We start from the raw sequence: 72,089 nt of genomic DNA, 5'->3' as shown, positions 1-72,089 counted from the left end.
TGTAGGTTGAGGGGGAAAAATAGGGGCTGTGTTCTCCAGGGGCTGTGGAATGTTATCTGGTGATGGGAGGAGACAGCCAGGGGCTACCATGCCACAGTCTTGTGGTGCCACACAAAGGTATGCAGATGAAGGGGTTAGGAGAAGAAAAGAAAAAAGGTTCTGCTCCTTCTTTTCTCGGCACTAATTATCAGATTGTAGACCATTACACACTGAGCGAGACCCTGAATGCCACCTCTAGTCATTTGTCCTGTGACACTCCCATCACGGACCCCTCTGCCCCATTGCCCTCACAAACTCCTGCGGACTATGCTTACAACCCTAAATATACTATTCCCTGTCTGGCCCGTAACCCTCCCCCCCAGATTCCCAAGTGATCATTTTACCAGGTGAGAGCTGGTCCGACGGCACCCTGAGGCTGGGATGACTTAACGAATGATCCAGTATAGGGAGCAATGGCTGAAGTGTAAAGCTGATCAGGAGATAGGGAGCTGATGTGTTGGTGGGCATGAAGGTCATGCGGGGGTTAAACTGCAGGACACCCGGGAGACCACTGCAGGACGGAGAGGGAGGGAGGGAGGGAGGCAGACTGAAATAACAGAGGACATGAGACAGGCAATCAGGGCAGAGTGGTGCAGAAGAGTCGGTTAACGCCATGAGTGAAACATATTTGATATTTGAAACGTGAAACACTGACTTTCCCTTTACCTATCTGTAATTCAGTATTCTAACACAGCAACAGTGGTGGACTCACACATTAACTGCCTTAAATCTTTTGCCCTCATCTACCACAAGGTTGTGGAACACAATAATGTTCTGAAGTGCTTCTTGGTTTGATGTGCCACGCCACTGTGCGAAGCCCATACACAAACACTGATCGCCTCAGGGTGAGTTTGGCGGGGAATATATTGACGGAACATCTTTGTGTTTTGATTCTAAACCCAAAGCCAGCCTTCAAAGTGATCCTCAGCAGAGTTGGCTTTTCTGACTCAAGGAGTAGATACGGCACATGAGTTTCACTAATTATCTGTTTTATATGATCTTTCATCTGAAAAATATTATTATTATAAGTTATCTCTTGAAGAAAACAAACTTACACTTCTAAGTGCAGTCCTCGAGCTGTGTTGCAGGATGAGTGTTACACCAGAGCTGCAGACTCATGTCAAACTGAACCTGCATAATTGGGATTCAGGTAATCCTCGTCAGCAGCTGGCAGACAACACACTACCACACTGTACGCTGCCTCGGGGAAAGGCCCCATAATTTTCACTAAAGTTCAATCATAAATACCGCTAACCTATCTCTTCCTAACAGACTCACCACAAATTTTTATTTGAAAATTCAGCATTTCGAGATGAAAGGACTTCATACATCAAACATTATTTGGTGAATTTCTTTCATTCTACAACATTGTGCCCATGAAAAATAGGACAGATGGATTGAAGTCAAACAATCAAATGTCTACAACTATGTCAGATCATAACCTACTTTCTCTTGTCAGGAAGTGGAACTGTCTAGCCAATACTAGTCAGGCAACAGGATTAACTGCACAAAAATAAACCACACCTTCAGGGCAGCAGCAGGTCCTGAAATTCCAACTCAGCATAATGTGTAAACCTTTAATTTGCCCCCAGAGGGTTAGGTTGAGGTGCTTGACTACCCCAAACTGCAAATGGATTGTTAAGTGGTGAAATGAGCAGGTCTTGCCAATGCGTCTGAATAAATACTGCATTGTTGGTTTGATTGGATTATCCTGGGTTTCACTGGCTTAAACTAAAATAGCTGTGAATATTCTAAAGATTGTGAGGGAATTTTCTACTAATTGTTAAGCCACAGCCACTGTTGAATATTGTCGGCTCAGGGCAGTAATAAAAACTTGTTTGACCTCCGTACCTTGAGGGAAACTAGAGAAGCACTTACGACTGAAAGGTTGATTGTATGAATGCTTTGAAGGGTTTTGGAAAGGCTTGCATGGGCAGGTTAATGAATAATCTTGTCTATTGCTGCAGCCGTGGCCAGTCATTGTATTTAGCAGTTGTACCAAAAGACAGACTGGGCGTAGACACAGATAGAGCAAAATCAGAACAATAAAATATCATTCTTGGCCTAATTTCATATGATGATTATAATAGATTAACAATGAATCTAAATATGATGTAGAAAAAATAAAAGGCGCCACAGTGGTGCAGCAACCATGGCCTGCGAATGACTTGGGGAAAAAAGACTCAACAGTAATTTATTATTAAAAGACAAAGAATCAGGTACATTGTCTAAAAACACAGTGACATACTACATACAACATAAACATTTGAGTAGTGTCAGGAAAAACATTAACAAAAATCTTCAAATGGCACAATAATCTTTGAACAACCCATGCCTTTCTCCGAGCTAACTTTTTGTCCTGACCTCCTTTCGTCATGAATTTGTGAATTTTAGGTGAACCGCATGTGGCCAGCAACAACAAATCATATGGATGTGGAGTAGCCAATCACAGGAGCAAGGAGTTGGAGTCCGCCCGATCCATTATGTCGAATGATTTGACACTGTAGGTGGCGGCAATGTGCCAAACGGTGTCTGATCTGCATGCCATCTGAAAAAGAAGCAGACCCACCATTTCATTTGTGGCCATGTGACCACATCTGAAGGCAAGCGTATTTATAGTTGTTCCAAATGGCACCTCTTGAATGTGGGGTGAAAAGTCTGCCACCATCGGGAGAGGTGAGATGCATGAATCGCACATATAAAGATAATGGTTCACATGACATACAGTATGTTTTGAACAGTTACATACACACAAAAAGTTATGGATTCCTGTTTAGCTACCTGACAAGCACATTGAAGCATACTGATGCCTCAAAGCACCTGACAATGTATTTCTTTATAACTTTAAATATTCATGACTAAATATGCATTAATAACATATTTTCGGGAAAACCAAACATCCATATGGATTATTTACAGTAAAACGCAAACACTCAGTCAATGAATATGGGACTTTGTGCCATAACTAAGTTTGTGTAGATATAAGAAAGCTAATAATGTTTTTATAGTGCCATAAATATTGTTAGCTTTATCATCAACATAGAACTCAAAATATTTTATCAACTATATATTTTAAACTATATAATTAATTTAAGGAGGGGTGGAGAGGGGGCGCCCCGTCCGCCCCAATGCTACATTTACAACAGGGACTTGAACAGTTTAACTATTTTCCCAAGAATGACCTTTTCAAGATATAATGGAATAATAAAGTATTCCATGAAAGCTATATTCAGCCAAGATACCTGCAGATAAAATCTCAAAAACCAAATCACACGCTTTTCATTTTCATGAATGAATATTTCACTTTTTTTACCAATTGAATCTTTGTCTCAGATTTTTCAGTCATGAGTCAAGATTTTACAGTTCTTCATCTAATGAGCTCTCAAGCTGATCCTGTTTCATAATGTGTGACTTATATATAATTTCAACAGCAATAAAGTGCAGTCAATGTATGTGAGGAAACTAAAACCACCTGGATAGAATATTTAAGTTCTGTCTTGAAGTTATGAGCTTTCATGCACTTGAACAAAATGTTGCCAACAAACGTAACCCAAGCTGCATAGCATTACCCCATAAACATTTCCTGATAATCGGTTGGGTACACAGCGATGTAAAATAACAACATATTGTTGAAATTTCTTTCAGCAGCAGGATTCAATTTTGTTTTATGCTGACAATATAAGGAAAGTATGTATACATATATTTGTATGACCAACACATTTCTTTCTCGTCTTTTTATTCTAAACAGTTATATAGTGTCTAAAATAATTTTCTGCAACATTTATATATGTGCAGTATGATGAACTGGGTGTCTGTGGTGACATTTTTGAAAAACGCTTTATTAAGTTGAGGCTCATGCAAACTGAACAATTTTACTGCTGCAGCCACAATTAAAAGTATTCAACTGGCAAAACATGAGTAGGCTTTTCTTATGAAGTAGTCACAGAACATGCAGTGTGTTTGTCAGTTAACTTGGCATGACTTACTATTACTCATAAAAAAATGTGTCAGCAAAAAGGGACAATGGACACTTTCGTTAGGGAGCATGGCACAGTCAGTTCACAGTGAGCTTTAAGAAGAGTCAATCCCAGCTGACATCAAGCTAGAGACGGGGTATCGACAGGTTGCCAGCCCATCACAGGGCCAACTTACAGAGGCACAATCATTCACGCTCACATTCACACCTATGGGCAATTTAATGTCTCCAATTTACCTTACTCGTATTTGCATGTCTTTGTACTGTCGGAGGAAGCTGGAGTACCCGGAGAAAACCCACGCAGACACAGGGAGAATGTGCGCACAGAAAGGCCCTGGTTTGGTTGGTCTGAATCTGGACACAAACAAACCAACCTTCTTGCATTGAGGTGACGGTGCTAACCACTGTATCAGATGGTTCTGTCATGTGTGTGTGTGTGTAAATGATTGCCTACAGATGTTCCAAAGACAGAGCAGAGCCACCACATGCATGTCATCACCACAATCAGGCCTCCTCAGATCAGTGGAGATGGGGCGGCTCTCAGATAGGCAATGAGAGCCGAAAGCAACCCCCCCGACCAGACAGTGTACCCTATGTTTTTCATTTTCATGAATGAATATTTCACTTTTTTTACCAATTGAATCTTTGTCTCAGATTTTTCAGTCATGAGTCAAGATTTTACAGCTCTTCATCTAATGAGCTCTCAAGCTGATCCTGTTTCATAATGCGTGACTTATATATAATTTCAAGGCTCTTACTTAAAAAGTGAAAGGAATCTGAAAGTATTCATTAACAAAATTGAACTCTCATGGCTGACACGCATATCCAACATCATGTGGAGGTCAGATCAGTTCCTGTGGACTGGCAGAAGAAGAACAAGAAGGTACAAACAATAATCATATAAAAAAAAAAGAAAAAGAAAAAAGAAAAGAAAAACTCTATCAGAGAAATATCAACGGTAGTTATTTTTCCAAAAATAAACAGTTGGATATTCCCCCCCAAAAAATCAGATGCGTAGAGTCAGGTTAAGGATATAATGTAGATATATACAGCAAATTTTAGCAAATGATTACTTAATTAATATTTAAGATAGATTTATTTATAGATAAATAAAAGGTTGGCCAAAATGAGATAAGTATTTCATGTCTGATGACGTCGGTCTGACTGAAATATTCATTCATGATCATGGGAAACATTTAACAGCATTTGGCTAATCTTTTCTAATAATAAACATCAAAGGGTTTAGTTATCATTTTCGCATTGTCCTCACACAGTCGTTCGTGTTGTTCGGTAGTGAGAGTAAAAGTGTAAAAGCATCAACACTGTCAGGAATTATGCTCGGAATCAATGGGTCCTTGTCCAAATCAAATGAAACTATAGTAATAATTATATATTACGTGATAAACCCTCCCTTTGTTTGTTTTAACACCAGAGTGGAGACTCTGAGAGAGATGTCTGGAAAACGTCCACTTATCTATAAAGATATCTGTTGCTCTTCATAACTCAACTCTATTGTCTCTGCCAGGGTTCTGTATGAAGGATGAGTGGTATTCCAGTGATTTGATTGGTCAGTACTTGAGCATCTGAGTTTTAATGTGATTCTCCCGTGTTACCCTGCTCTTGAGGGTCAAATTAACAAGGTGATTTACAGCTGATTAAAGGATAAAAGTAAAACTTCCTGTTTGAGCATCAGTAACTTAATAGTTGTTTCTGCTTTATTTCTCAAATTTATAAGGTACCGATATTTGTCTACAAATAAAAGCCAACGTGGACGTCTGTGTCTATGTGAGTTAATGTTAGAGGCACAAAGTTTCAATGTTGGAACCTATCCCCAAAATAGCTGAGGATAGACGTAACTATGGGAGATAATTTGCTGAAATAAGATCCTCACTATAAAATGTATGTAAGAAGAATACAAAATAAAGTCAACAGTTTAATAGTCAAAAACTAAAATCTGTATCTCTTCAAAACACAGGTTTACTTGAATTGCTATATTTGTATAGCGTGTGTGTGTGGACTGTATATTCCTGGATGTCCATGTGTGGCATAAGGGCTCAATCATTGTCATAGTTGTGTGAAGTGTAGATGGCTGCCCCTGGGGTGCAGGCTTCGTTGGCCCAGGATGTACACACTTAACCTCTAAACCAAATATTTTTAAAGACCTGTTTAAACTATCCTGAATCACAAAAGCTATTGCATATCTAACTGTTTTAGCAAGTGAGCTTGAAGTTAGTATGAGTGTGACTGCTACATAAGGTTATGTAACTAAAAACATTGAATATATAATGCAATAAATTATTCAGTGTTTCTCATAAAAACACTTCACTCTCAGTGTCGGGAGGGTTACTTTTAAAATGACATTTATATGTTTTTCTGTTACATTGTTAAGTTTGTAATCATTACTTCAACCTTGTCTTACATTATAATTCCATGTAACTATGTAAATGAATGTCATAATTACATAGTATTGCTTCCCTAAGTTTTTTTTTTTTTTGTATTTAAAGTCAAAGGTCTGCCTTAAAGGGAATTCCTCTCCCTGACAGAAAGCACTGCTACTGAAGCTCCTGAAAAAGATTGTAAGTAGTCCCAATCTTACAGATGTGCAGAAAGCATGTCTAGCGGCTAGTCTGGCACGCCACCAAAAGAGCAATCTTCCTACATGTGCTGGAAGCGGTTGACAATCACAACAGAGTGGGTCAGCTGGCAAATCAGAACAGACTCTCCCAAGTGAAAAAAATATATACTTAAATAGATTTTGTAAAAGTATATTTCATGTGCTTAAGTTTACTTTTTTATGTTTAAAATTACTATACTTGAAGTTGTGTTAAAATGAAACAACTTAAGTTGTATGTGATATACTGGGAGTTGCACTTAAGGCATGCTTAAATACATTAAAAGCATATTTTTTCTGTATGTTTGTGTACTATCACTTACCAAAATAGCACACAAGTGTTAAAATATACTTAAAGCATCAGAAGTATGATTTTGCAAAGTTAAAAAAGGTAAACTGACAGTGAGTTTATAGTGTATTTCCATTATATTCTGAAACAAAATGAATTCAATTAAAATATACTTTTAACATAATTTTACTGCATTTATAATACAAAATGGTCTATATATACATAGCGCATTTCTAGTCATATTGACCACTCATAGCACACTCACCCATTCACACATATTCATACAACGCTGCTATTTACCCTTATATTTTTCAGCCACATTCATGGCTGGGATTGAACCGCCAACCTTCGGGTCGCTGGCCAACTTAAGTTGAACTAAGTGTATTATAGAAGAGTATTTCTTAAGTGAAGCTTTGCATTACTACAGACATTAATACACTTTGAAAAGAATATACTAAGCTAAGTTAAATGCAAAAATTTTTTTTAGACTCTTGGTGCTTTCACACCGGACAGGACGCAAATTTTCGCATCGCGTTAAGAAACAAATTAGCACATTTGTGCATTTGTGCTTTATTTGTGTCATTCGCGCGGAAGTTTGCCCGCTTTTTGTCCACTTTCTCCGACAATCCTCATCTGAATGCACGCACGCACGCACGCACGCACGCACGCACGCACGCACGCACACACACACACACACACACACACACACACACACACACACACACACACACACACACACACACACACACACACACACACACACACACACACACACACACACACACACACACACACACACACACACACACACACACACGTGAACTGTTGAAGGAAAAAAAGGCAGACGGGAGTGTCGCTGGGGAAACTACACAAAGCGGTTGTGCTAACTGGGGATAACTAGCTAGTGTCCAACTTCCTCGTTCACTTTCTGCCGAGCCCTCTCCCGACGTATAAGTCTCATCTTTTTTTGGTCAATAGTATTGCACATTGATGTAGTCGCAGTTATTGATTAACTGCATTAGTGCTGCTTCATCATTGTCTCGTCTTAGACATTGAAAAAAAGTTGTTGATGAAAAGTTATTGAATCTAATATCGGAGTCTGAATACTTAACTGAGCTGCCATTGCATGCAGGCTTTATGAAAGTGGGCAGACAGGAAGTAAATAAAACATAGCAAAAAGTGACTGAAAACCGTAGAGAATAAGAAGAGGTGGGAGTTAAGCTTCCACACGTTTGTCAGTTTGTCACTGTGAGAGACTATGATTTTAGAGAATGTAATATGATACCACAAGTATGGTACGGTAATCTGTCAGCAGAGTTTAAGACTAATATTACACGTTTACCAGAACGGCCATGAAGATGGGGAGTTTACGATCTTCAGTCGTCATGTGAAAAATCTGTGCTTATGGAGGCACAGAAAATTCGAAAATGACCCAACACACATCTTCTACTATGCTGCCCTCAGGCTCATGGCTCCAGGATGATAAACTGGCAAATTGAAAAGTGAATTGGTATAAGAACTGGGTGTCATTTTTGAAAAACGCTTTAATAAGTTGAGGCTCATGCAAACTGAACAATTTTACTGCTGCAGCCACAATTAAAAGTATTCAACTGGCAAAACATGAGTAGGCTTTTCTTATGAAGTAGTCACAGAACATGCAGTGTGTTTGTCAGTTAACTTGGCATGACTTACTATTACTCATAAAAAAATGTGTCAGCAAAAAGGGACAATGGACACTTTCGTTAGGGAGCATGGCACAGTCAGTTCACAGTGAGCTTTAAGAAGAGTCAATCCCAGCTGACATCAAGCTAGAGACGGGGTATCGACAGGTTGCCAGCCCATCACAGGGCCAACGTACAGAGGCACAATCATTCACGCTCACATTCACACCTATGGGCAATTTAATGTCTACAATTTACCTTACTCGTATTTGCATGTCTTTGTACTGTCGGAGGAAGCTGGAGTACCCGGAGAAAACCCACGCAGACACAGGGAGAATGTGCAAAGTCCACACAGAAAGGCCCTGGTTTGGTTGGTCTGTATCTGGACACAAACAAACCAACCTTCTTGCATTGAGGTGACAGTGCTAACCACTGTATCAGATGGTTCTGTCGTGTGTGTGTGTGTGTAAATGATTGCCTACAGATGTGCCAAAGACAGAGCAGAGCCACCACATGCATGTCATCACCACAATCAGGCCTCCTCAGATCAGTGGAGAAGGGGCGGCTCCCAGATAGGCAATGAGAGCCGAAAGCAACCCCCCCGACCAGACAGTGTACCCTATGCTTTAAAAGAATCGGAACGGCTGTCGATGAAATACTACCGGGTCACTTCAAGATTTAAGCAACTTCCTAAGCAAATTTGACAATTCGACCACACCCTTCCTGTCAAATCCCTCCTTAAATTCTGTCATTTTTTTCATGCTGCCCGTCTCCTCTGTGCTTTAAGTGAACAGCTTCACCTTTCTGCCTGTGAATGTACAATTTTCCTCAAAACCGATGGTAAACACATCGAATGTGCAGTGAAGACAACAAATATGTAAAAAAAGAAAAGAAAAGTTTACCGCTATATAAATTTGTGACACATTCCAGTGAAGAGAATGAGAGTGAATATTAATATGGTAACAGAATGAAAGTGGTATTATGTTAAATGGTTAATCAAACCGCGAGGCGCCTATTACTTCTGAGTGTGAAGAGTTTCACACAGTGGCACAGCAGGAGTAAACACAATCAATGATATGGACAGTGGTTATTGCCTATAATGCATTGGACACACGACACAATTTTCAAAGTGGTAGGATCTCTGTACTGTTCATACTACACAACATGCTGTCTTGTAATTGCCGGCTTTCAGTCGTGCTGTTCACACTACGCGACTCATCTGCGACGCGGGGTCACACTACCAATCCCTCACCAGGGGAAATGTCTCCGCTAGGATTTGTCGGTGAGCAGAAAACCGGGCTTTAAATCTTCTAGTGTGAACTCGACATATATTGATGGAACATGAAAACAAGGAAACCTTAGACTGTATAGCAAAATGGACGACAATGAAGCCAATTGGGAAGTGCCTGAAGCATGTATTCGGTTTATGGTTGCAGGTGTAGCCCGCGTGCAGTTGACGAGCTCTCAATCAGACCCACCCCCAATTCTACGTCCGGCTGCAAAAATGGCGCTGGCCAAAATGCTAAGTTGGAGTCTTCAAAACAGCAGTTCACAAACCAATGGGTGATGTCACGGTGGGTTGCAACTTTATTAAACACTGCAATCTTTTTTCATATCACAACAATTCCAACAGACAGGCTGACAAACCATCTGAGTGGTAAAAGTTAATACCTGTTGGGTCATCGTCTATAATTTCAGCATTCCCTACGTTCCTCCTTATGGTAACATCACTGTGTTAACTGGACTACCTGTTGTCGGAATGCTGAGGGCTCATGTTGGTTAATGTAAGGAGCTGCCAATGACACAGATGGGGCTGAAATAACATGAACGAGTGACAGCTTGAGTCGCTAATGGCTCACAGCTTGTCGAAAAGGGGGATAAACTGCTTTTTATCAACCGCAAGACGTTTTCCAGCAAGTAGCACACTGTGGAAGTTGACGACGCGTCTCCTAGTAATGCCGGCTGTCACAGGTCGGTGAGCCTGAGTCAGATATTGTGTTATTCATCTGTATACAAGTATCCAGTTAAATATGATTTAAGCATAAAAAAAAACAGTCTGTCTAGTTACAAACTGAACAGTAGTAGCATGGACTGTAGGTGTAACGGGTCAGAAGGGGACCCAAATGCAGCACACTTAGGCAGGCAGACAGTCGGTAATGGCCTTTATTAACGGACAGTTCAAGGCAAACACCGTGGAACAAACTTGCTTCATGGGAGAGCACGGAGTGCCAGGGGCGGACACGCCGTGGGAGCCGGCAGGTGGCGGTACCACAGGCGGGGAAGCAGGCAGAGTCCGTCGTCGGGGGCCGAAAGCTGGGTCGATCACCGGGGCAGAGACAAAGCTGACAGGCAGGGTCGATACCGGGGAATCCGTCCGGGAAATGCTGGCGAGACTAGTGCTGATGACATAGAACAATCTGGCGATGAGTACATGGTGGAGAGAAGTATATATACCGGACTGATGAGTGCTCTGCTGCAGCTGCGGTGAACAGGTGAGTGGAGTTGAGGAGGGAGTGGCCGGCAGGGGGGGGGCAGGTGCAGGAGAGCAGGCAGGAATTGAGAAGGAGGGGGAGGTGCACTGAGAGGGGAGATCATGACAGTAGGTGTGGGTTTGGATATCAGCTGGTAAACCTGATTTCTGCCCCAATCCTCTGATCTCATAGTGATTGAGTGAGATGGGGTGGAGGCAGACAGTCTTCCAAAACACTATGATGAGTGAAATCTAGCTCAAAATTCATGAAGCTCCCCAGAGATTCATGCCATAATCAAACCCAATTTTTATATGATCCAACACCACTCCCAAAGACGCATGGGACCTTAGCTTAAGATGCTGCGATTGCCATTTAACTTGGACTTCAGAATTTCAGCAGTAGGATGTCACTGAGCTGACTCAGATTAACTTTAAGGCTACTTTGACTTTTGTTGTGGGAGGAGGGGTGGGGGTACATGCGGACCTCTTGGGCTTAATTCCTGAGGTGCAGATCCGTTTAAACACAGATGGCATGTAGTTTAACTTCAACCCCTCCTTATAGGTTTCATGCATTTGCCCGCAGAGCCGGGAGTGCATTCAGCCAATAACATGTGCTTTTACGTGTAAATTGGCTGTATGTAAGCTTTTGATAGCGCTACAGAGTTAATGTTGACATAAAAAGCTGTTATTATTTCATATACATTAGCACATCAAACTGCATTTTTTTATGTACTAATGCTATATGCCAAGCTGCAATGTGTGGCTACCGCGATTGTTGTGCATGCACGTCTTTAATCAGGGCCTGACACACAATGTCTGCACACATCATGCTATGGTTTAAGGGATAATGATTGGCTAACCAATAGATATTAGCTAAAGCTATACATAGAGCCAGCTGAATTTTGCACATGTTAAGAGTTAAGTCATTGTTTGGTCACCACACATATATTGAGTGGCAAGGCATTTTTTGTATATACAGCCACATCTAGCAGAAATTGACCCAAAGTGTTTTACAATCTCAGCCGATGGATCAGCGAAGTGGAAGTTGTGGATGAAAAGGAACAACAGGCAACGTTATTATCTACAGTTCAGTGGATAAAACAGTGAAGCAGGCAGTCTCTGTCTTCTGTCTAACCACGAAGGGAGACTGTTTTCTTTTCTTACAGATTAGCACAGACTGCTTTTGACAGCTCAGGGTTGCTCTGGGATAATAATTCAGGCCGTGAGATTAACTCTTACTCAGACCCCAATGTTCAGACCAGACCTCTTCATGTTCTTCATGTTCACATACTGCAATATAACATTTGGTGATATCTTCCCTTTAATTTAAGGGCAACGGTGAAACTAGACTTTCTATTTTCATGCCCACCCAAAAGTTCTTTGAAAAACACCCAGTGCAAAAGCAAACGTAAAGTGACCCACCATATCCGACACTGTTCTGTTGCAAACAGTTTTGAGCTGAGGACACTGATTTGAAGATTAGTAGTGTTACATTTGCTCCAAGTAAACTTGTGACAGATTATGGTTGACAACCATGTTTTCTTAATTTTGTTCTCCCCTGTGCACATTACTTCATCTTCTTGTCAAGTCCACCACTTCTCTTTCCTTGGCATTTACCGCTGTCAGTCTTTTGATCACGTAGCCCATTAAGAGGCCTTAAAAAAAATCACACATTCTGATGACTTACTACAGGGTATCTGAAGGTTTCAGCAGGTCAAATTTAAGACTTTTTAAGACCTTTTAAATGCCACCTTGAATGAAATTTAAGACCGAAAACACTATAAATATAGGCGATAGTTGGGAGATCCCGCTGTATTACAACCCAAGCATAGCATGTGTGTCATTCAATGAGACTCATTCAAGTTTACTTTTTGTCTGTTTATTGAACATAAAGTGAAACTCAGTGCTCTCTGGTTCAATAGCTGTATATACAAGTGCAGTTTAACTGCATGTTTCCGACCAATTATAAAAAAAAATATACAGAAATACAAAATATACCAAAAAATATAGTACATATAGTCAAACAGTACTGTGCTCGGTGGTTCACAGAATTACAAGTGCAACTGGAAACATCTAACAAAAAAAACTATTGGACCTATGTTAGGCCTACCATTATACTGAACAGGCCTGCATCATGACATTGCCAAAATCTGCCAAAATGCATATAAATTTAACAATTAGTCATTGAAAAAAATATATTACTTACTCTGAAGTGGTGCAGTAAATCTTGGGCTGTTGCGTGTCCCATGAATTGCGAGCCCAAGTAACGTGAATGTACTTGATCTCCGACCCAATATCGTATGTGCACGTCGAGTTGCTTATTTTTAGTGGCGTGGTTCAAAGTCTCGTCGAACATTGAAACAAAAAAGACTTGTTGCATATTAGCTCGCTTCTGATGAAAGGGGCTAGTCCAAAACAAGTTATATAGGCAGTCTTGTCCTTTCCAGAAGTAAACATGCTCGCGATTTGTGAGTCAGGGAGCATCAAACGGAAGACTGGTGCTTGACCACTGTGTTTAAAATCCACAAAACCTCAGATTTCAGTGTTGGTGTCGCACCAAATGCGGCTCTCAGGTCAGTGCTAGTAGCAGCGCGGACCGCTGTCTGCGGCGCTGGCCCCGGGGCTCCTGGCTCCACCAATGTCTATTTGAGCTGAAAATGGATAGAGAAAGCTTGAACATGTTTGTTATTATCTGGGTTTTTTCTCGTGCTTAACATGTAAAGGGGTTTTGGCACAGCTGCATTTCACTTTAGTGCCTTTTTGCAAGGTTTACAAGGGTTTATAGTTGCAAATATGAGGGGTTATCGGAGGTCCCTAATTACACTGGGGGCCCCAAACATTTGCCCAGTTTGCCTCTCCTGTGCCCTGCACTAAGAAACAACTTCAACATGCCCAGGTTAGCGCTGGAGACTGGGGAACTTCTGGCAGAGGCAAACTTCAGAGCTATGAATGTGGCTGTAATGTTTGTAACACAACGATTGATCTGGATGGCAAGATCTTCAGTCTCCTCTGCTGAATCTCAGGTGTGCTGGAGAATTGGCGGGAGCAGGAATCTGGAAGCCCTCACCCTGAAGGACAAACACACGAAGATACAAGTCAAAGTCATGTTGGAGATGAATGTGAAGAAAAACAGAACAGTGGGAGGACAATGGAAAACCTGCGACATATGCCAGACTTGACTGACACATGTGAGATTTATAATCTCCAATCTCTTATTTCAGACATTTTCACACGTGAACCTTGTTTTCCATTGTCCAGAGTTTCCCTTCACATGCAGCTCACAACCGTAAACTGTCCGTGTGAGATGCATTCCCTACTGGAAATACTCGGGAGGTTGGAGAGGTTAGAGTTATATTTGTCCAATAATTTAGTATGGCCCACAAATTCAGTTGTAAAAATTGAAAAGCCCCTTGAATGGAAACAGGTACCCCATCCCATCCCCTGAGGTTCACAGTATACTCAGTGGCGTAATGTTTGAATTCTGACAGGATAGTGTTGTCTCAAAGGACACAAAACCATTGTGCAACAACCATAAAAGATGATTGCAACAGGTGACAGCGATTGTCGCTCATCAAAAAATCAACCAAATGCTTTTGCTTGCTAGACTGCTTCACTAGACATGCTACTTTCTTGGCGTGTCATGTGACATGAAAATTGCACTGCCATCTGCACAGATGACGTGTTCGCCACTGTGCGTTGCCGGACTTGTCAGTATGTAGCACTTACTGTATGCACTCAAAATAACAGGTGTAAGTATTGAGGTACTCAAATTGAGAAACACTCACTCACTCACTCACTGTCTGTGAGCCACTATCTCCTTTCTTTTTCTTTTTTTTGAACATCACTTGTTGGCCACCCACAGCTGTAGGACAATACCTCAAACTGCATAAGTGACAAGGTACATGCTGGGATTAGATCACTTTCTATTTTCTACATGAAGTGAACTCATTACCCCCGAGTTGACTGGTTTCCAACAAGGGATCACTTGTTCCCAGCCGCATGTCACAGGGCTTGATCCCTGACTGGTTGCTGATCAGACAGATCATACAGTAGGACAGCAATACGAATGTGGGTAGTTATCATGCTTGTGCTCCTGAACGCCGTACAGTTCCTGGAAACAATAACAATATTATCAGCCGTCGGTCATATGTCTCAGCGTGTTTAATAGGATTTGGCACCTGACACCAGACTTAGGCAACAACCCTATGACCTCCGAGCCAGAGCTGAAACTAATCACATATACAGCCATGAAACATGGGATTTGTCCAGAAAAAAAACATAATTCCAGGCAGGTAACCAAAAAAAAAGATACTTCACTTACAAGTCCATAGAATCTAACAATATAATGCAGATTGTGCACAACGGAAGTGAACATGATCGCTTACCCAGTAGGTTTTCCACAATGATCCCTTTCAAATAAGGCAATAACTGACAGATTGTCCAGTGAACAAATGTAGTCACTATAAACCAGCATCAAGAGTTTACAAAGTGGTAAACTAATGCAAGTCATATTTGTTGTGCCTTATGAAATGCAAAAATGAACTTTTCCCCAAATGTGACTAAATGGTGGTGTGAGCAGCACAAATTGTCATTGGCAATGCATGCCATGAACTTCCTTTAGACCCTGCTTTCACATACAGTATATACATACATACAGTATATTGCTTGAAATGTTTTTAAAAAAAAATGTAAATATAATTATAAACAATACTATATCAATAAACCATATATAACTTTGTATACTTCCATCCATCATCCATCGTCTACGGGCCGCGGGGGGCTGGAGCCAATCTCAGCTAACAATGGGCGAGAGGCGTGGTACACCCTGTACAGGTTGCCAGCCTATCATAGGGCCACATACAGAGACGAACAACCATTGACTCTCACATTCACACCTACGGTCAATTTAAAGTCCTAGTTTAGAGAACCTAACCCCAGTCTGCATGTCTTTGTGGGAGGAAGCCGGAGAACCCGGAGAGAACCCATGCATACACCGGCAGAACATGCAAACTCCAGACAGAAAGGCCCTGGTTGGTTTGAACCGGGATTCGAATCTGGACTCTATTGCTGTGAGGCGAAAGTGCTAACCACTACACCACCGTGCAGCCAACTTTGTATATTTAAAGAATAAAATTGAGATTTTTTATTTCCCTTAAAGAAGTTAGCACTTAACTTAACTTAACTCAAATTTTTATGGTCAGCATTAAAGCTGTATTTGAACTTTGGTTTTTATGCCAAACTCCACAATAAGGATAAAATCGCACTGCTTGAGATATGATGGTATTAATAAAACTGATATGGCAAACATCTAGGGAGACAATTGCATTTTTAAACATCTTACAGACACTGAGCAACGTTAATATTACATTTTGACTCTATATGTGAGAAATATTCATTCTTCTAATAGCTCTGATGTGATGCAGCTTAGGCCTATATCAACGCACGGTAGAGTAGTAAAATGAATAAAGCCAAAATCTTCCATTATCTTATTATTAGTTGAGTGGTGTCATTACGTCCATGACATTGTATACAGTAGTTTTAGAACACCTCAATTTTTCCACTTTTTTGTAAATTTTAGCTGCTCATCCAGTGGAAAAAAAAGGTACAAAGGTAAAGGGGGAAAAGGTTACGTGATCAAATACAGAAAAAGTTTCATAAAATTGGTTCACGTGAATTAAAGTGAATGCAAACAATTCCTACATATGTTGATGAATTAAAAACCCTCTGTCTGTACAAAGTGGTTTTACGAAACCCTATGATGCTTTATTGGGGCAATGTAGTACTGCAGGAGGCTGTTTGTATCCTTAATGGAAGTCCTTTACCTGGGCAATATTGACAAAATTAGACGTACTCTCTCAAAAAAATGTCAATGCTTTTATTTTCTCTAGGCTTAACTCAAGCATGTCCCAATTACTTTTGATGTACTCTCTCTTGAACCACCCCCCTAATTATGTTGCTACAGGCCTAGACTTCTGCAGGATTTCCCAAGGTGCACCGAGCACTTCTCCCCTGTCCCATTTATGCTCGTAACTTACTCTGCCTCCTCTCTCTCAGGTATACTTTTGTGTTTTTTTGTCTCTCTCTCTCCGCACCTCTCGTTGCCTCCTGGAGGTATGTCCACCTCAGGAGCTGCCAAGACTGGATGTGTGACTGAAAACAACCTTGTTATTATGAAAATAATGATAAAGTTGGTTTAATATAACACCTGTCACCGAGCATAGTCAAAAAGTTGCTTCACAAAATGACAGTTGTTTAAAAAATATGCAGTAAAAAACTCATGCCCAAATTATTATTACTTTAGATTTGTATCCTTCGGTCCCCCCCTCCCCCCCAATTAAAAGGGATTACTCTGCCTCCTCTCTCTCAGGTATACTTTTGTGTTTTTTTGTCTCTCTCTGTCTTAGTAAATAATATGGTAAAAGTAGAAAGATAATTTGTGGTATGATTTGGCTTAAGTAGAAATGTTATGTGAAATCTCCTGCCAATCGGTTGATCAGATTTCATTCATTCAAAACAGAGCCAAGAACAGAGTCATATTTATGCGTTAAGCCACGTAGTATCGGCTTTAACAAAAAGACATGCTCCAAAAACTTTGAAAATATTTTGTGAGTTATTGGCAATAAACAATGTTCTTTATAATGGGTAGGTTGCTCGTCTTTCCCTACACATTGGCATCAGTTAAAGAGATTTGGATACCGCATGACTTACCTCCCAGGAGTGCGTTTTAACCACAGCAAAAAATGTTATCTGTCTATTTTACACTTACATACCTTTTATGTAAGTTAAAAGAAGTGGTCGTAGGCACAGACACTCATACAAGTACCCACCACTGTAGCTACAACCGCGGTCCTTGAGGTCAGGACCTTGGTCACTTTCACCACAGGCCATGCTTTAATAGGCTGAAAAACTCTACCCACGTCACGTAGTAGAGCTCACCTCTCTGGAAGGCTGCCAATGTGTTGGAAGATAGAGCACTGTGTGAGTCTTGCAGTCATGCATTAATTTCCCATCTTAAATGTGATAAACATGTTCTTGTTGGGTTGCAGAGTACATGTAGCATGACAACTTCCCAAGAGGTTCAGTTGGATTTAAGTAACATCAAGAATCAAATGAATCATGCCCAAAATGAGGGGGTCTAAACTGACTCACATCTGCAGAAGTGCATAGAGTGTAGGAGTATTGGCTAATATTACTTCACATATAACATTATAGATACAAACAGCAACAAATCACCTGCACAGGGTGACTAAAGTCTCTTTCTATAAAAATCGATGAAGAAAAATGGCTTTACTTCTCACTTGATTTATAATGCCAATAAGGAATAAAAAAATATAAGATATACCTTTATCCGTCCCACAATGGGGAAATTTGGGCATTACAGCAGCAAAGTGGACAGATGAATATAGAAAGAAATTTACAAAAAAGTGTTTGTATGTACAAAATATAACAAAATAATAACATTAAATAAAAAAGGTATATAAATATTATATACAGAGCAGTAGCAATAGTTGCACATGGAGACTAAATATAAATATTGCACAGTTGGTTATTGGACAGTCAAGCACCATATACATTGGGCCAGAGCTGTTCACAGAGAGAGTAGTGATAACTTCGTCACTCCAATGGACCATATTTTCTCCCCTGCGATGTTGGCGCATCATGGAGCCTCTCAATAGTTCCTAGAAGTGGGTAGCAGCGCATTAGAGTAGTAGCAGAATGAAGTCAATGGACCGTCTGTGTTGTACTTATGAAAGATAAGACGTTTAAATAATCAGATGATATTTACATACATATACATATAATCAGCACATCTGAATCAAATCAACATGCGCTTTAAAGCATTAAATTATTAATTGAATTTTACTTTAAAAAAACATATTTACTAACTACATACAGTAATTACATAGGCATGTCGGTCTTTTTTTATTGTAAATTGATACATTTATTGACTACTAATTTCCCAAAAATCGCAGTTCTGTCGCTCTGAATAATGGATTCTAATTGAGCGCCGAGGACGTCCGGGAACTATCTGAAGTCTACATGAATTGAATTCTGTTCTCTCAACTGTTCTGTATTGGGCGCATGGATACTTTGTCATTGACAGCTAATACCGTCCAATAAGTGCAGGATGCAGGTTCAGTAGACAAGCTCTCAGTCAGGCCACACCCCCAGTTCCTCCAAATATGGTTACTTCTGGTTTCAAAAATCAAAGATGGCGCTGGCCAATATGCTTAACCCAGGGCTGTAAAACAGCTGTTCACAAACCATCGGATGGAAAACCACTTGCACATTTCCTTAAGTTTGCCCCAAAAGACACCAACCTCTTCCACCGCTCAATCCAGAGTGCGGTGACGTGGCGCCATTAGGTCATCCCACCAGAGCGAGAATTTATGTGTGATGTTAAAATAAGTTAACGAGTTGATCCCTCTTCCATGACTATTCTAACTCACCTGCAGCCACCATCAGTTGAAAATGTGGTGAACCTCAGATGTGTGCTTGCATTAGAGAAAAAAACACGATCGACTTGATTCGTTTTCTGATTTGGCAGACAATCAGCTATGCTGTGTAACGGGTGAGATATCCATCATACAACCCCCCTTCTTTGGCTTTGGCATCTTTAAGTGGTTTGTCTCCTCCCTTGCTGTTCATTCCAGACAGGATTAAAATCCCTGACAAGGACAAGGTTAGGTTAAAATCACCCCTATCCAAGAAAAATAAACGTCAATGGGGCTTTTGTCAGATTTCCAAGAAAGATAAACTCATATGAAGTTGGTTGATCTATAACAGAATAGCATCATCTTTTATATTTTCCTATTTTATTCTAAATATCCAAATATCCATATTAAATTCTCTCTCCGATGAGTTTTCATTAATTTTATTTAAGCGGCATTGATAAGTGCAGTGCAGGTGAAGTGTGTTTAAACTAAAGCACCTGGATAAAGTTAGGCTAAGATTGTTGAGCTGTAAGAACGCTTTCATGCGAGGGATCTAAATGTTGCCAGCGACCGCAGACCAAGCTGAATTACATTCCTCCATAAATATTCAATTACGAATGTAATTTGTAGGAGTCAGGGCTGGTTTGCGGCGATAAACAATAAAATACTAATAATACGGTTTGTGTTCTGTTTTTTTTCTACAGCAGGATGAAATAATGATTTCTGTCCAAAACATTAGCAAACTACGGACATAGAGATATGCATGACTTGCACACGTTAAAAATTAAATAGAATCAGGATAGTTCTGATTTATTCAAAGCACAATAAGGCATTGTCCATGTTCCTGCACTGATGGTGTCAAATACAACTTGGTAAGGTTTAAATCTAACTAAAATGTAGAATACTGCATTGTATACTCTTTGTACTTTTTTAATACAAGAAAATTCTCCCGTCTAAAGATTGACCTTAGTGGGAGAGATGCCAGCCTGCTCTAAATGTATTTCAGTATATTATTTATTGCCCCAATAAAGTGCATCAGAGGTTGAAGACGCTGTGCTAAAAGACCGTTCCACTGTAAATCAGGTATATTTCCTTTACTCTTTCCAGAATCATCATGACACAATGAAGACTGCTAAATAACAGCTTTGAGCCTTCTGGGCCCCATGAACTAATTCAATATTGTGTACCTTTAGAGTAAAGCTGCATAAAGTAGCTTAAGCAAGAACAAACCTGCCCCATCTTTTGCTCCAATCCCTGTTCTGTTGGTCTTGGTTAAATTCTGCACAGAATTCATTTTACTCTCTTGGACTTTCTTCAGATAATGCACCCAAATATTAGTGGCACACATCCAGGATGAGTCACGTTTCCAGTGGCTGATAAAACCGCACAGCAGGTAATTCCCAGACAGACTTTCTCAAATACCTCACATTCCGGACATTGAGGCCGAAGGTGCCTCTTCACTTAATGAACCCTTGCATCTGTCGATCCAAGTCAATCCTGATTAGGATTCAGTAATCCTGTTAGATTTGTGCCAACCAAGTTGCAAGGCTAGACGACGATCTTAAATTTGTATCTGTGGAACTGGCCTGTTACTTGACCGAGTGACGGTCCCATGTGTCAACCTTGGCACTTGTTCCATGCAGCCACATGGCTTTGACTTATGTTACTCACTATGTGTGTGGCCCCAATTTTACCTGCTGATCGGTGTAGAGTAAAAGTGTGTGATTTGTATCTCCTTCTGTTATTCCCAAGATCAATATGAATTGCTATGGTGGTCTGACTCGCACTAGAAAAATATGTGATGGTGAGAAAATCATCATTCAAGTGTATAATCTAAAGGATAGCCTGATTGTGGAGGGGCCCTATGGGATGTGAGAATTAAACAATGAAAGATTTAGATGGGTCACAAAATGAAAGTATGGATTGATTTTATAAATGTATAATCATTTTTTTTTTTTAAACAGAGGAACAGCAGCTGTACCTCAGTTTTAAATTATTTTAAAATTTTTATGAGTTCATCTTCATAGAACAAAAGGTACATGGTCCTTAGAGGTAGACAGTGAATACCACCGGGGATTAAATGTCTGACCTTTGTTGCAAGATAACATGCCTCATCAAGAGATAAGCAGAGGCCTTTTGATCACCTAACATTTCTCCCTGAGGAAAGGCTAAGGGGCTAATCTGTATAGTCTGATATAATCTGCTATAGATTTTACGTAGAAGAAAGGGAGAGCTTTTAAAGATTTTCAATATCAGTGAAAAGTGAAGAGCAAGACAAAATATCAGGGAAACATTAACTTCAAAGCAGGTTTTTGGAATTTGGAAAACGGCAAAAACAAATGCAGACCAGGGAAATAATTCATGGTAGAGGCAGCGTGGATATGTCCACTGGACCCCCTCCCACCAAACCAGACACTATTTATAGCCTGGACAACCATATTTAAACCCTCTCCGTCTCCAAACCCCTCAAATGACATAGTATCATGTGTGTGAGTACAAATATCCATACTGAGATTATGCTGGAATGTTGATCAATCCAAATATCCTCAAGTTAGGGAAATGTAAGTCACAGAATTGTTGAATTGATTGTTTTTTACTCTCTATGAATACAGTCAGTCCACGTATCCCGATGCACTTATATTTATTACACAGGGACCTGTGAACGCCATTTTTAACTTGCTGCTTGCTAGTCATATTCATGACTGAATATGACTCATATTCATGACTGAATACGACTGTGACACGACTCATTGGATCATTATTGATGGCCATTATCCATAATCCATTATCGAGCAGTTGAGGGAGCATAAAGTCATGCATGCGTGACATAGACCTAGTTAGGCCCTGCACAGTTAGTAACGTCCATATCCTTGGTACGGCCTTTGTGACGTAAGTATGGGGTCGGGTTTCTCTTTCGACGACAGGAGGAATATTTCTGTCAACACAGTGTTCTAAGGCGACGGATGAAGTGTAATCCCCACCTTATAATGCTGACATAAATATTGCAATTTGTGACTCCCTCAGAGAGGCCGATGACAGATTTCACCGGGTGTGTCAGTGGTGAAGTGTGCTTGCTTATTAGGCGAGCAGGAGCATAGGAGGAAGGTGGAGGAGGAGGTATCAAACACACCCATCATGCCACAAAGTTATTTCAAGCTATAAAAAAAGAATTCCTTAACATCACATTAAGTGCTGTAATCCTAAAGAAGTTACAAACCCAGACAAATTAAAGCAGCTATAATAGATATCTTTTAAATAAACAACTCACTGCATGATAATGTCTAATGTTAAAGGCATCACAAAGTGATGAGTGAGGTTTAGCTTTATAGCAGGTTGTAGCTGATGGTTCAGCTTTCCATCCCACAACTTCACCACTTCTCTCATTGCTTAAGGGTCATTTTAAGGCTGCATCTTTTTTTGGTTCTCAAATGAACAAAAAAAATTCCAATGCCAACAACATAATACACATATTTAACATTGTTAAAATTTCAATAGAAAATGAGATCCAGATTACAAATACTTTAACCCCCCCCCCCCCCAAAAAAAAAATCTAATATCCTAAATTAAAACGATTGAGAGTGATGATAAAAGTCTTTATTAAATTCAGAATAGATTTAACAACAACAACCCTTTATTGTCACAGTTTAGGAGTGAATCTCATAATTGAAATTATAGTAAAAAAAGAGAAAAAGTAAAATCACACATTCTTGAATGTAAAAGAATCATATTTAAAAATTCCAAATGTACTTTCTATACAGTGAAAAAGACAAAAATGTAATGTATAAAGCAGTAATGTCAAAAGCTGAAAACAGCTCCATTTTAAAGTTGAAAAAGGATACCATCAATAATCAAAGTCTGTAAATCACTGTTGTTGATGAGGTAGAAATGATCATAAAAAACATTCCTAACACCTGAACAGTGGCTTGAGAGCAGGTTTCTATCTCTCTGTATCATATGTATATATATATATATATATATATATATGTATATATATATATATACAGGGTGCGATTTGCCGGGGGGGATCCAGGGGATATCCCCCCTTCTGGTCTACATAACCCCACCACTGCTGAATTATTTCCCCCCCAAAGTGATAACTGCTACTTCATCAATAGACCATATAAAATACCTAAAATACACATTTTTAAACTAAGTAAAGCGCTGTAACGTGAACAATGTCTATAGAACGATAAAATCCAAAATGGACGACCCACTGTCAGTGCTCGCGTTCGTGAGACACTAGATGATTTACCTGATTGGCCTTGATCACTGCACGGCTTTTCAGAATGTCAACAAGCACGAATATTTGGAAGGGGGATTTAATTCTTGCACGTTTCGTTCTGTTGTGCACGTGTAACGGTGGCTCAGCCAGTCTAGTTGCGTTGCGTGCAGTGCAGCGCGTGTAGACCTCACGCGCGGACACGTTAGGAGACATGCTAACGGCTAATGCCAGCGCTCGCAACTTGGTAGAGAGCCCGTCTCCCATGCGGAGGTCAGGGGTTCAAAGCCACCCTGTGACACATAATTGAGTCATCTCCCCTCAAATCACACCCTGTTTATATATTCATGTATCATTTTCATCTTCACTGTCTTTTACAAATCAAGGAAGCATCTTATTAATATCTTATCTCTGACTATCCTTCCTCACTGTATCATGCTGCTCTTTGCTTGTTCAGGCCCTACAGATATTTGACTATAGATAGAAATGTGGGGGGGCATTCATTTTGTTGCATTCTAACTGCATGGAGACACAGCAACTCAACTTTGCTCTAAAATTCATATAAGGTCAAAGATCATGTAATGTTTAGATTGTGTAGTATTTATTTAACAGAACCTAAATAGATGTGTATTATTTTTTATTCCCCTCAAACTCAAATGGAGTAAAAAGGTTCAGGTATAAGCGCTTTGGGTACATGAAAAGTGCTTTATAAATCCAATATATTATTATTATTATTATAAGTTCCGCCTGAATGCCAGGCTGCATAAAGATGTCCTCTATAAAGGCAAACAGCAACCAGCGGTTTTGTTTCAATGGTTTGAACAAAGATTTGGGATTTACACTTTGTTTGAACCTACATGTGTTTGAGAAGTGGGAGGAAACTGGAGCAGACAAGTGTCACAGTGGCTAAGTGCTTCACACTGTCACTGTCCACTGATGTTTTATATCTCCACAAATAAAGTAAACCAATCACACAACCTATGCACCTACAATGTTTAAGTAAGGTTATAAGCCTGTTTTTAATGCAATGTCCCAGTTTCACTTGATTTCCTGTTATGTTATTTCCTGTTTTGCAATCCGCAGGTAACTACCGTTTGGCTTAATAGGGCCAATAGGCCAGCTTCAGTGCCAAACCCCGCGCTTCATTACTTGGATGACCCCTGTTGGGTGGTCTTGAATGAAGGGAGGAAGGGCAAATACTGAAAACATTTATACCGTTTCAAGATACCGTTGCAGAAAGGAATATCATAGCAAGATTGGTCACACATGTTTTTGCATTCCTTTTGCACCTCGTCCTGCCAACTCTTGATGCCCCGCTCTTTGTCAGTTCCTGAAAAAGAGAGTCAGCCGCCAGTGATGATTTTGTTCTTTTTCGATCATTTAATGTGAATAACACACAAAAACACATACCTGGAATGGTGTTATCCAGGATGAACCCAAAGAATCCTCCGATGAACATATGTGTAGTGAAGAGAACGACGATCACTTGGTCCAGTTCTTTTATTCCTTCAAATAAAAAAGGACAATAAACCGAATTTAAATCATTCCTAACCCGACATGTATCTTGTCAAATAACAAAGTGACTACTATAAATCTCATAGAGAGATTCTTTTCACTCTTGCCTCCTCCACATGGACATGAAGGTCAGAGATCAGGTTTTATTTCAAATGAGGAAAACGTAAAGAAATACCGCTCCCTCAAAGCAAGACCGACTGCAACTGGGGCCTGACAGTAAATCCTGTAGGACAGGATGACAGCCATGCCACACACCGTCTTGCTCGAAACCTGTCCGTTGGATGGATCACTTCCTTGATGTCTTGATTTCTTGACTTTGCGAATCAAAATGTATTCAGTATTTCTTGGGAATTATGACATCTATATGATGAAGGGAATATACGTTTAGGACATATCAGTTCATTCAATTAACAGAAGAACATTGGAGTTGAAGGGGCGCATGAGTTCTGGTAAGCTCACTTTATTTTAACTCAAAAATTGTGAACATTTAAAAAAAAAATTGTGTTATGCCTGTCTCTCTCCCTCTACCCCCTCTGTCCATGTACCTGCATGAGTGTTATGTTTGAATGGAGACAGGTGCAGTGGAGTTCAGCAGAATGTGTCTCCACATGCGTCTTCAGTGACAACAAATGCGTTGTTGTTTTTAACAAAATAATAAAATATGCGAATAAAACTAATTAAAGTGGAAACTGAGGCATGAATCACTGAATCAGTTGGGAGGGAGAGATGTTCACGTCTCGCTCTGGGACAAACACTCTCACTTTCCCCAACAATGAGACTTCTTCTTTATACCTATTTATCAAATCGAGACACTGCTACCGGCACTGCACATTAACTTATGATGCCACTTCAAAAAGTAACAGCGGCAGTAAATAAAAAAGTAAAACGGTATTTTACACAAAACAATGCAATTAATCACAAGTGTGATCTGTCAAATTCTGTTTACTCTCCGCTCAAGCAGAGGGCATCAGTTGAGTAGGTGGTCCCTAATGTGGCCAAAAGTCACAAACCCGTTCTCACTGCTATTAGAATGTGGACACATGCGACTTAAACCACCTCTGAATGTGATTTTTGAGATTACATTACATTAATTTAGCAGAAGCTTTTGTCCAAAGCGACTTACAATAAGTGCATACAACCATGAAGATATTACTCAAACGTGCAAGAATTAATAAGTACATAAACATTAATCAAATAGGCAAAAACACTTCAAGTGCTATATGTAATTAAGTGCAATTTTTGTTGTTGGTTTTTTTGTGTTTAATATAATTAATTCAGGGAGTAAAGTGCAGTCTGAACAGGTGAATTTTCAGTCTGCGACGAAAGCATTAAAGGGATTCTGCAGTCCTGATGTCAATGGGTAGCTCGTTCCACCATTGAGGAACCAGGACAGAAAACAGACGGGATTTAGATGAGCGGTGGCTGCCTGCCCCTCACAATGAAGGAGTAGCAAGCCATTTGGCAGAACCAGAGCAGAGTGGAGGGGCTGGGGTGTAAAGTTTGACCATTTTCTGGATGTAGGAGGGGCTTGAACCATTCACAGCACGGTAGGCGAGTGCATGTGCCTTGAATCAAATTCGAGCCACCACTGGAAGCCAGTGCAGGGTACGGAGGAAAGGTGTAGTGGGAGAACTTGGGTGGGTTGAAGACCACCCGGGCCACTGCATTCTGGACACTCTGGATGCAGAGGTCGGATGACACATTGCCGGCAGACCAGCTAGGAGGGAACTGCAGTAGTCCAGGCGTGAGATGACAAGAGCCTGCACCAAAACCTGCGTCGCTTTCTCTGTGAAGAACCAGAGAAAGAACCACCGAGTTCTCAATGGTGATGGAGAGGTCGCTGGTGGGAGACGCCTCCCCTGGGAGGAAGAGCATTTCGGTCTTGTCCAGATTGAGCTTCAGGTGGTGCGTTGACATCCACTGGCTGGAAATGTCAGCCAGACAGATTCATGCTGCCACCTGCGTTTAAGATTGTGGAAAGGACCACATGAGTTGGGTGTCATCTGTATAGCTATTGTAAGAAAAGCCCTGTGAATGAATGACAGAGCCTAATGACCTGGTGTACAAAGACAAGAGGATAGGGCCCAGAACAGAGCCCTGAGGGACCCCAGTGGTGAGGTGTCGGGATTCGGACATCGATCCTCTCCAAGTAACCCTGTAGGTGCAGCCCTTGAGGTAGGATACAAACAGGGAGAGTGTCGAGCCTGAGACTCCCAGTTGTTGGAGGGTGGAGAGGAGGATCTGGTGGTTCACTGTGTCAAAAGCTGCTGAGAGGTTGAGAAGGATGACAAAAGAGGAGAGGGAGGCTGCTCGAGCTGAGTGGAGTTCCTCTGTGACAGCTAGGAGGAAAGTCTCTGTTGAGTGCCCTGCCTTGAATCCTGACTGGTGGGGGTCAAGGTGGTTGTTCTGGTGGACATATGCAGAAAGTTGAATTAAGACAGCACATTCAAGAGTTTTGGAAAGAAATGGAAGAAGAGAGACCGGTCTATAGTTTCTCACATCAGATCCGATTTCAATGCGTCCTCAATGCGTCCTGACAGTGTTTTTCACCTATACTTAGAGCTGTCCACTTGTGATCGGATCACTCAGGACGGGTGTTACTGGCAGTTGAAAACGGGGTCTTAGTGGCAGTCCATTGCCCCTTGACTAATCTGATTTCCGTCCCCTTGCTGTCCGGTCTACTCTGACCCCTGTCTCCTGCCCCTTGTCCTGTCAAAGTTGCACCTCTGCCCTGGACCCCTGCTCTGCTCCACCTCTGCAAAACTAGCCAAATAGTATCTACTCCAGCCTCCCCCACTATCTGTGTTTTTGCGCTTGGCTTTACCAGGTTAGCCTCGAGAAACATCCATGTATCTTTCCTGAAACGGTGTCATAAATTACTCTGGACAATCTGCAGACCATCGGCTTAGTGCCGCTGGAGCGCAGCGCGAGAATGCTCCCAGTTTGCAAAATCTTTAAAAATTAGTTTGAAGCGTTTAAAGATCCGGTCATCACTAAAGTGTATGTGATATTCAAGAGAACTAATAAAGACAAACGGGAATAATCAAAGTTGTCATATTGACATTTAAGATGTATAAGTTGATACACAGTGTCAACTCATACATTGAGTAACACACAATATAACCACCTAGCTATCAGGATTCGCCATATTTATGACTTTTGTCAGTGAAATAGATAAGAGCACATACCATTAATACATTTCATCTGTAGTTACAACTGACCTCCCCTAAAGGTCAAATGGCAGTGTCAGTGTTAAGCTGTTGTGATAAAGAGGAGCATTAAGTTTGTGGCTTCATAAGAGAGTCCACATATTTGGACTTGTGAAGGTTGCTCGGTAGCAGTGGAGCAGTCTCTGTAATCTTTAGTCTGCTGTGACAATCCTGTTTCCTGAGTCAGCGTTGGCCTTACATGTGGCATGTGTTGCCACCAGCACATGGGCGAAAACAGAGAGCATCATTGAACATTTGAATGCCTGCATGGCCTGTTTCATAATACCCCTTTGGTAATAAATTGCCTAATGAAGTTGTACCGAATTGAATAAAGAATTGCAAGCGGTGCTGACGTAGTTTGACTGAACACTTGTTTGTTGAAGGAACCCATCTCTTTCCGTTGTACACGAGCGCGTGCACCATCTCAACACACATAGACACACACAAAAACATTTTCCTGCACAAAGAGGTAGCAGTCGAAAGTTCAAGGCACCTGCTGAGTTGATTTTAAGTCTCACAATCTGTAAATCTAAAGACGTCTGGATGAGCAGCAGTTTGTTTACAAAGAACCCTGACAGGCTTCTTCTTGTGTGTAGCTATGAATGTTGAGGCTAAGGAGAGACTCGGGGCAAGAGTATTTTATCTCAGCCAGGCAGATTACAGCCAGTGACATGGGGGGCTAGCCAAGAGGATTGGGAGGTAAGCAGCCTAGACCTGAGACAACCAGACAAGCTCTCATGCCCAGTGTTGAACTCTGGATTAGCAGTTTCCTGGGAGACACTTGCATCACTTGAGTCATTGGATCAAGGTCTTATGTCTGCAGAGAGGAGCTGTTTAATCTTGAGCATTGCTCTTTTGATGGCACTTCATAGGATATGGCCACGAGGATTCTGTGGCCGATCAATGCGTCATCAAAAGTGCGGAGTCATCAGCTGATAGCCTGTGATTGATCTCTGAGTGTTTCTCAGATGTCTCATTGATCGCACTTGTATCTGTGAAAGCTCCCAGTGGTCTACTTTCATCTGTTGGATTACTGTTTCATAGCTGGATTAGTGCAGTTAACTTCTATCTCTTACGTGTATGCTTGTACGTGTGCATTATGTTTAAAGTGGATAATTTCCACTGCTGTGAAATCATATTTTATTTATTTTGGACAATTTTTCATCCCCAGATTTTTTTCCTCCATAATTTGGTTTTAATAGTTTCCCACTGGCTTCTTCCTTCCTACCTGACCAGTTAGTAGTGACACAAGTGAAGTTGCCAGCGCTTTACCAAAACCATTTGAGTTCACTGGAGCGCACAGTCAACCTGGATTAAACCAAGTATAAACCAGGAAGGTTTTTGCACCTTTAATTCTTCCTGGGCTTCAACCTTTTTTTCAAAAGCTGCCACAATACAATCAAATTCCCAAATAATTATTTGAACTTTTTGCAACTTTTGCAACAAGAACAGAATGATTAAAGAATTCATGAAAGTCAGTTCTCATCCATATTAAGAAAAATCCTAAATAAAAAGAAAAATAAACCTTTAACATTAAATATAAATTATAACCCAAGAATGAGAGGGAGTTGCTCTTATGATAGCAAAATGTGACACTTAATGTTGTTTGTGCATTTTTGATTGTGTCTATGTTTTGTTTTTCTGTTTTTCCAAATGACAATCACCAACAGCCTGCTAGTCTAGTTCTGATCTTTTTTGTCATATATAATCAACAGAAGCCTGTTTCATTCTCCATTACAATTACACTCTCAAAAGATCTGACACCACTCCCATGATTAAACTTTAAAACCAATTACACCCCAGCCTAATACCACAAGTTAGCAGCATATTAGTAAATGGACTGCCTTTTATTTATAGTCATAACGACCACCCAAAGCACTTTATGTTACAAGTCACAGTGCACCATTTATTCAGCGTTTTCTATACATAGTCCATCTCTATCGCACATGCACAAACTGAGGCCACAGCCATCTGTGGCAATTTGGGTTTCCAAGGACCTCCTGAGCCACAGGTGCTCCCAAGTCATGAGTGATAGTGAAAAGAATCAAGAGTGTTGAAGCCCCCCTCGAAGAGCTCAGGCCCAACTGCTCTTTACACCCAATTGAACCCACGTGGGCTGACTGCCTGCCAAACCAGTGACCAATGACTGACCTTTCTATCGAAAACTGACTTCTTGGGGTAAAGCAAACATACAAAAAAGACATTATCAGGACTCAGGTTCAGGTAAGACAATTAAAAAAGCTCTCCTTCCTACTTTAAAATCTAGGCTAAAGACTAAAGGTTACCAAGTGTTTGCCATATGGGCATGTGGGATTTGAGAACATGTTGACCTCAGGAGCTTATGCTGGCAGAACGTCTGCCACCTTTTCAGGTGTAATCTGTAAATGGAGCAGTGGGAGCACACACTGTGCCACACAGCCTCCTTCACACTGTCATCTTTGTTTTATGTATAAAACAAATTTTAAAAACTGTCAGACCGAAGAAATTAATGCCGGGAATAGGTATCCTGAAAAGTTGACCACGTCAACACTTTCTGTGGGCCCACGACTGTGTAAAGATGTTTAAGAGAGGGCTCTAACTGGTGTTTTGCCCTTTAAAAAAAAAATGTTTTCCTTCTGAGCGGGTCTGGTGATATTATGTAGAACATTATGTGATAATATGAAAACCTTGGTCAAATAGATGAAACAACGTAATGTTCCATAAGTGAATTTCCGGTCATGACCAAAGTTTTCTCTCCTCCAGCTGTCCGATAGTTTACACCCCATGTCTCCATCTACCATCTCATTCAAGCTTAGCATTTCCTGATACTTCTCATGCAGCATAAATTAGCAAGAGCATGCCAGATTTCCTGTTCTCACAAGACTGTTGTGCAGCTTTCCGACTGTCAATGCTGAGGAGAGCTGTGTACGCCAGCGAAGACAGCCATTATGTTTGTAGGATATAAATCAATAAAGGTTGTCCCCAGTTTAGAGGTTATACATGTGACATTCACTGCCACTAGATGTGGCACTAGAGCCTCGTCATTGTCATATTATCTTTGCATAGATAATTATGAGTCAGTGAGCACACTTAGGCTTTATGTGTGTGTTTGTGTGTGTGTGTGTGTGTGTGTGTGTGTGTGTGTATGACCTGTGTCACACACCTGTGTCAATGATGCCAGGATTGGAGTGAAACCAGGTAGGTAAGACAAGTCCACTGAAGGTAGAGAAGCCGAGGATGAGGAGGTTACGGGATGAATTCAGGTCCACATACTAGAGAGAGGGGGGGGGGGGTGATACAAATAAATTTAAATTGGTTAACTGACTCTCAGATGCAAACCATTATTTTGTTGGTCTGTGTCATCTGGCTGCCGTGTCTGTTTTGTAACTTGACTGAAATGTGATTAGAAATAATCTGAAGACATCCCAAAAATACCTGAATTTTTTTTATTTCAGATCAACTCAGGCAACAATGGGGACAACCAAGTCAGCTGGAGGACATTTGTCCTTGCCCATTACGCAAAATGACTATATGCTGTAAAATTGTGGACAGAGGGGTCCTTTGGCATGATTGTTGATCAAGCCCCACCTCAGACTTAAGGCCAATTCATAGTCCTCTTACATGTACGAAAATGGGGTTTTCTGTACATACTATGAGATAAACCTGAGCCCAATGACCTTGTCATAAGATGTTTTGACATGTATGACTAAGGCTCAATGGCGCTGTAGTTATTCAGTTCAAACTCAAAAGTCATCATAATATGGATGAAAAGCCCAGTTCACACATGTTATCATTCTACAGACACAGAGGAAAGAATCCTGTCAATGGAAAAACACATAGTCTGGGTGGGACTTTGGCTTTGTGTCAGCAACACAAGTCATTTTTTTTTTGGTAGCAATTTCTGGCAAATACTCCCTCCCGGGTCCTGCTGCTTGCTCTGAGGAACTGCTCATTAATAAAAAAACAAAAACAAAACCAGTTTAAACATTTCCACTACAGCTGAAAAACAAATTTAAAGTTAATTAAATTGGAATATTTAAAATGTTCATGAAAATTCCTCTGTTAGAAATCTGCTTTCAATAACTGCAGTGTGCGTATGTTGTGAACAAAAGCTGGAGGGTGATGCTTTGACATTTGTAAAGGAGGAGATTATATGTTGATATGCTAGGTGTTGGCCGTTTAAGGTCAGTAAATCACGTATCACATCTCTGTATGAGAAAAACACATGAACCAGGTCATGTTTTCCCATCAGCAAAATCTAAATCTAAGATTAAACACCCTTCCAATGTAAATAATGTAAAATCTATACAGTATTTGTGGGTGGTTTTAATGGGCAACAGCGCTTAACACCTGCCCTGACACATCCTGATTTAATCACGTAGAAATATCTCGTGCCAGGAAACAGGTTTACAGTTAACCCTTGCTCAGCTGGTTACTTGTTGCTGGGATTGTTTCCCAAGTACGCTCTTCAAATATATCATCACCCTCAGGAGCTATACACATTCTGCATCATAGACCTCTTACGGGCCCGTAACAGCCATGTTAAATACAGATTCTATGCAGTGAAAAGCAATGGTATCACAGTGTTTCCCCTACCATTCAAATGGGGGGAAATATTTTAAATAGGTCTACATTGTAGCCTATTTCTTTTTATGTTGACATTTCATTTTGTGATTATTTTCTATTGAATATAGAAGTTCATAAGTGTTTTTGGCACTATCCATGGTATTGGAAGGGGGATTTAATTCTCTCATGTTTTGTTTCATTGTGCAGAATGCAGTGTCCGTCTAATCCAGTGAAGAAGTTCAAGTCCTGAAATTTGTGATTTATTTTCATGATTTTTCTGTCTCACAAATCGCACCTTGTATATGATGTTGCATAATGACAATGAAGAAATATTGAAATGTGTTTACCTGAAGGTTGGATATCCCCACCGCTGCAATCATTCCAAACATAACGAGAAACATTCCTCCAATGACCGGGTCTGGGATGGTGATAAAAACAGCTCCAAACTTTCCAAAGATTCCCAGGATGATCATGAGTATGCCAGTCGTCTGTAGAACCAGTCTGCTGCCAACCTGGTAACAAAAAAAAAAAAAAGCACAGGGACAAGAAGGGGTTCATTTCATCATTCATTTTACCAGGATGGCGCTAAGACACTATGATTCATGTCTGGGATGATTGTTAGTTAGACAGTTGTTGTTTTAGATGGGCTGGAGTACGTATTATAATTTATATCACAAACCATTTTTGTGAAATATTACATTTAAATACAAATAATAATAAAGGAAAAATAAAGAGTTGTTTATTGTCTTGCCAGAATTCAGAGCAGAATTCTTTCATCTGAAGAGGTGGTGTTTTTCACTTTACTCTTTTACCCTGACATTCTACAGAGTGCAAAAGCACAGCGTAATAATAGTAGGCCAATGATGACTGTTCCAGTTTTGGTAATTGCTCTAAACCATGTGGTTAAAATTCCTGCAGTATAAATCTCCAGTGTAAAGTATAATCTGTACAGTCTGTCAGAAGCAATTTGTTTCTCCAATCCAACATACAAAGAAAAGGCACATGTGGTGTTTGACAGTTTCCAAAAGGTGGAATGTAGTACAATGAAGACAAATAGTTGAAAAATAGAGCATAAAGACAGTAGACAAGATTTATCTCTATGTAAGGATTCTTTGATTTTGTTTGGCAAATAATATTTGTAGGGGACAGTAAATATTCCACATATCACCATCAAGAGGTTGTTTCATCCATTCCAATTCATATTAGCTTTACTATTGCGTTTTTTTTTTTTAACTTTTACACATTTCATATTCCTGGATTTGAAGTCACAACAGGTCAAATTGTTTCATCTGTTAGATATTTGGGCATCTGTGATGCATCAGCCACTCTCTCGGATCGCAACTTGGAAAAGTTCACAAATAGTGCTGATTTTGTAATGCAGAGTGAATGCCGATTTATCTTTGATCTTGGGCTTTGCTTGGTAATCTCCAAAAACTATCAGCAAATATACAGAACTGCAGTCACGCGGTGAAACTATAATGCAGAGTTGGGCATCATTTGCATAGTTACAGTGAGCGATGTTATAATTTTCCATAATCTGAGAATGGAGTAGCTTGTAGACGTTGAACAGAAGATGCCCAAAATGAACCCTTGAGGAACGCCACGTGTCATTGTTGTTAGCTCAGATTTATAATTACGATTTAATAATCTTGTAAAAATGATTTGAACCAATGTAACCAAATTCCAGAAAGTCCAACCCACATTCCCAATCTGTTGAGCAGTATGCGATTGAATGCAGCACTGAGATCCAGTAATACCAAAAAAGAAATTGTTGACAAGTCACTGTTCAGATGAATGCTGTTTACAATTTTAACATGTACAGGCTCGCTAGGTTGTGCTCAAACCAAACAAAGCAACGTAAAAGATATTTACCTAGAAAATATTGAGTTGTTGAAAAACAGCCTTTTCAATTATATTTCTTTAAAAAGAGTGCAAAAAATCAGGTTATACTTATAGAAAATAGGTTTAATAACGGCAGTCTTTAGGGCCTCGTAAAAAGGCCTGACAGAAGAGAACTATTGACTATTTGTAGTAAAAAGAAAAAGAAAAAGTGAATTAAATTTCAATTCATTTATAATCATGGGCATAAAAATGTATCAAATTTACCAGGGTAGTCTAGTCCAATAAGTGTAAAAACTGGAGCTGATGTAGGTGTAGAAGCCTGGGTGAATAACATACAGGTGTTTTCGCTGATCGACTGCTTTTGGATTGCCTCTGTTTTAATTCTGCTGGTCTCTGCAGTCATTTCAAAGAAAACACAGCGATGGTCAAAAAGGTAACCACAACCTCAGAAATGTGCAGACGTTTGGGAAATAGATTATGACCCCTATTATGTGTTGAATCTGTTAAATGCTGGGAAATTACAAAGGTTCTTTGGATCAAATCAATACACAACCGTAGTTTAGCAAAGTAATTTGTTTTGGGGGAGGATTTTCTAATACCACTCGACAGGACCTCAACTAAAGTGCAAAGGTAGCTGTGAACAAGCTGGCGAAGGAAGGCCAGCTCTCTGGTGGGGATGGATCTGGACTGTGTGGAGGCAGTGACAGAGAAGAGGATGAGAGGAAAGCTGAAGGCGATCATGGACAACCCCTCTCATCCCAACTGCATAATCCAATACACTTTTTGTAAAAATCCGCGAATATGTCCTCACGGCCCGCTAGCTGTCAGTGTAAATTGAAAAAAAAAAAAAATGGTGAGGGCACCTCACAACACAGTTTCGATTTTGAGTATTGGCCAATCAGCATAGAGTATGACTTATTAGGTGTGGAGATGGCAATATTTCTTCTAGCCCTCCGCCAAGCAGTAGTTTGGGGGGTTATTTTGTTTTGGTTAGCCTTGATAATTGAATTAATTTTATTTGGATCCCCATGCAGGACATAAGCTACTCTTCCCGGAGTCCACACACAACATAAAAACATGACAACAGATAAAACACTGACAGATTTGTGGTAGTTGTCATGTGTTGTTTCACCAGAGGCTAGAGACAAAAAAAAATGTAAAACATTTTTTCCAGCATCTTGTGCCATATCAGTGATGTGCTCTGGAGCAGTTATTCAAAACAAACTGACGCTTTGGAACAATTTAACTCTGTCTGGTTCTCGCTGCTCCGCAGCGGCAACAAGGCTCCTTCACACATTCGACTCAGACCAACTGCAGTCTTTCTCAGTTTCACAAGATTTCCCCTGGGCCCCTTGCCAATTTGGTAACTGCCTCCAGACCTGCAACCTGCATACTAGATTCAATACCACCTAACCTTTTTAAAGAACTGTTTCCTATTTTAAATAGATCTATTCATAATATTAATAATGTGTCCCTCTCCTCAGATTCTGTGCCCTCTGCTTTTAAAACTGCTGTTATCAAACCAAGATCTTAACAATTACAGGCCCATCTCGAATCTGCCTTTAATGTCAAAGCTTCCTGAAAGGGCTGTGGCGGGTCAACTTACTGCCCATTTATCCAACAAAAACTTGAAAATTACATTGGTATACAATGGATAGTGCTTTCATGGTTTCACTCATATTCATCATATAGAACTGAACATGTACGCTACAATAATAAAAAATTCTCTCTAGAGTGAAATCTGGTGTACCCTAGGAACCAGTACATGGCCCAATGCTATTTTTACATCTACATGCTGTCGCGGAATTTTGTCTATCCTCCCCGTGAAACTGTTGGTTCTCAAGCACCAAGCAAGGCCATCTTGTCTATGGCAAGCCGAAACAATCAGTGAGCAGCTGAAGTCTCTCTCCAGGTGTCACAGTCGCGGGGAGATGACGACATTACTCAAAGCTAAATACAACTACATAGACTGGAGATAGGCAGATTATGTTGGGACGCGATACACTGTGAACCTGTTGATCTGTGTAGCGAACTCGAAGTCTCCTCAATATTGACCTCTTATAATAAATACTTCTGCTTCAGACATCCACTCCATCAATTATTCCATTTCACATGCTTCCCCTTGCTGACATCATTAGCAAATACAATATTAAATTCCACTGCAACGCTCCTGATATACAGCTATATGTACCATTTAGGCTAAGCGATTTTTCCCAACTCCTAAATTTAGAGGCCTGTGTAGCAGATATAACAAGATGGATATGAACTTTCTGATGTTGAATGCAGACAAAACAGAACTATAAGTACTTAGACCAGCTAAACATGCACACCTGATTGAACATTTTTGTGTTAATATTGATGGATGTGTCATTCCCAAAGCTCGAGCATCAAAAACCTTGGTGTGATTTTCGATCCCCCTTTGACATTCTAATCTCATATTTAGGCATTTACCAAGTGTGTATTCAAGACTTGATTATTGCAATGTCCTGTTTTCTGGTCTTCCACATTGTGCCACTAGAGGGCTACAACTTGCTCGGAATGCTGCAGCCAGAATCTTGACAAAAACACAGGAAGTATGATCACATAATATCTCTCCACTGTCTCTCAGTGCGAGCTAGAGCTGATTTTAAGGTTCTTCTCTCAACATATAAGACCCTGCATGTACATGCCCCTCCACATTTAACTGAGTTTATTACACCACCTGCACGCCCACTAGACTCTCTCCATGCTAGTCTCGTAGTCATTCCACAAGAACAAAAAAAATCAGTTGGTTTACGGATCATTTTCCTACTGTGCACCTCTTCTCTGGAATAGCCTCGGCTACATGTCAAAGAAGCTCACTCAGTAGAAAATGTTGAATCTAGATTGAAAACCCATCTATACTCATTATATTATAGCCAACCATAGCACTTGTATGTTTGTTGTTTTTATCGTATTTTAATTATTTATAATAACTGTCTTAATGTTGTTCAATTCTCTAAAAGGCTTTCTGTTATTTAAAATATTCCTTTAATTGTAAATTGCATTGAGACCATTAAAATTACATTTTGATTGATTGATTGATTGATTGATTTGTGTTAAGCTATTAATTTTCTTTTCTTGGTAGTCTGACAGGCTGACATACACCTGAAAGGGAACGCCCTGAAGGACATGTTGGTCTACTATTTTATATTATGTTTTTGTTTGTTTTTTAATTGTAGAAAAAATGTACTGCTGGCATTTTTTGGGGGTGTGTGTATGAATAGCCTTGTGGGCCTTATGCAACACAGAGGCTGGACGATCCCTCCTCTTGCTCTAGGCCCTTGAAGGGTGGAGCTCGCCAAAGTCCACTTGACTTTTCATTCAAATGTGCCAGCACTCAAAACGGCAGTGCAATTCTTCCAAGGGTAAGAGCCAAAGGGAATTTAACTATCAGAGTGCTCTGACCTGTAAGCGCTTCACTGACTGAGGCTTGAAGAGACAAGTGTTTGTCAAGAGACAGCAAAATGGCCCTGCTCTTAAAAGATCTTTATGAAAAGGGACTACAGAAATGTGCTTCTATTAACATCAAGGCAACCGTGGCCACGAAGTCTGGTTTCCCGATGACAAAATCCTGGTGGGCTGTTGGAGTGTCAAAAAGACGGCTTTCTGACAGAGAGTTTTGAAATGAAAACAAATTAAATGAGCCTGAAAATAACAAGTTAACTAAGCCAATAAATAAAACAGGATTTTAACCCTCAAAACCTGTCCCTGTCCCATTCATCCACCACATCCTGCTCCATAAGCCTCTTTATTCTCCCAACACTGACTTCCTAAAGCCTCTCTGGTAGAAAACCTATGCCAATTAAAATAGCTTTCTAGGCAAAAGAAAGACAGGACAGTAACATTAAATAACTTACTGACAGACAATATATTCACCTTGCATTTCTAGTGCATGCAGCAACAGTAAAAAAAACTGGGAGTAAGAACTATGAGTAATGTGAAAGGTGTTGATCATAAGGACAAACCCATAGAGAATGAACTCTTTTAAATCTTTTTTGGATGTACAGTCAAATTATCAACTATCTAACTAAGTAGTGACCATCTAGTCGCAAATTTTTAAAAAAAACAGAGCAACTTTTGTATGTCTGTTAATCAAGAGGGCAACGATTCCAAATAAATGCTACTTTTGCATGTCAGCACAATGTAGAAATAGCCACGTGTTTGCTAAAATAATTAGCTAGAAACTTAATAAGGTGATGTCTGTATAGTTTGTAAGTTATTTTTGAAAAGACCAGTGCAGCTTTAAGGAGTCCTAAAACACGACAATGAGACTAATGTGAGGTGTACCTTGGTAATGCCGAGTGCGGCGATGTTCTGGCTATAGGAGGTGGTGCCATTTCCAGTTCCCCACAGTGCAGCCATGATGCAGCCGATGCCCTCTACAGCAATACCTCGGTTGATGGCATGAGTGGGTGGTGGAGGGGCACCGGACAAGCGGGCACAAGCGTAGTAGTCACCGATTGATTCCATGGTAGATGCCAAGACACCTGCCATCATACCCAAAACTGAAGACACGCTTACCGTGGGCATACCCCATTGACCTATGAATACAAAGTTGGCATATTTTTAGTTTACATACGTACAACTACAGAAACACCACTTTAAACTTAATGACTGAAGAGATTTCTGGCAAAAATCCTGCAATGATCAAAATCCATTTGAGGTTTCCTCCAGCTCGAGGAGCACAAAAGTGATTATTAAACATCTGTGGAGATTCTCTCATTCATCCAGGTCATAGTCATCCACAAGGGTGTTGAATCAGGAGCAACTGGACTTGGTTGTAGTTTCTTGAAGACATTTCACCTGTCATCCAAGGGGCTTCTTCAGTTCTGTTCAGAACTGAAATTAATTTGCATCTGCAAATAATTAATTTGGCATACTCCACAAGGCTGTGCTTTTTTAGTATTATTTTTCTAACAAACCAACAACCATATTTCCTAACTTGTTAATCAGAAACATTGATTTAAACGTTGGGCCTGCTCACAAAACATTCTGTTCAAAAAACACCAAGTGCCATGTGTAAATAATAAAAAATACAAAAAACTGGTGTCGTCTTTTACAGTTATGTTAATTAAACAAAGGGTTTTCTGAACTCCACATATACTTCACTATTAGATGGACACTGATGTGCTAAAATGATCATCAAAATCACTCCAAAATCTGTAGAGTTTTATTATAGCAGCAACACAATTGGGTATCCAGGATCTAAATTGAGTATGGCATTTATGCATTTACCTGGGTAAGGCACATGGAACCACGGAGAGTTGGCCACGGCATCCAGGCTGATGTCGGTCCTGGCTGAGAAGCCATACTCAGTAGACTTTGACGGCAGTACGTCAAAGATGGTCAGCAAGAAGCAGATCAGCCAGGCACCACACATTCCAAATAAAGCCTGCAATTTATGATCGGACACAGAGAAAATTACATTTTAAAAATTAAGTTTCGACCAGCATAAAACATACATGGGACTAATTGTTTTGAGCAACTCTGGTGCAATAATGTTTGATGAACATTCAATGGATGTTTTGGAGCTACAGTACATACCCAGTCACATTTAGCCAATGTAGTCAACATCAGCTTTCTGTTATCCAATTTTTATCAAAAAAAACAAGGACAGTCAATTCTATCTTAAAACTTTACCCTTTACCGCAACCTCAGATGTTGAGTGAGTTACTTCAGTATCATAGGCTTCTGGAAAAAAAAATCCTGGTAATAATTTGATGTTGGACTGTGAGCACAATCTAATTTAATCTGTTGATACTTTGCATTAAAACTTGACCCTGCGTACCACTGAACGCAACAAAACACAACAAACGCAGGGCGCCCGGTGTGTGCCTCACATTGCATTTGTTCAGAGAATTACATGGGAGCAAAAGCTTCTTGCACAAGAATGCTTTTATCATGTGCGGGCCTCTTTGAGGGGAGCCAAACAGTAGCTCGAGGGCAGACAAACATGCCAGCAGACTGTGTCCTGTGTGTTCTTTTGGTCTATGTTTTAATGTGAAACATCTTGACACCTATCACCTATAGGAGAACAAATTAAGTGAGACTGTGCAGATGTATGCATGTTACACATTATGGCCAATCAATGACAAACAGGACCTGTCAAAGAGACTTTGTGTACTATGGGGTGTTTGGTTAACCTCATGCAGTAAGGTATGCCACAAAATCCCTGACTCATTCCTTCAAGCCAAAAAGTAACGCATTGTATGCTTTGTGAGGCTTAATTTGACGAAGGACAATCGCTACTGATGAATAGCGAATATAAAACTTTTAAACCTTTTTTTTTGTTAGCTCTTTTAAGGTTTTGTTGGATTTCAAAAGATGTGAGTCATCCTGCCAAAATGTGTTTTACCTGCCATTCCTGAAGGTTGAACCCTGAAGCCAATGTGACTCAGAGCTCTTTAGTTCATCCGTAGCTCCGACCTCTGCCTTCAGTTTGATGGTTATGTCATTCTTTAAAAAAACATTTATTTAATGAGTCAGCATTTCGTTGGCATCGGCGTTCTCTTTCCCCACAATGAGAGAGTTCTCACCCAGGAGCTTCAAAACCACCCACCTTATTTATTTTGGCTGTTGAAAACTTTTCAAGTCTTTTTATGAATGGAAAAAGGGTTTGTCTACACTAATCCTCAGAGAAGAAATATACAGATCTCTTCTTGCAGTCTAAATAATGTATTAGTTTCGCATTTGTGTGTTTGGATCTGATTGACCTGCAAGTACTGTGGCTGTTCTTGGCAGTGCTCACACACACGTACACACACACACACACACACACACACACACACACACACACACACGTACACACACACACACACACGTACACACACACACACACACACACACACACACACACACACACACACACACACACACGTACACACACACACACACACACACACACACACACACACACACACACACCAGGCATGTAACTGCATGAATGTGCATCAGAGCAGATGTTAAAAAGACTTAAACCTGTCCTTTGTTAAATAAAGGCTAAAAACACACTCCCTGTGTTGTTCCGTCACCACAGGCGATCTCTGCCTAAGAGGTGGTAGCTGTAATCACAAGAACTGAAGAAGGTTGGGCTTCGAAATGGGGCTCACGTTATCCCACAAAAGGCTTTGGATCAAGTTGTGTTTGCTCAAATTAATACGCAGGCTCAGAGAAGACAGCTGAATGGAACACAAAAAATATTACACTGACACTTAAAGAAGTGTACGCAAGCTCAGAGAAGACAGCTGAATGGAACACAAAAAATATGAAATGTTGTTGGGCTTTTTTTTTTTGCATTTGGAAATGATGTCATACATTTGTATTTTTTTTTTTTTACCCCCACGCCCATTGACTTTTAAACTCCAGAATGGCACCAGAAATGAAACATGAACTCAGCAGATAGGGCATGTGGGAGTCACCTGTCTAACCCGACTCATTGGACAGTAATCTCCACCGCCATCATCGGGGAAGAATGGAGCTCTGCAGCGAGGATCGAATACCAGACACTGCCAAGGTGGTGCTGTTTCAGTTGCCTTCTTGATTGGACCTTACCGGAATACCCCAGTTTGGGATCAATAAAGTATATCTATCTATCTATGTCGATATGTTTGTCTGTCTGTGATGATAGTAGGGGGTCATAAGACTGCACAGTTTTAGCCAGGTTTCCCCAGAGCCCTTGAGAGAGAGAGTAGCGACATCTCCGTTCACTCCAACGGACCACACCCAGCAATGGTGGATCACAGAGCCTCTCAATAGTTCCCGGGAAGTGAGCAGCAGCGCATTAGTGTAGCAACAGAATGGAGTCAATGGACCGTCTGTGTTGCACTTGTGAAGGGTAAGACGTTTAAACAATCAGATTGTATATCACCAGCACATCTGAATCAAATCAACATGCTCATTAAAAGCATGTTAGTGGATTTTGAGTTATTTGATTTTTATCATTTATGATTTATTTATGATTCAAGAAAACATATTGACTAACTACATACAGATGCGAAACTTGCCAGCAGGCAAGGCGGGCAACTGCTTGGGGCCCCCAGGTCAGTAGGGGGCCCCCTGAGGGCTGACAAACTTGATAACTACAGCAGTGACAATTCGCAAAGTTTGCAATAACAGTAGGAGACCCTTGAAAATTGCGTTTACGTCGCTCTGAATAAGGGATTCAAATTTCTCGCCGAGAACTTATGGAAAACTGCCTGAAGTCTCATTAAAAAACTGACAACTGAGTGGTTAGACATTTTTTTATTTCATCCGAGTTACTGCCATTTTCTTTGTCTTGTTCCAAATTTTGTATCTTTCATTTGGTCATTTAGATTCAACGAACGGCAGGTCCACATCACCACTGCCAAAATCTATTATTGAGTTGTAGAATGGCCCGACTTTGCCTTGACACTGGAGGATTTCTGCAAAATAGCTTATGCATGTTTGTTTTCTCTACGGGAAGAAGCGAATGTGTGCGTGTGAGTTGTTGGCGACTCACAGAGAAGAGCTTGAAGAGCGGGTACTGGAAAACCTTCCACTTCTTATCCTTGTAGGCAATCATTGGGACATCGACCTTGCTGAGATACTGGGAGAAGAGGAGGATCAGGCAGACGGTGCTGTGGAAAAACACAAGGCAGGAAATGATGTGCAACCCACAGGTGTTTCTCCCAAGGCCCAGCCCTTGCTCACATGTATTAGTCTAATGGTGCTCAAGCACGGCAAACTTCCACATGTCATTTTACACAGCAAGCAGGCCTTTTGTTGTTTTCCATACGGCACTTTTGTCAGTTGTTGCCAATGAGGAGAGAGACTCCTTTTTTCAGAGCACTCTCACCTTTTTTGCGCGGCCGCTTTGCGCACTTCTAGTTGAAGATTTCTGAACTTAAAAAGGTTTGTACCGGCCGCATCTGATGGCGAGTAGTTGTTCTCAAAATGTACGCAAATGTTTATCACATGATCTCCAAGCCAAAGATAAGAGTTACGAATGTGTACGATGATTTGTGCGTTAACTTTGGGTAACTCACAAATGCGTGTTCGAATCCTCACGCAACTACGAAACAATGGGTGCACAAGTAAGACTGTAGAAAATATTCACATGTAATGTGTTCGCTGTCAAATTTCCTTTGAGTATAGATGTCGAAAAATATTTGTGATATTCTTTGTATTTTATGCGTGTGCACAGATTGCCGGATAAGCACTGATTAGCTTACAAGTGCGTGTGGAATTTTGAGACTCCTTTTTCCTGCTGTCGGCTCCAAAAGGATTCACAAATGTGTGCTGCATTTAATTGCTGGTGGACATCTGGACTTTCAGTGAATTGGTGTGTAATTTCAAAGTGGGATTTGTGACTCTTAACTTTCGTTTTGTAGATCAAGTCTAATTTCTCTGGAGACAGAAACTATCACTATATTTTTTTTAAACCACACATTTCTGAAGTGTTTCAGGAATCTGAGGAGGAGAAGTCTTCTTCAATAAAGCATGATGATCCTTTGGTAAATGGTCTCATTGAGAGTCGAATAGACAATAAAGCACGGTATGCATTAGAGCGTGGATAAAGCCTCAATGACAGCATGATAGTGTCCCATAGGTGCATGGTCGCAGGTGTAGGTGGATGTTCAGTGGACGAGCTCTGGGTCAGGCCCACCCCCCCTGTACCTCCAAATATGGTTACTGTTGGTTTCAAAATACCAAGATGGTGCTGACCAAAATGCTGAACTTGAGGCTTTTCAAATAGCATTTCACAAAACAATGGGGGATTGTTCAAGCTGTTTGCCACTTGGCTGTATAGCTTAGGGTGCGGTGTGGTACCCCTACATCATAACTGGTGTCGATTCGAAGCAGAATCCCCAAAATGTGAAAAAATGATTAGCCGTCTTCAAGAGCCTTCAATAAGGGATCACGCAAAATATTTTTTGCTGTTTAAATTGATGATGTTTTCTACTTCATTTCCCGCATGTTATGACTGGCGGTGTCTCGAGTATTTTGTGTGCTGGGAGAGATGAATTACTACCAGATCTGAATCTCTGCTCCCGTAAGCTGGGGGGGGGGGGGGGGGGGGGGGGGGCACTGGGGCTAAGAAGGATATGACTGATTACCATGGAGGTGAAAAGGGCTGAACCTTTTAAAACCCACAAGGATCACTCTATGTAACAGCTTTAGTCCTGCATTATCTGCTGACGGCAGAGGGGGAAATGATGACAGATTCGATTGGTCTGGACGGGGGGCAGGGGGAACATTAAATGAAAGGAAATGTGGGACAGCGGGTAGCAGTAGCTGTGGAGATGAAGTGAATTTAGATCGTGGACATTGCTGCTTTGATAACGAAGCAAAGGGAGAGGACAACAGGCAAAAAAAAGAGGAAAAAAAATGAATGCAGACTTTTGGCTCCATCCATTATCTAGGGGCGGCTCGGGAGGTAGAGACTAAGCAGAAGGTTGGCGCTTTGATTCTCGCTTGCCCAAGTCCGTGTGCCGAAGGTTCCTTGGGCAAGTCACTTAACTAGTACCCGGAGAAAACCCACATAGACACACGGAGAACCGAGATTTGATGTGACAGTGCTAACCGCTGCACTACCGTGCCGCCAGCATAGAAACATGGCAATTCAATTTTTTTGGGGGGTGTCAGGGAGTTTATTTTTGGGAATGTTACGCATTGATCCTATTGTACATTCCTGTATTTGCAATTTTAAAGTCTGTAGTTTCCACTGTATGTTGCTATGCTCACGTGTCCACATTAACCTTGTTAAATCAACCAGGTCTTGAAATTCGATCATGTCTCCTAATCGAATGAAGCAATAGAATAGAAGTACTAGTAATTTCACTATCATATTGATCGGCACAAGTATCTCGGTTTTACTCCGGACGAGCACATGACATCCAAAACTGCTGTGGATTTCTTCTGCTCACAGTCAGCAGGAAGAGCCCTGGGATCTGGGCTGAACAAAAGAATTTGTACTTACTCACAACTTTATGATTTATGTGTGTCTGACAGTGCCTCTGGTGTCTGGGGTTCCAGTGAACATAAAAGTTGTAACACTGCACATTAAAGAGCTATTGCTGCTGCTTCGGCTCTTGCACAGACTTGTGAGGATGTCAAAAAGACATGTAACTGGGAAGATCCTTATGTGGACAGCTACGTTCAACACCACCTTAAGCCCCAGAGACGGGCAGGTTTAATGCCAGTGCAGAGGTGGACAGACTTGATATCGGGAACGTGATTCTCTTGTCCTATCTATAAGCACATCAGGGCCGTTCTTTTTAGTAAAAACGTCCTTCATTTCTCTTTATTTCTTCTCGCTTGCTGATTTGTGCTTCAGAAAGGGAAAGAGTGCAGTTCTCCTTGGTCCTGATTGTCTCTCTCTAGCAAATCATGTGCACCTCATTGGATGACAGCTTTGAAAGAATGGTGCACTATCTCTCTGCCAGATGTCAAGACAGTCCGTCTGCGCAAGAGATTGGGAAGTACGTTTGTTTTTTTTAAACATAAATTCCCTGATGGAAATCTTCTCTAGTATGACGTCTCACTGTCTGATTTCATTAAGTTGCCTATTTATAATTCCAAGAAGCCCTTAAGTAGATTTTTTCCCCCTTGAATTCGCCCGCCCAGCTGTCCCGTACCTACAAACATTACATTGATGTTAGACAAAGTCCTTCACTGTGTTCCTCGTGTCTTGTCTAATACATCGGTGTAAAACGTCTTCTACTCACAGGGCAGCTATTCCCCAGTGGCCTCCAGACTTTTTTCCAGCCTCAATGAACAGCGACAGGCCAATCAGGTTGATGGTGGGGGCGATAGCCAGGGGGCCGATGTATTTGAGCACCAGGCCCACCAGCCCGGAAAAGCCCAAGACGATCTGGAGCAGAGATGCCACCAGTATGGCTCCCTGGATCTGTGGATGGCAAGACAAGAGGGACATAATACATGTGCATCAATACACATGGTAGGTTTTTAGTTTCTATCAAGGAGGTTACGTTTTTTTTAGTAGGGGTAAAACAAGTGGTTGATAGCATAAGGCTGAAGTTAAACATACTGTAGATTCTTTACAATTCTAATTCTTTGGACTTTGCCATTAATCTGTTGCGTTAAATGATGACATTTCATCATGGCAGCATTATAGCCACCGTTTTTCTTTGAGCTTTTTCCAGACCAACTATCTGCCAAGTATTAACTTTTCAAAAAACCTTTAACTTAGATACATCCATCTCTACAGATGTTTATTTATTACTCTGACAACCTCCCCTCGGCACTGACTATATATCTGTAAGCCTTGTCAAACTGATATATATTTATTATTACATGTGAAAGCAAAATACGATACCCCTGCTGAAGTTTCTGTAAAGGTGTGGCAACTGTTTTGAAAACATACATGTGGGACTCACATATGTGAACGTTGCCACAGGGAAAGATAATATTTGTGCTAAGGCCGGCTGACAAGGAGGGGACACGAGGGGAAACACAATATTTGAAGCCTTAAACTGAATGAAATTTAGTTCAAATTCCAAATGTTGAGGCTCACATATAAACCTGATCTATTGATAGAGTGTCTATTGTATTTCTGTAATGGACATACTAATATCCAACTACCTGGAGAGTCTTGGATCATCTTGTTTGTCCTGCTGTGTGTTCTAGCTCCATTGCAGACTTTGGTTTTCTTTGTGAAGTTACTTTTCTTACGATCCCTTGTGGGTTGGTAAATCCTATTTCAATTGACATCCTCGCCTCCCTTGTGTATGTGGTGTCTCTGCTTCCCTTTGTCTTGGTCAGTCCGACCAGTTTCTCTCCCCTGTGGTGTTTCGTGTCATCATTCGTGGATCAGTATGTCCTGAGGTGTTCTTCGTCTCTGTAAGCCTGCCTTTTCTTATCGAAATTACCTATCCCCGCTTCCTGTCCTGCGTCTGCATTTACACTTCACATTTTAGTTTGTCAATCGAAAAATTCAACAAACTAATTTGCAAAAAAATACAAATAGTATGCTTATCTCAACCTGCAGCAAATGATAAGAGAACAATATGGATCCTTGAATGCAGTACAAGGTTTTTATGTTCAACACTCGCCTGTTTTGCCATGTAATCTGTCGGAAAGCATCATTGTTTATATTGATATACAATCACTAATCCATCAGTACTCCTAATATGACCAATCAGATTTCCTGTCTGGGCTTATAAATTACAGAGAATCAATCCATCATTCCACATACCTCACGCATCCGTGACATCCAGACCTCGTCAGGATCCTCCATCAGGTGCGGCCTGGTGCCGTTGAGCAAGTGCGCTGACAGCATCACAGGCGCATTCGGGGCAGGACACTGCCACTTCGGCAGGGCGAGAATGGCCAGCGTTGGAGTGATGAAACTGAAGGTCCCACCTTGGAGGATCGGTAACCTTCGAGTCAATAAGGCAAAGAGGTTAGAGGGCAGAGGACAGCAGAACCAAATCATATCAGGTATCTGCAGAGTAGAAAGAACTGCGACCTGCACAAAGCCTGAGATTTTAAATTCAATTTTCTCAGCTGATTTAATCAGGAAGAAAAAAAAATATTGGTGCAAATGCCTTTTGAGTGGGTTGAAATGCACCTCAGCAAGAATTTCACGGATTGGTGCTACAGGAAAAAGCAGATCTCTAAACCGGCTCAAATTGTTCTGACATAGGGTTAGTTGCACAGAGGCCGAATTTCACAATAGCACCGTTTTGGAATCTGTCTCAGTGCAACATGGAACAGGGATTGTATGATCCAGTTTCTTATTTCTTAGAAGGAATGCAGCCTTCTTGCTTGAATCTAAGTTAGCTGTAAATTCCCAACTTCAACGGAACCTGGTTCAAGTTAAATACAATAGTAGTAATTAGTAGATACACTGATTTTTACTGTGACCCTGCAATAAATAATGTAACAATATTTCCATGCATTTTAGGTTGCATGACTGTGGGTTTTTATCCATCTTTTTTTTCTTGTTTTACAAAGGTGAAAAGTGCAATAAAAATACAGATTACCCTACTTATTATTCAGTGACAAAATGTATGTCCCTTTAAGCTTTTGCCAAACTGCGTTGGTGGAAAACTCAACAAAAGCATTAGCTGTTTGCTCAGCCTCTCTGGATTTGATTTTTTTTGGTAAAGTGCCAAACAGCATCCAGATTCACATCTCCGCTGTAAAAGAAAAAAAACTATTTCACAGACTAACTTTGGAGTGCACAGCGAGCTTTAAGGAAACTTATTCCGCAACATGTGCTGCTGGCTCGCTCTCATTTCTGCCTCTGGTGTCAGGCAGAGCCCGGAAGTGGATTGACTCACAGTTGAACTCAACGTGAACCACCTCAAGGGTCTCTGGGTGAAGCTGTTGCACACACAGCTCAGTGCTGCTTTGTCTACACATGAAGTTTATGAGACCACCGTTGGACCATAGGCGAGGAGGCAGTATGCGTGAGGCAAGGAAGTGAAGTAGCAAGGTCACACTGTTCGGAAAACGCGGCAAATGGTGGTTTCCTCAATCGTGGGAATATTCCTAACCTAAGCATTCCCTCCATCCGTACCTGCAGTAAATCTTAAACCTGAATGGCAATAGTTCACTCACACATGCACAAGTAAATACCATTCCACGGAAGGTTGGAATACCTGAGAAGTTCCGACCACAAGTGGAAGCTGTCAAATCTCAGGACAGTGAGTTAGTGAGAGAGAGAGAGCGAGAGAGAGGAAGAGAACGTGTAATCTTCTGAAGTACTACCTGCTACTTCTCAGTTCACAGGTGCTGTGAGACATTAAGGGGCATTACCTGGTGCCGACAGTCGTCTGCAGCAGCGTACATAATCCCGACACAAAGAATATGGTGGAGATGAGCTGGCTTTTGGCAGCGTTGTTGTCCCGAATGCAGAGGGGCTCGGCAAGGATGAGCGGGATTGCGATGATGCCGCCGAAAGCGAGGATGTAATGCTGCAGAGGCAACAGGAAGTGAAAAATGAACATTGTAAAAATATACTCCTGACCTTCACTCTTTATATTCTTCATGAGCGAATGCATTTATGTTTTTGTTTTTTCCCAAAGAAAGACATTCACCTCTAATTAACTCCACTGCAAACGGGATGTTCCAAAACCATACATTGTGACGATTGATGGAAAAAATAAGACGCTAAAAGCCCTGCATCAACAGACATGCCGTTTGATCAGTCACTGTGAGCTAAAATCTTTTGATGAAGTGCAGAATACTAAAGATGAAGATGTTGCACAGTTAATCGATTAATCCATCAGTAATCGACAACTAAATTAACCAACAACTATTTTATAATCGATTAATCGGTTCAAGTAGGACATTTTTGGGGGCATTTTTGAGCCTTTATTAAAGAGTGGGTGAAGACTTGCAGCAAAGGGCCGGTGATGTTGTGTTACTAATTGAGCTAACCGAGAAAAAATTCTCTGATTTCAGCTTCTTAAATGTGAATACTTTCGGGTTTCTTTGCTCCTCTGCGACACTAAACGGAACATCTTTGGCGTGTGGACAAAACCCCATGTCAGGTATTGGGAAACACGATCGGCATTCTTCACCATTTAATTACATTTTATGGACCAAACAACTAATTGATTATTGGGTAAAATGTCGCTAGTTGCAGACCTATTCTACACACCCTGTTTTCAAAAATCCTGTACAATGTCAGCCAAAATCTTTGCAACAAAATGTTTGTTTTTTCATCAATAAAAAAAAATGATTACAAACCATTGGTACAGTTTGTGTAGAAAACTGATAATTTTATTTCATTCATTAATATTACCCTGATGATTCCCTAATATTTCCAGCCTTTATTGACAGTAACTGTAGCAATAGAGACCTATAAACCCTTTGGTTAATTTAAAGTCAAATCATAAGTATTTGCCCTCTGAAATGATTTTCTGTCACTGGTATCACTTCTATCGTTCTATTTACAAAAGCGCAAGCCTGTATAATAATTTGTCATTACTGCGGGATGAGTCAATATTTTTTGATATGAGAATTAATATCAGTATCACTCCCTAATTCTATCAGTGGCATGCACCATGTCTAAAGCAACTAACCTATTTTTGGGGGGGAATTACTTTGAAGAACTTTTCTTTCTTAAATTGTGTTTCAAACTACAAAACAATTCAGCATAACCATTTAACATGATGTTCCGTATATTTGTATATTTCCTATATTTGTAGATAATCTCAAATTTCCCCTTCAAATTGTTGTTCAGTTTTGCCAAGCTACATCCCCACTAAGTGAACACTCAACACAAGGTGGGTTGATATGACAGATAGTCTCTTGCACCGGGCCTTAAAAATGAAGACAGATGTTGATTGGCCTCACCAGATTTATGGAGGTATTTTCAAACCTGACCATAAGTCAGAGGGAGGTGCCTCAGGTCAGTTTCATGACAGGAAACTGAGAGGATTCCCTCAGGAAGAAGGCTCTTGTTTCTTCTCCAGTAAGCGCATGTTCATTTCAAATCAAAAGAAGCTCCTCGATCTGTACAAACTGCAGTATGTTCAAAAAAGTGAATGTGGAAGTGAAAGGTATGTTGTATCTGTGACCAAGGGGTCACTTCCTGGAAAAATCTCAAAGGTGGGAGTAAATGCTCAAAACCTCTTTCATGTTTTATGTTCTTGTTTTAATTATGTCATGGTAGAAATATATGACAGTGGAATGGAATGTACAAATAAACATGCACTATGCACAATGAAGGGAGACATTATTCAGAGAGTTTCAGAAAGGCAGATGTGACCTTTTGTACCAAACTGCATTACTCTCTTGTACATTAACCAAAACCTGAAACTAATGAATTATCTCTGATTTACTAAATCGGTTTCTTCTCCTTCTCAATGTTTCGAATTCATTCGACAATAAGGCCAAAAAGTACTCCAATATGCTTGAAATTTCCATATGCTATGTTGTTTACATGCTCCCAAGAAATATAATAATAACATGTGTAGAACCAAATCTAATGTGGCAAAATGACAGTCAATGAAAGACATGTTGAGTGCAGTTCCCGAAAAGAACATCTTACAACTTCAAAGACAACAATTATCATGAAAGACCGAAAATCTGTGACAATTCATTACAGATTTCGGTTTGTCGTGATATTTGTCTATATAGTAAAGGAAAGATATTTGTTCTGCCTCTTTACCAAAGATCTCAATTAGAGCCCGAGATCGGAGTAAACCAAACCACACTTTGTCCCAGACAATAAACAGTATTCAAATTTTTTATTACATATTACACATTTTGTTACGTATGAAACTGACCCGTTTTTTAAAATTTTATTTTTACGATTTATTCATTAAAAAAAACAACAACTATATATTGTTAAAACTGTTTTACCACTTTAGAAGGAATGAATGGTTTCAAGAAGAAAATGAGCAGATTGCGTTTTATGACTGATGTTATAGGTCTGGAATGGAATGGAATAAAGTTTTGTTTTTTCCCCCCAAATAAGATGGAGAGGGGACATTTCTATCTCGATGTCAAAGTTGAAAGGATTTAAGAAGTGACTGATGGTGATGGAAACCTAGGCAGCATCTTTCAGTGAGCCCAGGTGTAGCTGAGGGTTAAGGAATGAGGGGTCCAGGCGCTGGAGATAACTTACGAGCCTTCTGGAAGAATCTTGATCTAAAGTGAATCGAATGCAGACTTAACCTTTCAACCAGTGATGAAAAAGACCATTATTTAAGTATTGTACTTTTGAGTGTATACTAGAGTATTTCTATTTCATGGTACTTTCTACTCCACAACACTTATGTTACAGTTTTAGGTTGTCTGCTATTTTTTGTTCTGTGGATAATACAACAAGATTTTTTTAGTTTTTTTTTTATATAACACATACGGGTTAATAATAATAATAATAATACATTTCATTCATAGAGCACTTTACATTGCTAAAAGTAATTTCAACATTCTGTCTAATATGTCAGAAGCCAATACTTTTACATCAGCATTTAGGCACTGCACAATTAGTTCAATAGGACTGATCATGCAAGACTTTTATCTCTGATGTAACAGGTATTTTGCTAGACTTTTATCATGTGGGTGTGTTTACTTAAGTGATTTATTAATCGACATGATATAGCATATACAATTAGCAGCCCCGAGGTGACCCAGATGACATGGACACATGGTGGTTTTGCTTGGTTTCAGTCAACAACTTTGGAACAGCTCTTCCATTTTGTGTTTCCTGCTTTAAAGTTCCTCATAAAAATGCCACACTTGTTGTTGCTCAGTCTTGACCTTTGTCAATATAAGATTTATATTTGAGTGGCCATTCCCATTTGGGCATATTTGCCTGCTAAATGATCCTTTCCATCCACAAAGGGTGTTTTTTTTTCCCAAAAACAACATTATTGCTCAAAAGAACAAAGATGCAGCTGGGTGGCACGTAGCCCCCTCCAGAAGTCATTATACTGATACATGGGAAAAGGGATGCAGTTTGTTCTCAAATAAAAATAATTATTTGACAGAATGAGGTGCTGGGGGTTCCAGGAATTTTAATGCTGGAGGAACAAGGTTTACGAACAACAGGGTTGTCATAGTTGTAAAAGTTATTGGGTCCAACTGTGAAAAAAGAAGAAGACATTCCCTCCGGGGACATCAAACCCTTCTCTTCTCTTTTCTTTTCCTCTCCTATATATAGGTGATTTTGTAACAACATGCAGCCACAAACAACATGATGCTCTTCAGATTACTTGTACTACACTGTTGCCCTGTAAAACATGTCCGGTACAACGCTGTATTCTACTGGAAAAATGAATAACATGCAAAACGTCAATATCACCGCATGTAACTTCTCTCACAGACACAAAGTTTGATTTTTTTAAAATTTAGTTGTACCTTTTATGCGTTCAAAAATGTGTGTTGACTAAAAGTTCTCTTCAAAAAGAATTGGACATGAACAACAAATCACAGGTGGAAACCGGAGCAGCCAGTAATCATAATTTTAGCAGCAGTCTTTCGACGGACATGGTTCTCGTATCATACTACCCAGCTGGAAGGAATTAACTTTAAACTTAATAAATGTAATGTACTTAAGTACTATACAGCACACAGTATGTTCTTTTATCTTCCTTTGTCTGTGGCTTACCGGTGGGGCCTTTAACGCTTTAAAAATATCGAACAATACCTAAATTGTTGAATTATCACTTCAAGTTAATAAAAAAGTCTCGGGACTCCCTTCTAACTAAATTTACTGCACGACTGCATGGATGCTCTGCTCTGGTTTGTGCCTCCTTGCGCTATCATAAAGTAGAGTTTGAAGTTTTAGAAATGCCACAGGAATGGCTCCTAGTATAGAAAGTAGCAACTCACGTCACAATAAAATACTCCTACTTAGAATGGCCTATTAAATATAAGTAGCAATAGATGAGCCTTTGCTGTGAAGTGGCAGCCCTTTATTTTCCATCCACTGTTCATGAAGTATCTCCAATATGCTACTACATAAGCGTTCAGATGTTTAGCTTAATGTGTATTCTTCATTCCACTAGAGGCCAAAAAATCAATTTGCAGATTCACAAGGACGCAATGACACTGGACCGAGCCGGCTGCGAGATGACGTTACCTGGAATCCAAGGAGAATGCAGAGGTACCACGGCGGCCGGTCGTTTAAGGAGTAAACCAAATCTCCACCTTTGTCCGCAGCCTCCTCCAGGGCCTCTGTGTGTGGCTCCTCAATGTCCACCGTCAGCTTCGGCTGTTCATCACTGTCTTTGCCCTGAGGAAAGGACCAGAGCAATGTTATTCATCGGAGGGACATAAAATGAGAAAAAACGAACCTTTTTTTTCCTGCTTTAATTCCTGCCAGACTATTTGGACACAGACTCCCACCACTACATTTTCTGTCAACACACACTAAACCAGTCACTCAGCGTTTCTGCAAGCATACCACCGACTCTCATAGAGCCGGAGGTTTTCCTTATGGTTTGTTTTTTTTCCTATGCCTTTGAAAGTGAAGGGAAAGCACTCCGTCTTCGGTGTATTCTAAAGCTGATGGTATAGTTTAGTTCAGAAGAGAGACAGAAATAATAAGTGCAGGCGAAAGGATTTCACGTGAGTGATAGTGTGTGGAGATGTGGGTGATAGTGGATGATGTAAAGGAGGAACAACATGTCTTCTTCCAAAATCTATCAAGATGATGTTCGTAAAGGTAGTTAAAGCTGAAGTTTCGAACCTTGTATGGACCATTTCGTTCATTTTGAAGAGCAATTGTGCGAACCCATTCTCCTCCGTCACTTTCAGTGTTGACTAAGACTGAATTTGCACCAAAGGCTGCACAGAAAATGAATTGTTTCTGACTGCATATAAATATGCAAAACATAACTCCATCAATCTTATTTTGTAGACATTGCTGTGAAAAAAAGTCGTCCTGACTTTTTGTTTGGTATGTGTGGACGCAGGTATGTGCGTGTGTGTGTCCTATTGTTCTCCAGACAATTCAATTCAATTCAATTCAATTTTATTTGTACAGCGCCATATCACAACATACTGTACATTGTCTCAAGGCACTTTACATAGTGAGGTCAATATTACAATATTACAGGGAAAACCCAACAAATCCCACAATGAGCAAGCACTTGGCGTCAATTCGTTTGAATCAAGTCTTTGTAGTGCTTGTAACAGAATGGTTCCATGAGAGATGGTTTTATGTGATCATGCCATTTTTTCTTTTTTTGTTATCAATCATTGCCGATGAAAACTGAAAAAAAAAAGGTTGCTTTCAACAGATACCTCTGGAGGGCTCAGGTATACTGGTGTGCTTTGGTGTCAGCTGCAGTGTCACTTAACGTTTGATAAAAAGCTAGTTAACTTTAAGTTTACAATATGTGTGATGCACTCGTAATATATATATATGTATCTCTATGGGCGCTTTGAAATGTTCAGACTTCATGGACAAAGTCATCATATGCAATCTGAGAACCAACAACTCTGTGTGGTCCAGGACACATAAGTTAACACACTGCTGAAAAGAATGTGACCATTATGTGACCCAGACCACCTCCAAATATTGTTGTATGTAAAATAACATGTCAACGTGTACGCAGTGTGTCTTCCCACCTGTGCTTATGCCAGGTATGCACAAGGCCAAAGTGTCAACCATATCACGTAAATTATGTTAACTCCCTCAGTGTTCAAATTTTCAGAGGCAACGTCGTTACCCCTTGCCGGACTCACCTCAACTCACTCTCACGAATACCAAAAGAACCTTGAAATCTCAATTGTATTTCCCCCAGTTCCTTTATTTTTTTCTTTGCCATTTTTGTTGGCTAAGCACAAGACAAATGGACATCAAGTGCTGTCTTCTGATCGCCGGGGTAAACGTCACACGGAAGGCAAAGACAGATGGAGCAGCTCAGCTGGTTTAGTGAGGAGAGAAACAAGTCTCAACACAAGCGACGGCGATGTGATTCCCTAAATGCGGTCTTTTTTTTAATAGATACGATGATTTGAAGAGAAGCGAATAACACAAATGGACTGGTCCAGGTTTTCATATTGATACGATTGTTGGATTATGGAGGATCGATTGGTTCACGACATCAACTCAAAGTTAGCTGTCACGAGACTTTGAGCGGGACAGTGAATTATATTTGTTTTCCCTACCTAGCTATTATCAATTATTATTTTTAAAGTAAAGATGAAACGGCAGATCAAACATCATTTAATCATTCGTTAGGAGTGTGGTGGTGTTATCTAACACTAATATGCTGGGTGGCTGTCATGTAATATCTGCAACACGTTAAAAACTGCTCATGAGGAGGGTCTCAACATTCAATCTGATTGATCTGCTATAGTTGAATGATGTATCTAAACTTGTCACCATAGGAACAGGGATTAACTTTGGGTGGGAGCCACAACTAAGCGCTGTGTGCGCATGCCTGCGTGCTTTTCATGGGTTCGTGATGGACAGGTAGCTGTCCAGGGTTTTTATGAGCATATCCTTTGTGAAAAAGTAATATGGCAGCGGATGCGAGAGTGACCTAAACTATAGTGACTATTAGGACCAGGTAGTCCTTAAGTGTCACCTGATATCTGAGACCGAGGGCGGTCTTCAAATGCTAAGAGGTCAACTCCCTTTTAAAAACAGGCCACAATTGACAGATAGGCTTCCTGGAGGGTTTGTAAAAACCCGTTTGAAGTGAAAGCCTGGCTTTGTGGTTACAAAGTGTAAACACTGCGAGTAAGCAATTGGTCCACTAGGAATCAAATAACGCCAGTCATTACAGTATACTGTATAAAGTACCTCCCGATTATATATTTTCAATATAAATTTGTATATAAAGTATATTAGGGGATCGTCCCATGCGGCCCATGAGCTGTGTTCAAATGCAAAGAGGTCACTTCCCTCTTAACACAATCCACACGTTTCCAAAGTGTTTGTACGGGTGTAAGTCTGATAACAGCAGTGTTTGAACTGTGAGGGAGGTATTCAGGGGCGCGTCTACAGTGTTTTGTTGTTGGCATCTGAAAAAAATCTGTTTCACAACAGATTACAGAATACATGCATTTGAATATGATGTGTCACGCTGATCGTAACCGTACTTTTAATGCTCTGGGTAAGCTTGTCCGGCATTATGTTCGACACATGGATGTAAGACTGACCGCACAGGTCACTCTGATGTTTGTTCTGCCAAAAAGGATGAAGACCCAAACGTTGCTGGACCTTCTAGTTTCCACAGCATTACGTCAGAATGAAAACCACTAAACAAGATAGTTCCAGAAAAAGTTGTTGTTACCTCCCGTTTCCAAATCAAATTGGTGAAAAAGATATTAAACAAACAAATCCAATGCGGATTTCGAATAACCGGCAGACAGCGTCTTCACTGGTTTGTCTCTATAGAAGTCTATTAGAAAATGACTCTCTTTCTCACGTGATCTATAACGTCAGTAAACATTTTCCCGAGGACTTTATGGTTCAATTGCTAGTTTCAAGTCTTCTTCAATGCAGCATGATGTTCCCTTTAGTAAATTTTGGTCCCTTTAGACGATAAAGCACCATAACGTGAATACAGCGTGATTGACAGCGGGTCCGTCCAATCTGTGCATGGTTGCAGGTGCAGGTGAGCGCGCAGTAGATGAGCTCTCAGTCAGACCCAGCCCCCCAATTCTACGTCCGGTTGGAAAAAAAAAAACCCAACAGGGCGCTGGTCAAAATGCGAGGCTTCAAAAACTCAAGCTTTCTGAAGGAAGTAAGAGCTTAGGTATAGTGACGTATGCGGCGACAATGCAAGGACATGGTTCAATACATTTTTTACAAATTTGTTGGATTCACCAAGTTTGGTTTAATCTCAATTATACATTAAAATATCATGGGATCCCCTAAGGTTCAACTTATCTCTCTTATTGGCTTGAGAGTCCTGTAACCACAATGGTCAGGCCAACCTCAGTTTTGCACCCTGGTTGAAATGCCTTGACAACATTAGTCAAACATCTGTCTTATGTTCATATATGTCTCAGCCTTTTATATACCCTTGAGGCCGATTCCTGGTTTATTAAGTTTACGCATGGAAAATGTTCTCCACCTCAAAATATCAACAGCTTCGTGAGAGGGAGAAGCCCGCATTGGCCGGACGGATGCTGTCGATGTTTTGTTCCATATCACGGCTCTCGCTCTGGAATGTTGCCATCTGTCTGAAATCGCACACCAGTGCAGCAGTACAACGGCTTTTTAAGTTTCAGTGCAAACAAGCAAAGACATCATGCAGTAATTAAGCGTCATAATGGTACTATGGCGGATCTGTATGAATGTACGCACACACACACACCGTGGATATTAGGGTGTTGGGGCATTCATGCACAGCTCCTTCCTTTTACACTTAGTCCAAGGAATAGGGCCTGAGGCGTTTTTGTCACGAGCCCCTAGGCTACTGTTGCCCCCTGTGTCATAAACTGGACTCGACTAACTCAATCTGAACCATATGTCTTGGGGAATTGTGTCTGATCACTGAAAATTAATAGCTTCTTGACTATTGGGCCGTCCCTTCTCGCAGGATGGCTCGCATCTCAACATGTGAAAACACCCAGACTGCTGTGAATTTGAGGATATATCACATCAAAGTCCCGTGAGAAGAGGGGAAAGCCACATGCCATGGCCCCTTCACTCAGAAACCTGTTGTGTCTCCAAGGGTGAGTCTGGCGCCCAGTCAGCACTTCAAAGAGAACACCTTGTTGTGCCCATCCCACAGTCGCATCTTTGTAACATGATGGTCACATGAAAATAGGAGAGCCTGTGCACATGTGGACACATCTGCACCGCATTTTCCGCCCTGTCTTTGATTTACACCCGCGTCAGTAAGCTCTCTCAGCTGGTGGTGCGTGCACGAGCGTTTTGCTCCTCGCATCACATGACCATTTGCTTCCATCTAGTGGTTATCTCCCTGCACTCCAGTGACCACGGGAGAGGAGTCAATGTACAGGGATGGGGCCAACAAAAACCAGAAGTGGAAACACTGTTGTGCAACTATCGCTACTGCTCTGTATATACTAGTTATATTTTTATATTTTTATGTTATATTTTGTACATACATATTGCTTTTTCTAATTTTTTCTATATGCTGCTGTCCACTTTGCTGCTGTAACGCCCAAATGTCCCCATTGTGGGACGAATAGAGCTATATCTTATCTTATCTTACGCATTTCCCTCATACTACAATAAGGATTAACTAATTTATTACAAAATTTCAATGGAGATTTTATTTTATTTTTTTGTTCTTGGTGGCAGCCAAAATCTGAGAGATAGATATTCAGTTGCCGAACTGTGAATGAGATACTGACCAAAACTACAACTTCCCTGACCGGGGACATTTGTTGCATTTCACCCCCCTCGGTCCAGGCGGAGGTCTGACTACTTCCTGATACTGTTAGATGAAAGGGAACATGAATATTAACCATATTAACAGTTCTATCTGCTGGTTACCTCATTTGCAAAGTACTGTGGTCACTACAGCCAGCAGACGAACAGTGGGATCCTTTATCTCGACTAGAATGTGATGGTGGTTAATCATCACTGAATGGGACCGGTGCGATTACTCTGCGCACGATGTCATGTGCTAAGATGTATGACCTCCGTGTCACAGCTGTGATGTTACAGTTGAATAAGCTGGGCATGGGAAGTCCCATTAGTTCACCCAAAGCACATGTGACCTCCGAGCGGCTCCTTGTGCTCGGCGACCACAAAGCACACTTGAAGAAAACTAACTGAAATTGATGTTATTGTTGGGTCTGTAGTTCCAAAAACGCATCAACAACGTCAACCCTTAACCACGTCAGCCTTCATCTTTCTTACATGCAGTGGTTTCGGTTTCGTTTTGTTGTTAAATTATGAACCAAGTGTTGTGACTGGTTAAGAAAAAGCAATGCACAAGCCTCATGTGAACGTTTGCAGAGTGGATCGAATAGAATAGGGGTAAACCACTGCGTTCACACCAATACGCAAAGCGAATTATTCGCGTGACGATATTACACTCCGAGTCAATTGAACGGGTATACGCAAATTTCACGTCACTGGCGCCTTTGCGAGGCGAATGACGTGAAGACGCCAAATCTGCATCATTCAGTTCACTTGCTTGAGTTAAAGTATTTGCACTCGAGCCAAATATCCTCGTGACACAATGTCTCCAGGCGCCAGTTGGTGTTGAGGTCACTCACGTCCGTTACAGAACAGAACGGGCAATTATTTGCACAAAAAATTTGCTTCGCATGTGGTGTGAAATTACTTAGAGATTTTTGGTATATTTTACCCAGATCACTGGACCATTATGTTGTTTTTCCTTGTTTTTATTGCCGTCAAAGTTAATGTTCACATATGCACACTGATTAATCGTTTCTCTGGCACGTAGCCGAATCTTGGCTACGTGCCCAGGTCAGGGAGTGTGATAAACACTTTGAATTGTCGTTGACGTGCTGTACAAATAAACTTGCCTTGATTTGTTCAGAATTCCTCTTCAAAAAAAACAAGAGTTCACATCGGAACACTTGTCTTACCTGAAAGCGAGGTAAAGTCTTCTCTGGTGCAACAGGAGGTAGCTGCAAATACAGCGACAATGATGGTACTGTGTAACTCGGCAGCACCGTTGTAAATCTACAGTATATTGCACTTTTCTAGTCACGTCAACACAAGTTACATTCACACATCGCTGCTATATATAGCAAAGCTTTTCCTATGTCTTTCATACTGGCCGGAACTTAGGGTGTAGTACCCACTTTGGCACGCTGTCTCGGGGGGAAGCGGGGATTCGAGCCGCCGACTCTCGGGTTGGTGGATGACCATCTTTAGCCCCTGAGCCACCGCCGCCCCTGCTGCCATGTCTTCTCTGCTGCGCTCAGCACGATATCAAAAGCAGTATCTCTCTATGTTAACATATTTGACATACCTATCCTAGCTTTTATACCTTGTTCTCAAACCTACGATGTAGTGCACCTATACATTTCAAGAAAATTGCTAAATGTTCTACATCCAACACACATTCAAGACAAGTAAACTGAGTTGTGTGTTCTTTGGCCTTCTCTTCGTGAGACTTTTGACTGAGTTTGTAGTTACAATTCACCAGATTGTATTTACCCGTTTTGCATTTTGCCACATATTTGTCACTTTGAATGAGTAACCAGCATCGAGGAGCAGCTCAAGGGTCAGAGTTACTGTGCCATGACAAAGGCTCCTGTGACCAGAGGAATCTGTGCTTGATTCACAAGCTCACCTTTGTGTTTGGAGTTCAGCCTCTATCCTCCGGTGATACCTGAGACCCTTAGAAGGACTAGCACTACTTGACTTCCCCTTGAACAAAAACTCCCTTGTCTAAGCAGCGAGTCAAAAAAAATGAAAAAAAATGCATAAAACACTTGCTTGCTTTCCAGTTCAATGACTTTGCGCTGGTCAGCTCCAAAACAAGACAATTAGTAAATGAATAAACTGTATCCGGTGTCCTACGTAAAAAAAAAAAAAAAAGGGTCCACTGTGTCTTTACTAAATAATATCTAGGCATACATGCCTACTGAACAGCATGGGGGACAAGGAGGGCCAGCTGCTATGTGCTAGGGGTTTCATCCAAAATAATGAATTGAAAAATATCTTGAATCTTAAAGACAACACCATACTTACTGAAATTGTCTCACTATTAAAGCATGACTGCCCCTGCGTTTCAATTTCACACTAGTCTTAATCAGTTACCTACTACCATTAGCCTGAAGGAGGGGCCGCTAAAGCGAACAAAAATGCGCTTCATTTGGAAGTGACAATCACTTCACTGCCATCCCGTTGTAGCATCTAACATATACAACAGTCACAATGGAGAGAAAAAGGTTACTGAAGTGTGACTCTTTACATGCCCAAAGCCAAAATAAGGAATTATAAAACCTTTAGCTGGATGTCAAAGTTAGGAATCTCATTTCTTACAAACATAATCCCTCATGCAACATGAACTTTGAATTCACTCTATATTAGAGTCTCATGTTGGAGTGTCAGGTACTGCTCAACATGTGATAATAATAATAATAATAATAATAATAATAATAATAATAATAATAATAATAAATAAAGCCTTTGCCCTTTTGCAGATATTGACCAACTGATGTGTCACACATCTGCAAGTTTTGTTTGTGTTCCCATTCTTCAAAATTCTTCTTCACTCAGCTGTATACACTTGCGCACCCCATGTGGCCGGACCTTTTTGCCATTCTCTCGCACACGCGCGCACGCACACACAAACGCGCGCGTGCACGCACACACACACACACACACACACACCACGTGTGCACGGTTCTATTCACTTTTTTATTCTGTTTCTGACCATGCTCGATTTCGAGTCATTTCTAGTGTTTAGCCCCCGAGATCTTTGATGCAGCCCAACTACTCTCAAGGCGGATCTTCACCACAGTTTTTCTAAAAATCGTACGATTGATTCGACTCACATAGCTTGTCATTTGTGGAACACAGGCACAGTTGGGGCATTTCACATTCCACAGTGGCTTACACGTAGCTCTCACTGCTGTAAGTAAATAGCACTGTACTTTGCTCTCTCTGGCTCCAATAGGAAACGATAAAAAGTTCATATGAAGAAAAAACAGCTCTCCTGTCAAAAGATTTTTCATGTGACTGTTCCTGCTTACAGTACAACTTTAACCAGTATTTAAAACTTTGATCTTGTTAATGTCACAGAGCCAAACTTGAAGGTGTTAAAAATGACGCTTCACTTACCACAAACGCAGGATTGACTGATCCATGGTCCTTGTGTCCGAGCTCTATTATCTCCTCCGTGGTGAGTTGCATCCTGGTGAAGAAGGCAAGGTGGCGTACAGCTGCTTTTGAGGATCTGCTCAAAAATCACAGACACCCGCGGCGGCAGGGAGGCTCACAGACCGACCGCAGAGCGAGGAAGACAAGTGACTGCCTCAAGTCATCGGGGAGAGTGAATATCTGAGTCAAAAAGAGCCTCTGAGATTTTTGTGATCTCCTCCGCCACGCTGAAATGTTTCTGGTCTGCTGCTAAGTGAATGTCGGCTTTAGCTACCCTGACTTTCAGTCATGTGCCTGCTGTTGTGTGACGATTGGTTCCTAAGCGAGTGGACAAGCAAGTCTGTCACATGAATTGATTTTTCATACATTTTAAGAGAGTCTCCTCTCATCTTTTCATAGCTTACCTGGTCCTTTTTTGGGAGATTGAGTCTCATTGTGCAAGGTCGCAGTTTATCTTCGGTGTGTCTTATTTGATTCATGGCTGTCTCTCCGTCGTTTCACCTGTACCACATTATCACCACTATGATGCTTGACGTTACGGGCGGATGAGACTGACATTATGTCCCGAACAGGACATTGTGTTACACTGACTCCCCGAACACATTTATTTATTCCTCAAACTGGGAGTAATGCCTGCAGTGACACTGCGCACAGTTTGATCAGTTGTAAAACAGAGACTTTGAAACTTATCAAATACCTTTTGTAACTCGTGTTTACAAAGAATCTTTTCTTCTTAACACCAGTATTAGTGCTTATTTAACCACGAGTCCAAACCTTCCCTAACTTCCACCAAAGTGCTTTGATTATCAAACTTTTGATTTGCATGTGCATTTCTGCAACATCAGTATTGGTGCTCAGTCTATTTTCTGTTTATCACAGAGTTTAAAAAGTAAATTGCTCAATTTGGTTTTCAATGTATTGTGTTATCATATTGATAATGTATTATTTCACTATCAATGCTTTTGAAGGTCCCTAGACATTGATACTGGGGGGAAAAGTTAATGGCAACTCCAATTTACCAACTTGTGAAAAGAAATATTTAGGTAGTTAGGTTAGTAATAGGTAGTAGTTGTAAAATAAAGTATTTTTCTCTACAGTCAAGTGCTGTGTCAACATTTTCGAATGATGATATCCTCAGTGTTCCTGAGCATAATAACAATAACCATACTATAGGTTTATACAGTAGTACTACTATTGCAGTTTTTATCATAGAGTAAAGAAATATGAGAGGGATGCAGTATGTGGCGTCTCAGGCCTTTGCATTCAACAGAGGGAAGTTATTGGATCATTTTCTATTTCTCTATCTATCTAAGATACATTTTGTTGGCATGTTTCTTCCACTGATGACCGATTATAGGGCGCGTGTACGTGTGTGGACAATCAAACATGTGACATCCCACGCTGCCGGTTACGTATATAGTGAGTACAACAGAACTGTGCACCCATATACCCTTTGAATCGTCTTTGTTTTGTGCTGTGAACCACATCTCGAGATAAAACGTCTCCCGCTGAAACTGCTCATCAGCTGCTTCGACTTGTCTTTCTGCAAACCTCCTGAAACCTGAAATTCCTTACACTCTCTCCAGAATCGCTTAATGCCCCTTTAAATGGAAACTTTGAATTCAGTCTTTACAGTCTTTGATCAATTAACACCACTGACATTCCCGTCTGCTTTAACCATGCATACCCATAAATTTGAGATGCTCTGGATATGAAACGAACAGAATACTACATCCGATATATCCGTCCCACATGCCGAACGGGAATCAGTTTTCTTGCTCCGGCAATGAGAAATCGATTCACTCCAAGTTCGTGGCATCTTTTGGAGACTTGTCATGAGAGGACAGTCCCTGAGAAAAGTTTATTCTGGGCTAGGAGCAGCTGAGGGCTGACGATTTTCTGAGCTTGCCATTCGGAAAATGAACATTTTACGTCGGGCAATATAAGCTCACATGCAAAACTTTTTTGAACACACTTTGCACAGAGAGCAGCTGTGTGTACCAATTCAGGGGTCGCATCCGTCGGAGGAATGGAGGACTCAGTCTACCCGCTCTACAAAGGTGTGGCCATTATAGACTTGGGGTGAGGTTGGATTGTCAAATTTGCTTCGGAAGTTTCCTAAATCTTGAAGTGGCCCGGAAGTATTTGATCGGCAGTCATGATATGAGCTGTTCGGATTCTCTAAATCCATAGGCAAGATGCTTCAATGCTTCCTTTCCTATCTCCTTAGGGTACACTGGACTTCCCTAGGCGTCATGCATGAACTTAAACGATTCAATCCGAAGTAGAAGTAGAATAAAAAGAAAAGTATGTATATGACCCAGAAGAGACGCAGGTCATCATGTAAGTTACTACTGCATATGAATAATTTACATCTGATGACACACGGTGGTGAAAAACTGAAAAATGACGGATGGAGCTGCTGCGTTTTGTCCATCTTCGAAAATTTGTTGTTTCACCATGGCAGACGCGCGTCACTGTGATCCACAGTTGAAGATGACGTAGTATAGTGAAAGTGGAGTCGGATCGTCTGAGCACCGCTGTCGGCTTTCCCTAAGTCCTATGAGTTCTCCTTTACACCTTTCCTTGGTAGACCGCGAAGGTCAAACCAAAATGAAGCTGGTCTATGGGGGAAAATTGAGAACGTGAGCCTGTAATTCAAATTCATTGTGCATTTTTTCCCCCCCACGCATTCAGTCTGACATAATAACCTCTGATATCTCTCCAACCAAACTTTTATTAATTAATATTATTGCAACTAAGTTGTATAAAGGTGCAGTAATTCCAAAATATATATTATACTAGGATCTTTCCAACCATCTTAGCAGAACACGTTTGTTTGTTAAATGTCGTGCTAGCTCTGAAAAGGGTCAAGGCCTCATATTTTGAAAATCTTTTCATGTCCTTTTTTGACATTTAAAGTGATTTGATCACAACAATGCAAGAATAATACATATCAGAATATACAAAAATGAGATCAATTGTTTTGCAGTCTTTTTCAATCACAATCCTGTCTCTTGAAAGGAGGGGCTGACCAAATCAATGTTCCGCGCACAGCTCTACAGTAAAATAAGATTTTACCAATTTGAAACAGTATAAAAACGTAAAAAATCAATATAGTCCGGCCATAAAGAATGTGGCCACATTATTTCCGGACCATCTCCAAATGATTGATCCGAATGATTCAGAATCTAAAATGCATTTTCGATGCGCGTGGAGTGCGTCCACACCTGTATTGTGATAAGGTGACGGGGATTTTCCTGTGTTTCACTTTTGTCATGTACCGACATCCTCACCACAAAGAGGCCCTGTGGTCATGGTTAGTTTTATTTGCCAAGATCTTTTGAAGCTGTACACTACATCAGCAGCCAGAGGTCCCGTCAGATTTAAAGTAAAAAAAAAAAATCCTTGATGAGTTTTACACTTTCCCATCGACACCGGATACTCTGTCCCTTGATGATCTGCCCCGATGTCCCTGCTCACATGCAAGTGCAGATCCTGAAAGATTCCTTTCTCAAGATTCTGTACAACAGGTGTCTGAAGGGATTTGACATGGTGCCAGTTGCACTGAAAAAAAATCGTTGTTCCTTACGCCTCTTACAGTTCAGTTCACGGCGGTGTTGCCAGTGAGTCTTTCCAGAGGAGGAAATAACCTCCGTTTTTGCAACTGCATGTTACAGAGCAGGACCCAAAATGGACGTTAGGGGGGTAAAGGGTATTTCATAAAAGGAAACAAAAAAAGACCTCCAGTCTTTCAAGGGTCAAAATAAACAAAAATCCCAAACTAAGAAAATCCAAAACCAAAACACACAAGGAAGGGCAATCACAGAAATCATACACAATATGGTCCATGAGGAAACAAAGGTCTATGAAGAGTTCTCAAAGTTCACAAAAGTCTCAAACAAGGTCCACATGACACAAATGCCTTGGTCCTTTCGGACCATGACACTTCATTTGCAAAAGATGATAAAGACTTCATTGAGTCCCGATATACAGAATATATAAAATTGTTTCATGTAATGTTCACAATTCCTTTTTTCTACAAACCCACCACCTTAAATTTAGAGGGGGTGGTTACAAAAGTCGTGTGCACATATTTCACTGTCAAATTGGACATTGTAACGCGTTACCAACAATCGGACGGATGTGGTGGACATAGCTGTCAATTTAGAGCTAATCGGAGCCTCATTTGCGGTCTGTGATTAACCACGGACCCTCGTGATGCTACGACGTCGAGAACAAAAGCAGTTCACACAGCAGCTGCTGACCTGTGGGAAAGCAAATGACAAAGCCAGTTCATTGCTTAATTTATACCCCCAGACATTAACCATGTGCTTGTTCTTACCTGCTGATGTGCAGAAAAAGAAAGTTGAAATATTATAACATTTAAACAACATGAGCAAACTTTGGAAGCAGCTCAGCTTGTGACGTCTGGATCATACGTTATCAAAAAATAAAAAAGCTGAGCACACACTGGTGAGATGATTATTGATGGACTCAGTGCTTTTACTGGGTTTTGATCACCTGGGACCGGTACAGGTCTCAGGTCTGTTTGTTTATGGAGGGAGGACTTTGCAGATAATTCGGCTCCCAGCTAAATTATTGGTATTTCCTTTTTATGTAGCAGAAGAACATTGCAAAATTGGTGTGTGGGATGTATACCGATTGGAGAAATATGCTCAACCGACTACTTCTCTGAAGGCCTGACACTGTGACGGTGGCATGTGCTGATGCGATGATATAGGTCGTTTGGCTCCAATGTAGTCAGCTTTCGTCCGGCGAACAGCAAAGATAATTCACTTGAAGAGGGGACAGGGACAGACACGTTTGCCCCGGGGACATACCTTGGACTAAAGAGCAACTTAGGTAGCAACTGAAAGGACAACACACTGCTGTTGTGGTCCTTGTTGTCCATCAATGGATGATTGATGATTCTCCATCCTTGTTTTCAACAGTAACTGCTGTAATCCATGACTAGTTTCATAATAAGTGTTTCCAACTATCTACATTTTGAAGCGATGTCTGTTTGCTCACTTTAATCAGGCATGTTTTAATTGCTCTATGTTTTTAACCCCTGGGTCATGCGACATCGACAATGACGCCACCATCAGCACCGATGACATGTCTTCCTTCCTTAGCTGACCTTTTTCAGACATATGTTCCGCTACGTGGCCTGTCGGGCGTGAGGAGTCCTCATTTTACACAAAAATCAAACCCTCAACTTTCATTTTTTTTCCAAAATCTGTATAATGATGGTAATTGTCAACAAATGAACCCTAATCTGACCTGAATTAGGTATCCCAACTTGACCCAAGAACATTTCTATTCCCTTCTCCTACTGCTATGCAAACTAAGGAATTGGACATGCTCTGGATATCAAACAAGCATGAATACTACACATTAAAGAAAAAAAAAATGGAACCCATTTACTTGGTAAGGGAATGAGAAATCAATTCAATGCTATGTTATGGCATCTTTGGGAGACTTGTCATGAGAGGACAGTTACTGATAAAAGGTTATGATGGGCCAGTAGCAGATATTTGGACTATACTCACCTCACACACCCTCTAACGGCGTAATCATCGGGGTTTTTTTTTTAAACCATTGGCCAACCCTCCTCCAGTGTCACCATGTCTTTTATTTGTATAATGCGAATACGGAATATGTGTCCGTTCTGAGTTTTGCGGTGTGCTCTCCGTTGGAATACTCCAGTAACATGAGGATTACCCGACGACAAGGAGCAAGTACATAAACAAGTACGCACACATCACATCTGGTTGTGTACGCGAACACGTGGCCAAGCGGCAAGTAAATCTCCAGCCTTAAGGTTCCTTGGCTGGAGGCATGAATCTAACAGGCAGAGCAAACAAAGATTCAGGCAGGTGGCCGCAGGAACATGAACCTGAGGGACTGGCAGACAAAGCATTAGGCAAGGTTCAGTTTGGAGATCTGTCGAAGGGAAGGAACTGATGAGCGTTTGATTGGCAGATGAGTCTCAGGAATGTGGGAGACCACTGTAGGTGGGATCAGGTATCTGCAAGTCACTTTCCGGCAGGACACACAAGAGGAAAGGGAAACACAGGGGAACATGAGAAAACAGGGATGGAGAGGCCTACGCACAGCAGTTAAACTGTGATTCATCTGATAAATGTTTGTTCTTCATTGGAATGTAACAGATCCAGAAGCAAACAGTCCTTGGGGAAATCCTGTACGGGACACAGGGTAGACATATAAATGTTCATTTCCTCTCTACATCAGTGCCGACCACACGATAAGGATCAAGTCGTGCATTGGTTCACCGCTGGCGTCCGTTTTTGTCCTGAAATTCTAAAGATGGCAGAGTATAACATTCCATGCTTCTTCTATGATTTTATACTCATTTTTAATGCTGCGTTTCACTTAAATCTAGTTGGGGTTTAGGGTCAGGGACCATTGTCGCAGACTAAAGTGAACATAAAGCGACCAAATTTTTTGGGGGCCTATCAAAATGAAGAATGTATTTGTTTCACAAACAAATCATCACTCAAATTTGTTTCACGTCAACCTGGGGCACCTCTCCTCTCTTGCTTTTTCAGTCATATCTTAGCATCTGCCACTGTCAGAGGAAACAGAAATTACAGAGCTACTGTTCGACCGATCAAGTTGCGATCTCTTATTGTGTCGTGGCCCGACAACACGGCTGCAACCCTAGCCTCATTTTTACAGAGGCAGTATCTCTGAGACGTTTGTGAAATGTGAAACACTGAGTAGACGTTCTTTAAAAACGAGACGTAACATAGTTTGAGAGTATTTCACAAAGATACCCGTTGTCTGGTGCCATTACTGAAATGCCATGGTGAAAGTCACTTTACCTGCAAAGATTTCAGTCTCGGAAACTATAGCAGCTGTCCGAAACAGCGTGGAATGGGGAAAAAAAACAAACTAGAGGCCCATGGAGCAGCAGACGTTGTCAATTTTGTTCAGACCGCACAAATGTTTCAAGCCCAAGAAATTATAAACGAGACCATATCTCCTGTCCTGTCAAAGGATTTCTGACTCTTTATAGAGCATGTAGTGGAACCTTTTTTAACCCCGATGAGAGCTTTCAATTTACTAGCTGAACTAAAGGAAGCTGCTATGGGTAACAATGAATTAAAATACATGAACTCAATTGAACTGAACCTTTTATCCCCCAGTACAACCACACAAACCTGGGCACACTCGACACTGAAAACCTGTCTTTGTCCACAAGGTGACAGTATATCTTAAATATTAAAATAAATAAAAACAAACAATATGTCTCTAACAGTTTGTCTGTGCTTCATATGGAGATGAATAAATGAACCTTTTGCATGCAACCTCTGTGTTCGAAATCAAATCCTATCATCCTAAAACACAAAACTAGTCAGGTTGCTTGCTGCAATACGCATGTGAACATATTCTTACCGGCTCTTTGATATTTGTCATGATTTGCAGTTTTAGCATAGAGTCCATAAAGGTCGACTGTGGACAAGGGCTTTCGTTTTTATGCACCTATTACAGAAGGATCATGAACAAGTTATTTGTGTTGCAGACACTCACTAAACTAAAATTGACATACTAAATGAAGTTTCATGCCAAGTCACACTATGGGATGGATGGTAGTTAGGGGAGCTTCCGTCATGTCATCAGCCGTTGTGTGATCATGAAGCTGTTCGTGTTGTTCAAACAATATACTGACATGCAGGGAACTGGCAATTATGTGAACACCAGGCATCAATGTACTTCTCTATGCTACTTTGGGACACTGGGTGTCAGTAAAACTGCATTTGGGATGGCATGTATACTTCACAAAAAGCAAAAATTATATCTGACCACAATCTTCAATTCATTTCTATGTTTAGTTCCAGTTTCCTTAATGGAACAATACTGTCCATCACACTGTTGTGTCACACTCTCTTTCTGCAATCCCGATTTAATGCTGCGTTCCATTATACCTCGGAACCGCTCTGAACTCGGACCCCGGAAATCGGGTGGTGATTTTTTTCCGACCTCCCGAGTCGCGGTGGAGCCAGAATGCATATATGAACACACAATTATGGGAAATAATCAATTTCTGTGAATACATTCTTATAAATATAACACACTGTAGCTTTAATGCCTGTTAGGGGAAACGGGGCCAATGAATGACTTCATGTCTTACTTGTTTTTACCATGCAGACCTCACGAACTGACTGAAATACACCAGTGAATTAACATTATAACAGTGCTCGAGGCCTGTAATAGACAATAATTCCATATTGAATGTCGCGGCACAACATCAAGATCAGACAGTTTTGGAATTAATGCATTTACGCCCACAATGTGAAATTAAAACACAACACATTACCTGTCACCGCAGCTAAGAATTGATATACATTTTTCAATTTTCAATTTGAGGTCAGCTTTTGCAGATTTGCAACATTGCAATTTCCCTGTCAGTTGAGTAACCCGGGAGACACGGCGATGAGGACGCTGCTGAATGATGACCAAGGCGAGACCAGTGCTTTAATGGCGCAGCGTTTACAGGAGTTTACAGAGAATGGACAGAAGGCCTGAGGCAGGAGGGGAAGGCCAAATAGCACCTCGCAGCTAACAGACTTCTTACAGAGGCTACGGCCATGTGAATGTCACCACAGGTTCTAATGAATGTGCGTTGTTAATGGTGTACCATCAAGCATTCAGAGCGCTTTTTACAGCACAAGTCATTCACATTCATACAGCGCTGCTATTTACCGTGCCTTTTTTTTTCTTTTCTTTTTCCTACTGTCACATTATACACTGCCAGAAGAGCCATCAGGAGCAGTTTAGGTCTTGCCCAAGGACTGGGGGGAAGAAGCGGGGATGGAACCACTGTAGCCTAGGTAAACTAGAAATGACCAAATTGCTCGTTGGTAGAAGAAGTTACTTTCCTGTCAAAGCCCCGGCCTACTAACCTTGGATACAAAAGGTACAAAACGTAAGTCAACATGTCAAAGAAGGCTCACCAAATAAAGTACATTCAACTGGATAACAATATAATCAAACAGGTATATCACTTAAGATTTTCCGACAACAAGGATAATCCA

At 40.8% G+C, this 72,089-nt stretch overlaps 1 protein-coding gene across 2 annotated transcripts; it reads right to left on the bottom strand.

Moving 5' to 3' along the window:
- Positions 1-23,053: 23,053 nt before the first annotated feature.
- si:dkey-106n21.1 (solute carrier family 23 member 2) lies at positions 23,054-63,320 on the bottom strand. Of its 2 annotated transcripts, none has more exons than XM_035643178.2 (12): positions 62,986-63,320; positions 54,361-54,513; positions 49,578-49,735; positions 48,078-48,193; positions 46,520-46,631; positions 43,312-43,429; positions 40,068-40,224; positions 39,120-39,373; positions 33,317-33,481; positions 31,567-31,675; positions 25,111-25,206; positions 23,054-25,030 (listed from the first exon to the last, which is right to left on the bottom strand). In XM_035643178.2, exons 1-12 carry the CDS (start codon positions 63,055-63,057, stop codon positions 24,846-24,848), a joined length of 1,695 nt encoding a protein of 564 aa, XP_035499071.1. In that variant the 5' UTR covers positions 63,058-63,320; the 3' UTR covers positions 23,054-24,845. The 2 variants fall into 2 exon arrangements, with proteins under 2 accessions (XP_035499071.1, XP_035499070.1); XM_035643177.2 differs by having other exon boundaries at positions 46,520-46,701; positions 48,010-48,193; positions 62,986-63,318.
- Between the last annotated feature and the right edge of the window lie 8,769 nt (positions 63,321-72,089).

The sequence above is a fragment of the Scophthalmus maximus genome, chromosome 7, assembly GCF_022379125.1.
Source record: "Scophthalmus maximus strain ysfricsl-2021 chromosome 7, ASM2237912v1, whole genome shotgun sequence".
NCBI lineage: Eukaryota > Metazoa > Chordata > Actinopteri > Pleuronectiformes > Scophthalmidae > Scophthalmus > Scophthalmus maximus.
This window is presented reverse-complemented; position numbering and strand designations above follow the sequence as displayed.

Coding starts and splice junctions, on each gene's coding strand:
- si:dkey-106n21.1 (XM_035643177.2), bottom strand. CDS start 63,057: ATGCAACTCACCACGGAGGAGATAATAGAGCTCGGACACAAGGACCAT. Junction 43,430..46,519: donor CACTGGGGAATAGCTGCCCT/GTGAGTAGAAGA, acceptor GTTTTTCCACAG/CACCGTCTGCCTGATCCTCC. Junction 33,482..39,119: donor CCGCACTCGGCATTACCAAG/GTACACCTCACA, acceptor TTTTGTTACCAG/GTTGGCAGCAGACTGGTTCT.